This window comes from Chlorocebus sabaeus, chromosome 2, assembly GCF_047675955.1.
Source record: "Chlorocebus sabaeus isolate Y175 chromosome 2, mChlSab1.0.hap1, whole genome shotgun sequence".
NCBI classification, from domain to species: domain Eukaryota; kingdom Metazoa; phylum Chordata; class Mammalia; order Primates; family Cercopithecidae; genus Chlorocebus; species Chlorocebus sabaeus.
In genome coordinates, this window is record NC_132905.1 from 71,965,616 (window position 1) to 72,037,704 (window position 72,089).

At 36.6% G+C, this 72,089-nt stretch overlaps 5 protein-coding genes and 1 pseudogene across 5 annotated transcripts; all 6 read left to right on the forward strand.

Moving 5' to 3' along the window:
- Positions 1-10,440: 10,440 nt before the first annotated feature.
- KRTAP26-1 (keratin-associated protein 26-1) lies at positions 10,441-11,267 on the forward strand. The gene has a single exon (XM_037990593.2). The coding sequence runs from the start codon at positions 10,623-10,625 to the stop codon at positions 11,265-11,267; it is 645 nt and encodes a 214-aa protein (XP_037846521.2). The 5' UTR covers positions 10,441-10,622.
- Positions 11,268-15,085: 3,818 nt separating this feature from the next.
- Positions 15,086-15,730, forward strand: LOC119621426 (keratin-associated protein 26-1-like). The gene has a single exon (XM_073004886.1). The coding sequence runs from the start codon at positions 15,086-15,088 to the stop codon at positions 15,728-15,730; it is 645 nt and encodes a 214-aa protein (XP_072860987.1).
- Positions 15,731-19,548: 3,818 nt separating this feature from the next.
- Positions 19,549-20,193, forward strand: LOC119621427 (keratin-associated protein 26-1-like). Its single transcript, XM_073004888.1, has one exon. The coding sequence runs from the start codon at positions 19,549-19,551 to the stop codon at positions 20,191-20,193; it is 645 nt and encodes a 214-aa protein (XP_072860989.1).
- A 30,845-nt stretch (positions 20,194-51,038) lies between these two features.
- On the forward strand, positions 51,039-51,407 carry KRTAP25-1 (keratin associated protein 25-1). The gene has a single exon (XM_037990648.2). It carries the CDS (start codon positions 51,063-51,065, stop codon positions 51,369-51,371), a length of 309 nt encoding a protein of 102 aa, XP_037846576.1. The 5' UTR covers positions 51,039-51,062; the 3' UTR covers positions 51,372-51,407.
- Positions 51,408-57,710: 6,303 nt separating this feature from the next.
- KRTAP24-1 (keratin associated protein 24-1) lies at positions 57,711-59,339 on the forward strand. The gene has a single exon (XM_037990890.2). The coding sequence runs from the start codon at positions 57,729-57,731 to the stop codon at positions 58,485-58,487; it is 759 nt and encodes a 252-aa protein (XP_037846818.2). The 5' UTR covers positions 57,711-57,728; the 3' UTR covers positions 58,488-59,339.
- A 10,602-nt stretch (positions 59,340-69,941) lies between these two features.
- Positions 69,942-72,089, forward strand: part of LOC103220999 (large ribosomal subunit protein uL2-like) — a 4,220-nt pseudogene continuing 2,072 nt past the window's right edge.

The window sequence follows — 72,089 nt, forward strand, 5'->3', positions numbered from 1 at the left end:
TATAAAAGTTAAAAGACAAAAGTATTAAAAACAACTATAACTACTGTGATAGTTAATCATATGTGTCAATTTGGCTGGTTAAGGATTTACCAAGATAGTGGTATTTCTAGATGTGTTTGTGAAGGTGTTTCTGAAAGAGATTAGCATTTGAATCAGTAGACTAAGTAAAGAAGATCCACCCTTACCAATCTAGTCAGACCTCATCCAATCCAATGGGGCCCAGGAGGGAAGAAAATGGTACAGGAAAGGTAAATTTCCTCTCTCTTCTGGAGCTTGGAGAGCCATCTTCTCCTGCTCTTGGATACTGGAGCTCCTCATATTTGGTCCTTTGGACTCCAGGATTTACACCAACACTCCCTTCTCCAACCCTCCATGGTTCTCAGGCCCTTGGACTCATATTAAATTACACCACTGACTTTTCTGGTTCTCCATCTTGCAGATGGCATGTATGGAGCTTCTTGGCCTTCATAATCATGTGAGTCAATTTTCATAATAAATGTCCTCTTTTATATATATATATATATATATATATATATATATATATATATATATATATTCTATTAGTTTTGACCCTCTGAAGAACCCTAATACAGCTAAAATAATATATTAATAGATACATAATATAAAAAGGTATAATTATGACTTCAATAACATAAAATATGTATGTGGGGGGAAGAAGTGTAGAGCTTCTGTATGTGATCAAAGTGAAATTATTATCAGCTTAAAATAATGTTTTATGTAAGCCTTATGGTGATCACCAAGAATAACCTGTAGTAAATACATTAAAATTAAAAGAATCAAAGCATACCACTACAGAAAAAAACCATCAAATCAAAAAGACAGTGGGAGAGCAAGAAAAGAACAATGAATCACAAAAGAGACAGAAAATAATTAAAATGGCAGTAATAAGTTCTTGGCAGCAGTAAAGTAATCAACAATTACTTAAAATGTAAATGGATTTAAATATCCACTTAAAAGATACAGGGTGGCTGAATATATTTTTTTAAAAGATCCAACTAAAATGCTGTCTACAAGAGACTCACTTGAGAGTTTAGAACTCACATAGGCTGAAAGTGAAAGTTATTCCATGAAAATGGTAACCAAATGAGAGCAGGGGTGGCTAGATTTTATATTGTACAAAATAGGCTTTACACCAAAAACTATCATAGGACAAAGAAGGTCATTATATCATGAAAAAGGAGTCCATTCATAAAGAGTATATAACAAGCACAAATATATATGCACCCAACACTGGAATACCTAAATATAAAAACAAATATTAAACAGAACTGAGGGGAGAAATGAACAATAGTATGATAATCATAGGAGACTTTGATACCCCAGTTTCAACAATGGATACATCACCCAGACAGAAGATCAAAAAGGAAACAGCAGACTTACCAAACAGATTTATACAAAACACTTCATCCAACAGGAGAAGAATGCACATTCTTTTCTAGCACACACTAAATATTATCCAGGATAGACTATAGGTTAGCCCCCAAAAATGTCTTAAGGAAATTAAAATCATATTAAACATCCAACCATAATGATATTAAACCACCAAACTAGAAATCTGTAACAAGAGGAAAATTGAAAAATTCACAAATATGTGAAAATTAACACGCTACTGAACAACCAATAAATCAAAGAAGAAATCAAAAGAGAAATTAAAAAATACTGAGACAATGAAAACGGAAGCACAACATTCAAAAACGTTGGAATGCACTGAAAACCATTTTAAGAAGTTTACAGCAAAAAATACCTACCTGAAAAAAGAAAGATTTGAAACAACCTAACTTCTCAAGAAGTTAGAAAAAGAATAACAAACTAAGCCCAAAGTCAGTAGAAGAAAAAATTAATAATAAAAGTAGAGCAGAAAAAAAGTCAAATAGAGAATTTTTTATGAAATTCGAAAAGATTTGTAGAGGTAAAGCTTGTTGTTTTTTAGACGTTTCCACATTGATTTTACAAAACGAGCATTATCCTGATACCAGTGTTGGTCAAGGATACTAAAAGATAAAACAGAAACAAAAACATAAACTGAAAGCCAATATACCTGATGAACATGATGCAAAAGTCCTCAACAAAATACTAACAAGCAGGATTCAATGGCACATTCAAAGGATGATACAACATGATTTAGTGAATCTTACTCCTGGGAGGCTAGGATGATTGAACACATGCATATCAATGAATATGATACACCAAGTTAGCAGAAAGAAGGATAGAAGTTATCATCACTATAGATGTAGAAAAAGCATCTGACAGAATTCAACAAACTTTCATGATAAAGACTTCAACGAATTAGGCATAGAAGGAATATACTTCAACATAACGAAGTCCATATATGACAGACTCACAGGTAAAACACACAGTGGTGAAAACCTAAAAGCTTTTCCTCCTACATCAGGAACAAGACAAGGATGCCCACTCTTTCTACTTCTATTCAATATAGTACTAGAAGTCCTAGCCAGAGCAATTAGGAAAAAAAAAAAAAAAAAAAGAGAGAGAGAGAGAGAAAAAGAAAAGCACCCACATCATAACGAAGTAAAATTGTCTCTGTTTGCATATGACATGATGCTATACATTAAAAACCCTAGAGACCCCACCAAAAAACTATTAGAACTAGTAAATGAGTTCAGCAAAGTTGCAAGATACAAAATAAGCATACAAAAATCAGTAGCATGTCTATACCTTATAGATAAACTATCTAAAAAGAAGTTTTAGGCCAGGTGCCGTGGCTCACGCCTGTAATCCCAGGCGTGTAATCCTAGGCCTTTGGGAGGCCAAGGTGGGTGGATCACCTGAGGTCAGGGGTTCAAGACCAGCCTGACTGACATGGTGAAACCCCACCTCTACCAAAAAAATAAATAAATAAATAAAACAAAAATTAGCCGGGCATGGTGGCACTTGCTTGTAATCCTGGCTACTTGGGAGGCTGAGGCAGGAGAATTATTTGAACTCAGGAGGCAGAGGTTGCAGTGCACGGAGATCGTGCCACTGCACTCCAGCCTGGGTGACAGAGTGAGACTTCGTCTCAAAAAAAAAAAAAAAAAAAAAAAGAAAGAGAGAAAAATGGCTCACGCCTATAATCCCAGCACTTTGGGAGGCCGAGGTGGGCGGATCAGGAGGTCAGAAGATCGAGACCATCCTGGCTAACACGGTGAAACCCTGTCTCTACTAAAAATACAAAAAAATTAGCCGGGCGTGGTGACGGGCGCCTGTAGTCCCAGCTACTCAGGAGGCTGAAGCAGGAGAATGGCGTGAACCTTGGAGGTGGGGCTTGCAGTGAGTCAAGATCGCAGCACCGCACTCCAGCCTGGGCGACTCCATCTCAAAAAACAAAAATAAAAGAAAGAAAGAAATTTTTAAAATCTCATTTAAAAAAACATCAAAAAGAATAAAATGCTTAGAAATAAATTTAATCAAAGAAATGAGAGATCTATATACTGAAAACTGTAAAATACTAATGAAAGAAATTGAAGAAGACATAAACAAATGGAAAAAAATTCTATGTTCATGGATTTAAAGAATGAATACTGTTAAAATCCTAATACCCAAAGCAGTCTACAGGTACAACACAATCCCTATCAAAATTCCAATGGCATTTTTCACAGAAATAGAAAAAAAATTATAAAATTCATAAGGAAATACAAAAGACCCAAATAGGCAAAACAATATTAAGCAAGAAAAGAAAAGCTAGAGGGATCACATTTACTGATTTCAAAATATATCACAATGCTACAAATATCAAATTATGGCACTGAGATGAAAACAGACACATGGGCTAATGTAACAGAATTAAAAGCCCCAAAATAAATCCACACATTCACAGTCAGTTAATGCTTGACAAGGTTTCCAAGAACAAACCATGGGGAGAGAGTCGTCTCTTCAATGAGTGATTTTCGGAAAACTGCACACCCACCTGCAGAAGAATGAAACTGGACCAGTATCTCACAACATATACAAAAATCAACTAAAAATGTATTAAACACTTAAACACAAGGCCAGTAGCTATAAAACTATTCAAAAAACACAGAGAGAAAATATTCTTGACATTGGTCTTAGAAATGAGTTTTTTGTCATGACACCAAAAGCATGAGCAATGAAAGCAAAAATAGACAAGTTGTATTTCATAAAACTAAAAAGCTTCACACAGCAAAGGCAACAATAAAAGAGAGAAACAACTTAGAAAACAGGAAAAAATATTTGCAAACCATTCAGTCATTTGATAAGTGGTTAATATCCAAAATATATAGAAACTCTTACAACTCAATAACAAAAAGCCCAGTTTAAAAGTGGGCAAATAACCTGAATAGGTATCTTTGCAAAGAAGACATAGAAATGATCGAGAGATATTTGAAAGGGTCCTCAACATTAGTAATGATCAGAGAAACGAAAATCAAAATCACAATGGGGTCTCATCTCAACACTTGTTGGAATGACTATCATTAAAAAACACTCAGACACACACACAAACAACTTGGTGGAGCTGTTGAGAAAAAGGAACCCTTACACACTGTTGGAGGGATTGTGAATTCATATACTGAAAAACATAATAAGGCCTCCTTAAAAATTAAAAATAGAACTACCATATGATCCATCAATCCCACCTTTGGGGATATATCCAAAGTAAATGAAACCAGTAATTTGAAGAGATAATTGTACTCCATGTACATTGCGGCATTATTCACAATAACCAAGATATAGAAACAAGGCGTGTGTGCACCAACGAATGAATGAATAATGAAATTGTGGATATTATCAGCCTTACAAAAGAAAGAAATTTTGCCATTTGAGACAACATGGATGAACCCAGAAGACATTATGCTAAGTAAAATAAACCAGACACAGAAAGACAAATATTGTATGATTTCACTTATATGTCGAATCTTTAAAAAAAAAAAAAAAAAAAGTCAATCCTATAAAAGCAGAGACTAGAAATGTGATTGCCAGGAGCTGGGGGGTGGGGAATATGGGGATATGTTGGTCAAAGTGTACAAAGTTTCAGTTTTGCCAATTAAATAATTTTGAAGATCTAAAATACACAGCATGGATATACTGTATGTTAGTATAGCTAATGTATTCTGTAATATACTCTCAGCAAAATTTAAAATTCTCTAAGAGAGAACTTTTTTTTTTTTTTTGAGATGGAGTTTCGTTCTGTTGCTCGGGCTGGAGTGCAATGGCACAATCTCGGCTCACTGCAAACTCTGCCTCCCGGCCTCAGCCTCCTGAGTAGCTGGGATTACAGGCGTGGCTGGGTGGATCACCTGAGGTCAGGAGTTCAAAAACAACCTGGCAAACATGGCAAAACCCCATCTGTAGTAAAAATATGAGATTAGAGCTTAATGTTTTAAGAAGGGAGGGAGGGAGGGAGGGAGGGAGGGAGGGAGGGAAGGAAGGAAGGAAGGAAGGAAGGAAGGAAGGAAGGAAGGAAGGAAGGAAGGAAGGAGAAAGAAAGAGAAAGGAGGAAGGGAGGGAAAGAGAAAGAGAAGGAAGGAAGGAAGGAAAGAAAAAAGAAAAGGAAAGGAAAGAAAGGAAAGGAAAAGAAAAGAAAGTGAAAGAGAAAGAAAGGGAGGAAGAAAGAGACTACATGAAGTTATGGCAATGTTAATTTGCCTGATTGTGGTAATTATTTCACAATGTAGATGTATATCAAAACATCACCTTGTAAACCTTAAATATGTATCAATTTTATTTCCCAATTGTATGTGAAAAAAATCTGGGGGGAAATTAAAAATAAAAGTATTTCACATTTACAAAATAAGTAAATAGGCAAAGGGAGAAAAATTTAAAGGACCTTGTAAAGATGAAAGGAATATAATTCAAAGGCTTAACTATGAAAAGTGGAAGAAATACTTCCAACTTCAGTGTCTTGAATACATGTATGAAAGGATGTCCTAATTAATACAAAGCAGTTCTTAGCACCACCTGTGGAAGATTTTGTGTGTGAATGAAAGGGCAATGAGGGGTGCAGATATTGTTCAAATCATGTATATATAGTTTCCACACTAAAGGATGTTATAATGCAGTAATTAATCATTCAATTGAAAGTAAGTTACTGCCTGACAGCCTGATCATTTACCCGGAAATCTACATTGCTGATCAGGGAATTCATTATTTGAATTGATTATAATTCAATAATTTTACACATGGCATCCAACAGGGGGTGCTACAATCAGTCACTTTACCATGTTGTAAACTACAATGAACTGACTCTAGGTAATTGGTTGGCTTCTCTAAGCCAAGCTAAGGTGAATATTAACCAGAAATACTAGAAATGGAAAGATAAGAACAAAGGGTGTGCAGTCCTCTTGAACCTCCTTCTATTCTCATGTTCTTTAATATTCCTTAGAAGTTGACCTTCTCTAATGAGAATGGATAGATGGTGAGAAAAGTATACAAAAGAGGTTATTGACTAAGTAAAGGTAAATTTTTATTTGATAAAATCAAAGTTGTATTTTGTGATTGGTGTCACATTTATTAAGGATAGACTAAGTTTTCTCACAGGTATTGAGAATAATAATCACAAATCCGTACTCGAATAGGAATGTTTTGAGGATTCAATCATCTAATTCATGTAAAACCAGCAGAACAGTGTCTGGTATATGCTAAACAAGCAGTAAATAGCAGATGATAAGAGTTCTATAATATAGTTGGGAAAAGACACATATAGACTGTTTTGCTTGCAAAGTAATTTGTGTGTGTGTGTGTGTGTGAGAGAGAGAGAGAGAGAGAGAGAGAGAGAGAGAGAGAGAGAGAGAGAGAGAGAGACAGGAAAAATATGTTTGTGAGAAAGAATTAGGTAGTGATAATTATACAAATTTAAATGCTGGAGAGATTCAAGTTGGCAGGAATGATCTGTAAAATATTTACAAAGGAGCCAATTTGATGAAGTCTGAAGGGTAGATAAAATTTTTAAATTATTCCAAATGAGAGGGAGGGTGGATAAGCAGGGAGATAGTGTGGGGACAAGATGGATATGGTATAATTGGAAATATTAACAGGCAACCCAAAAAAGTAGGAAAGAATCTTTACTGGGAAGTAGAGAAGGACCAGACAAGTATCAGAACAATTCTCTATCGACAAAGTGAAGTCATCCACTTTTTTGAGAAAGAGAATCATATGATGAAATTAATTTCATGAATATTATTTCCAATGCATTATTTAGGCAAAATAGAAGACCATAGGGATAGAAGTGAAAGGTGGCAGTAAGAAATTCACCGAAAGAGAACAAAAAAGCCTGACTTAAATTATTGCCATGATAACAGAAAAAAAACGGAAAGAAATATATAATTTTAGAAGATAAAGGGAGAAAAGTATTATAACAGGTTTTCCCACTTTCCAATCTATGCTGCAAATTAACCTCAGCACTCTCTTCTTGAAACACATTACTGGATCGCCACACCTTTAGAACAATATCTTAACTACTTCCCTCAGTAATTTCAGCATGTGAATATGAGTTTGCTTCTTAGAATCCTTCACTGGGAAGCTCTATGTTGTCATTTTCTCTACCTTTACATCTTCTTCCATAGCCTAAAGTGTTTTCCTCTTCTCCAAAGCCCCTTCCATCTTTCAAAATTAATATCAAATGTTAATTTTTTGGTAAGGTGAATGAACTATGTTTGCTCTTCTCTGTACATTACTTACAGAGCTTAGTAAACACTGACGTGGGTTATGCACCTGTCTTACCACGCTTACTGGATAGTATATGTCTGAGCGCAGAAGCCAATTTAATGTTGGTTCCATTGCCAGCATCTATCCTATGTTTTGAACATACTAGATGCTCAATAAATATTTGCTGAATGGATGAGTTAAAATTACCTTGTTTATTGGCACAACTTTATTGTTGAAATGTTCTGGGGATTTTTTGTCTCCAAGACAGAGAAACAAAATTCTCCTTCTAGAGTAGGAGAGACAATGATCCATGATTTATTAAAAAAAAATAAAAGCAACACAGTGAGAAAATCTGGGAAATCACACAGGATTCCCAGTTCCTCCAATTATCCCTGGGCTCTTAAATCAGAAGAGAAGCCTGAAACATGTAGTTTATAGGATCCTGCTAATGAGGTACCTGGTATTATGCCGAAATAAGCACTTCTCTTTTAGTGACAAAGCCACTATGAAGTAATAGTAGTTCAAACTATATTACATGAAGGACAACTTATATTCAGGGCACTTTACTTTCTGAAGACCTGTTGATATTTTTGCAATTTTACCACCCCCCCCCTGCCCACCCAGCCCCCACACACATACACACACGAGAAACTCATGGTGGTGCTCTAAAGAAATTAAACCCAAGGTCATACCCTCCGGAATGGGTTAAGAATGCCAAAGCAATAAAATAGATTACTCTTGTATAATGTTTTACAGTTTATTTTAACTTTTAATGACATCTCAATATATTTCTAAAATGTCACTGAAAAGTAGATACTATTAATATTTCCATTGGTTCATAAAATTATACTGATAATGACTGGGGGACAGAGCAATTATGCAAATTATCCAGATTCACAGGGTTGTTGGTTATTAAATGATAGTATCAATGCATCTCTATGTAATGCCATATTGGATAGAGAGAAAAACTGTTTAGGGAGTCAAGGAGCCTTTGTTCAAATGTTTTTCTTAGTATCTATTACTGTAACTTTCTAAAGCTCAAGTTTTCTCATACGAGTACTTGAAATAGTAGGATCTACTGTATAGAATTGTGAGGACAAAGTGAATGGCACATGTGGGCACCCACAGCAAAAGGTTTTTCAGAGTAGGCATTCCATGAATGCCAGGTTCCTCTTATTCCACACCCCTTCTCTTCATGGAAAATCATCCAAGTATACACAGAACATGTACCATACACACCTATCCACACATACACACAAGCGTATTGATGTACTAATGATACAGGTATTGGGCTCTTTATATTAGAGAAGAGCAGACACAAGGAGTATCAACATACAGTTTCATAAGCATTCAGCCAAATATGGCTGTACCTATTACCAACGCCATTCAGCTGATGCATCCAGGATTTCACAAGAAGACTCCAGCAGCTGTATACACAGAGTATCGAGTGATGTCCAAAGTATACAAAGTATTTGGTTATACAAAGAGTGTTAGGTAGTAAGAGCCTGGGGATGGAGGTACATCAGGTACAAATCATCTGACCTAAAATACTGAGATAAATTCAACATGTTAGTAGAGGACCTCAGGGATGATACCATTTTATTTTTGTATTTCTCCCCCTGGTAGTAAAATAGTCTGGTGTTGCTTCATTGAGAATCCAGACTTCTATTTCAGAGATTTTTACCCCTTCAGGACAGAGGGAGACTTGATAAGCATGAGCATGTCCCTCAAACACCAAAATACAAGAAAGTGTTATGATTTAAATTGACTATTTAGCCAAAAGGAATTGGAATTTAGAGCCAGCAGATAATTTAAAATCCCATTAAAATAGCTACTGGAGGCACTGGGTATGTCAGTATGAGAAAAATACAGAGGGATAGTTGAAACTAACTACAATCATACATTTTTTAAAACAACTTTTACCAGAAATATGTGTTTTCAAATGGCCTTTAAAGTACTCAAACCTAGGAAAATAATACTTTATCCTGATGCTATTCCCTATGTAAAGCAGTTTAGAAGCTCCTTTTTGGAAATTGACATCAAGACCAATGTAGAAAGCAAAATAAATTCATGTCAAATTCAATGTATTTTTTTTAACCAAGAACAATATTTTTTCAGTTGGAATATGAGAAACGATGCAATACATAAGCTTGAAATAATCATGAAAAATATCAAGTTGCCTGACTTTCTTTAAGGGGTCTATTTATTTGCTTTTGTTCACAGTAGGATATATAATTTTAACTGAACCCAACTTCATTATCTATATTCAAGAATACCTAAAACATAAGCCAAGGTTTCAGCTTGACTCGGTTTATTTATTTATTGAAATAAGTAAAATGAGCATATATTTTTGAATAAAGATATTTTGGTAGAAAGTCAAGTCCGAACACAATTCTGAAATAATGCAAATCATAACTTTGAAAAATAAATTCTAATCAAGCAAAATATACTGAAATTGTCCATATTTCTGTCATATAGTTTGCAAGGATTTTCATTTTCTCATACACTTGCTTCCAAGTTACTTACTTTTGGCAATTTCCAAGAAGAATAGCATTTTTCTTCAAAAAGATTTAACTCGTCACTGTTTCAAAGAAGGTGCTACAACTTTCAAAGAGAATTCTAAGAGAGGAATGTTAAGAATGTTTGTGCAATGGTGGTTATCATTGGAATAAGTACATAGACTTTAAAACGTGTCTGTTTTGTGTGGATAATTTAAGAAGGATAGATCCTATTAAAATGCAGTCGCATTGGTTTATAGAGAGACTTAATCAATGGATGGCATTGCAAGGAGCATCCAGTTTTATGGAAGGTGGAAGCATCACTTCCTTGGCTCTATATAATAAAGAATTCTGATGCATCCTCATACAACAAGAGGAAGAGTCTGTATGCAGAAGCACCACCTTCTAGGGATATATAAAGGGTCACGTCAAGGAAGGTCAGAACAAACTTGAGAAACTCACTTCTTTCCCTCAACCACAGCCTGCTCTCACAACCTCACTATGTCTTGCCCCAACTACTGCTCTGGAAACTGCAGCTCAGGATCTCTCAGAACCTCCTGCCATATTCCTCTCACCTCCATCGCCCTCTGCCCTACCAACGTCAGCTGTGGAGATGTCCTCTGCTTACCCACTAGCTGTCAAGACCCTACCTGGCTCACAGACAACTGCCAAGAGACCTGTGGTGAACCAACCAGCTGCCAGCCGGCCCACTGTGAGACCGGCAACCTCGAAACCTCTTGCGGTTCTTCCACTGCCTACTACGTGCCCAGGCCCTGCCAAGGAAGCAGTTTTCTTCCTGCTTCTTCTTTCATCTCCAGCTCCTGCCTTCCACTATCCTGTAGACCACAGAGCTACGTGTCCAGCGGCTATCGTCCACTGAGGCTGCTGCTCAATAGTTACCAGCCCATAGGAGGCTGTGTGCCCAGTGGCTGTCGCCCCCAATCCTGCTTCTCCAACAGTTGCCAGCCCCAAAACCTCCTCACTTCTGGATGCCGACCCTCGAGTTGCTTAGCCTATGGTCCTCAAACTCTTCACGTTGTGTCCAGCAGCCTCAGACCTCTGAGGCCTCTGTTCAGTGGTTGCCAACCTCTGACCCATGTGTTCAACACGTGTCGTCCATCTTGCTCTGGACTGTGCAACCAGTAGCTTCTTTGTTCCGGTGAATAATCACTCTGAAGATCCAAAACAAAAATTCAAACTCCATGGACTTTTGCTTCTTTGCTAGTAGCAACTGATGTTTTTTAGGTTTACTGTGCCTGATCTAATGCAAGATGCTGCTGTCACATGTTTTATCTTGCTTTCATCTTTCCTTGACATCCAAAAATTTAGTTTACAATGCTATTCAATGTTGCCCTGTTGTGGGAAGAATGTATTTTATTTGCACTATAATAAATGCGATTAAGTCCGAATTAAGAATGTGGTTCAGTGGTTTGTGTTTCATGATTTAGTTTTAACACAGAAATGACCAACGTCAGTTGCTTTCAAGATGACTGAATTGGACAAGTGATACTCAACCATATATTCTTTTTGACAGTAGAGGGATTGTGTGATGATTTATTCCTTAAGCTGCTTTTTAGACTTCTGACCCTATGTACTTGAGAGACCCTAAAAGTCCTTGGGGAAAGTTGTTTTGAAAAGGAAAAATTAGGAATGATGTCTCTTATCTCTTTATCCCACTGAATGCACTTCCACCAGAATGTTCTTTCTAATTGCAAAACTAACCAAGTTTCTGCTTATGCCTTTGTTGGCTTCCTATAGTCTATTCCCATAAGATAAATATTCAAACCCCTTAACATGACACCTAGTTTCCCCCACCCTCTTTCTCTCCCGCACCTCTCTGGTTTCATCATCTTTTGCTCAATATTGCAAATAATAAAACTAAGCTTCTGCAATCCTGACTTACACATAGGTCCCCAAACACATGCTTTTTACAATCATCCAGCCTTTTGCATATGTCATCCTTGAGAGCAGTATGTTCTCAGCTCTGTTTTGAAAACTCATACTTGCTTTTAAAAACACAGTCCGAGTTCATTAATTAATCTTTTGATTTATTCAGAAACAAATGTACTGCTTGCATACTCTATGCCAGGCACAAAAGATACTGAGATGAACAAAACAGTCCTGAACTAACACAGAATTTACCAGAAGTTATATGCTATGGGACATGTAACAATTAAAGATACATTTTTTTTCTCTCACTCAACCTAAAATGTGTGTGGGTGTGTACTTCACAAATTAAAATAAAGTTGTAAAGGCATGAATATTTACCTTTTTGAGGAACTGGAATAGCTAGAAAAGCTAGAAGCTGTATTGCTGTGTAAAAAAGTGAGTGGCAGGTGCTCCTCGCAGCTGTTCCCTTTAGACAAGACACACACTTGTGATTCTCAGTTCCATCTTGCCCTAGAGACTTCCTGACAGTGAAGCAGAATGTCAGTTCCACTTACTATCATGATCATGCTGCTGTTGTTAATTTCATTCTGGTTCATCATTTCCCTTATTCGCTTGCTCTCCTGGATATTTTGAATTTGTGACATCTGTATTCCTTATTTTTTGAAGCCTTTCCCCAGCCCTTTCTGTGCCCCTCACCCTAATCACACATTGGCTGAGCCTGAATTTTATCTCACTCATACGTCTATTGTTAATCTTGTTGAACTGTTATAAAATGAGATTTTAGTTAACATATAACACACATAACTAATTTTTGCATGTTCTTGGACTGTAAAATGAAATTATAAAGTATTTACCCATTGGTTTCTGTCTTCTTTTACTAAATATTATGTTTATAAGATTTTTCCATATTGTTATATCTACCAGTAGTCTTTTAATTTTTGTGTGTGTGTAATATTCAAGGTTAAAACACCAAAATATATTTATACATTCTTTTGTTGATGAGCATTTGGGTTGTTTCCAGTTTGGATCTATTAGAATTAGTGTACAGAATATTCTTGTATTCTTGTGCTATATTTTAATAAACATCTGGAGATATTTCTGTTCGGCAATATGTGTAAGGGTGCAATTAAGTTATGTAGGATGTGCTTATTCAGCTCTATTTTATGCCATTACAAAGTTATGCCTTGCGGTTATGCTAACATTGACTTCTACTATCAGAGTATGAGAATTCCAGTTGTTCTACACCCTCACCAACACGCGAAGTTGTCAGCCTATTTACATTTAGCAAGTCTTTTTTTTTTTATACTTTAAGTTCTAGGGTACATGTGCACAACGTGCAGGTTTGTTACATATGTGTACATGTGCCATGTTGGTGTGCTGCACCCATTAACTCGTCATTTACATTAGGTATATCTCCTAATGTTATCCCTCTCCCCTGCCCTCACCCTACAACAGGCCCCAGTGTGTGATGTTCCCCTTCCTGTGTCCAAGTGATCTCATTGTTCAATTCCCACCTATGAGCAAGAACACACGGTGTTTGGTTTTCTGTTCTTGCGATAGTTTGCTGAGAATGATGGTTTCCAGCTGCATCCATGTCCCTACAAAGGACATGAACTCATCCTTTTTTATGGCTGCATAGTATTCCATGGTGTATATGTGCCACATTTTCTTAATCCAGTCTGTCATTGATGGACATTTGGGTTGGTTCCAAGTCTTTGCTATTGTGAATAGTGCCGCAATAAACATACGTGTGCATGTGTCTTTACAGCAGCACGATTTATAATCCTTTGGGTATATACCCAGTAATGGGATGGCTGGGTCAACTGGTGTTTCTAGTTCTAGATCCTTGAGGAATCGCCACACTGTCTTCCACAATGGTTGAACCAGTTTACAGTCCCACCAACAGTGTAAAAGTGTTCCTATTTCTCCACATCCTCTCCAGCACCTGTTGTTTCCTGACTTTTTAATGATCACCGTTCTAACTGGTGTGAGATGGTATCTCATTGTGGTTTTGATTTGCATTTCTCTGATGGCGAGTGATGATGAGCATTTTTTCATGTGTCTGTTGGCTACATAAATGTCTTCTTCTGAGAAGTGTCTGTTCATATCCTTTGCTAACTTTTTGATGGGGTTGTTTGTTTTTTTCTTGTAAATTTGTTTGAGTTCTTTGTAGGTTCTGGATATTAGCCCTTTGTCAGATGAGTAGATTGCAAAAATTCTCTCCCATTCTGTAGGTTGCCTGTTCACTATGATGGTAGTTTCTTTTGCTGTGCAGAAGCTCTTTAGTTTAATGAGATCCCATTTGTTAATTTTGGCTTTTGTTGCCATTACTTTTGGTGTTTTAGACATGAAGTCCTTGCCCATGCCTATGTCCTGAATGGTATTGCCTACGTTTTCTTCTAGGGTTTTTATGGTTTTAGGTCTAACATTTAAGTCTCTAATCCATCCTGAATTAATTTTTGTATAAGGTGTAAGGAAGGGATTCAGTTTCAGCTTTCTACTTATGGCTAGCCAGTTTTCCCAGCACCATTTATTAAATAGGGAATCCTTTCCCCATTTCTTGTTTTTGTCAGGTTTGTCAAAAGATTCTAACAAATGTTTGTTTTATTTTTAATTTTCTTGATGGTCCATTGAATTGAGCACTTTTTAAATAAAATGTTTCCTGTTTCTTGGCTACAATTTTCAAAGAGAATTCTAAGAGAGGAATGTTAAGAATGTTTGTGCAATGGTGGTTGTCATTGGAATAAGTACATAGACTTTAAAACGTGTCTGTTTTGTTTGGATAGTTTAAGAAGGATAGATCCTATTAAAATGCAGTCGCATTGGTTTATAGAGAGACTTAATCAATGGATGGCATTGCAAGGAGCATCCAGTTTTATGGAAGGTGGAAGCATCACTTCCTTGGCTCTATATAATAAAGAATTCTGATGCATCCTCATACAACAAGAGGAAGAGTCTGTATGCAGAAGCACCACCTTCTAGGGATATATAAAGGGTCACGTCAAGGAAGGGCAGAACAAACTTGAGAAACTCGCTTCTTTCCCTCAACCGCAGCCTGCTCTCACAACCTCACTATGTCTTGCCCCAACTACTGCTCTGGAAACTGCAGCTCAGGATCTCTCAGAACCTCCTGCCATATTCCTCTCACCTCCATCGCCCTCTGCCCTACCAACGTCAGCTGTGGAGATGTCCTCTGCTTACCCACTAGCTGTCAAGACCCTACCTGGCTCACAGACAACTGCCAAGAGACCTGTGGTGAACCAACCAGCTGCCAGCCGGCCCACTGTGAGACCGGCAACCTCGAAACCTCTTGCGGTTCTTCCACTGCCTACTACGTGCCCAGGCCCTGCCAAGGAAGCAGTTTTCTTCCTGCTTCTTCTTTCATCTCCAGCTCCTGCCTTCCACTATCCTGTAGACCACAGAGCTACGTGTCCAGCGGCTATCGTCCACTGAGGCTGCTGCTCAATAGTTACCAGCCCATAGGAGGCTGTGTGCCCAGTGGCTGTCGCCCCCAATCCTGCTTCTCCAACAGTTGCCAGCCCCAAAACCTCCTCACTTCTGGATGCCGACCCTCGAGTTGCTTAGCCTATGGTCCTCAAACTCTTCACGTTGTGTCCAGCAGCCTCAGACCTCTGAGGCCTCTGTTCAGTGGTTGCCAACCTCTGACCCATGTGTTCAACACGTGTCGTCCATCTTGCTCTGGACTGTGCAACCAGTAGCTTCTTTGTTCCGGTGAATAATCACTCTGAAGATCCAAAACAAAAATTCAAACTCCATGGACTTTTGCTTCTTTGCTAGTAGCAACTGATGTTTTTTAGGTTTACTGTGCCTGATCTAATGCAAGATGCTGCTGTCACATGTTTTATCTTGCTTTCATCTTTCCTTGACATCCAAAAATTTAGTTTACAATGCTATTCAATGTTGCCCTGTTGTGGGAAGAATGTATTTTATTTGCACTATAATAAATGCGATTAAGTCCGAATTAAGAATGTGGTTCAGTGGTTTGTGTTTCATGATTTAGTTTTAACACAGAAATGACCAACGTCAGTTGCTTTCAAGATGACTGAATTGGACAAGTGATACTCAACCATATATTCTTTTTGACAGTAGAGGGATTGTGTGATGATTTATTCCTTAAGCTGCTTTTTAGACTTCTGACCCTATGTACTTGAGAGACCCTAAAAGTCCTTGGGGAAAGTTGTTTTGAAAAGGAAAAATTAGGAATGATGTCTCTTATCTCTTTATCCCACTGAATGCACTTCCACCAGAATGTTCTTTCTAATTGCAAAACTAACCAAGTTTCTGCTTATGCCTTTGTTGGCTTCCTATAGTCTATTCCCATAAGATAAATATTCAAACCCCTTAACATGACACCTAGTTTCCCCCACCCTCTTTCTCTCCCGCACCTCTCTGGTTTCATCATCTTTTGCTCAATATTGCAAATAATAAAACTAAGCTTCTGCAATCCTGACTTACACATAGGTCCCCAAACACATGCTTTTTACAATCATCCAGCCTTTTGCATATGTCATCCTTGAGAGCAGTATGTTCTCAGCTCTGTTTTGAAAACTCATACTTGCTTTTAAAAACACAGTCCGAGTTCATTAATTAATCTTTTGATTTATTCAGAAACAAATGTACTGCTTGCATACTCTATGCCAGGCACAAAAGATACTGAGATGAACAAAACAGTCCTGAACTAACACAGAATTTACCAGAAGTTATATGCTATGGGACATGTAACAATTAAAGATACATTTTTTTTCTCTCACTCAACCTAAAATGTGTGTGGGTGTGTACTTCACAAATTAAAATAAAGTTGTAAAGGCATGAATATTTACCTTTTTGAGGAACTGGAATAGCTAGAAAAGCTAGAAGCTGTATTGCTGTGTAAAAAAGTGAGTGGCAGGTGCTCCTCGCAGCTGTTCCCTTTAGACAAGACACACACTTGTGATTCTCAGTTCCATCTTGCCCTAGAGACTTCCTGACAGTGAAGCAGAATGTCAGTTCCACTTACTATCATGATCATGCTGCTGTTGTTAATTTCATTCTGGTTCATCATTTCCCTTATTCGCTTGCTCTCCTGGATATTTTGAATTTGTGACATCTGTATTCCTTATTTTTTGAAGCCTTTCCCCAGCCCTTTCTGTGCCCCTCACCCTAATCACACATTGGCTGAGCCTGAATTTTATCTCACTCATACGTCTATTGTTAATCTTGTTGAACTGTTATAAAATGAGATTTTAGTTAACATATAACACACATAACTAATTTTTGCATGTTCTTGGACTGTAAAATGAAATTATAAAGTATTTACCCATTGGTTTCTGTCTTCTTTTACTAAATATTATGTTTATAAGATTTTTCCATATTGTTATATCTACCAGTAGTCTTTTAATTTTTGTGTGTGTGTAATATTCAAGGTTAAAACACCAAAATATATTTATACATTCTTTTGTTGATGAGCATTTGGGTTGTTTCCAGTTTGGATCTATTAGAATTAGTGTACAGAATATTCTTGTATTCTTGTGCTATATTTTAATAAACATCTGGAGATATTTCTGTTCGGCAATATGTGTAAGGGTGCAATTAAGTTATGTAGGATGTGCTTATTCAGCTCTATTTTATGCCATTACAAAGTTATGCCTTGCGGTTATGCTAACATTGACTTCTACTATCAGAGTATGAGAATTCCAGTTGTTCTACACCCTCACCAACACGCGAAGTTGTCAGCCTATTTACATTTAGCAAGTCTTTTTTTTTTTATACTTTAAGTTCTAGGGTACATGTGCACAACGTGCAGGTTTGTTACATATGTGTACATGTGCCATGTTGGTGTGCTGCACCCATTAACTCGTCATTTACATTAGGTATATCTCCTAATGTTATCCCTCTCCCCTGCCCTCACCCTACAACAGGCCCCAGTGTGTGATGTTCCCCTTCCTGTGTCCAAGTGATCTCATTGTTCAATTCCCACCTATGAGCAAGAACACACGGTGTTTGGTTTTCTGTTCTTGCGATAGTTTGCTGAGAATGATGGTTTCCAGCTGCATCCATGTCCCTACAAAGGACATGAACTCATCCTTTTTTATGGCTGCATAGTATTCCATGGTGTATATGTGCCACATTTTCTTAATCCAGTCTGTCATTGATGGACATTTGGGTTGGTTCCAAGTCTTTGCTATTGTGAATAGTGCCGCAATAAACATACGTGTGCATGTGTCTTTACAGCAGCACGATTTATAATCCTTTGGGTATATACCCAGTAATGGGATGGCTGGGTCAACTGGTGTTTCTAGTTCTAGATCCTTGAGGAATCGCCACACTGTCTTCCACAATGGTTGAACCAGTTTACAGTCCCACCAACAGTGTAAAAGTGTTCCTATTTCTCCACATCCTCTCCAGCACCTGTTGTTTCCTGACTTTTTAATGATCACCGTTCTAACTGGTGTGAGATGGTATCTCATTGTGGTTTTGATTTGCATTTCTCTGATGGCGAGTGATGATGAGCATTTTTTCATGTGTCTGTTGGCTACATAAATGTCTTCTTCTGAGAAGTGTCTGTTCATATCCTTTGCTAACTTTTTGATGGGGTTGTTTGTTTTTTTCTTGTAAATTTGTTTGAGTTCTTTGTAGGTTCTGGATATTAGCCCTTTGTCAGATGAGTAGATTGCAAAAATTCTCTCCCATTCTGTAGGTTGCCTGTTCACTATGATGGTAGTTTCTTTTGCTGTGCAGAAGCTCTTTAGTTTAATGAGATCCCATTTGTTAATTTTGGCTTTTGTTGCCATTACTTTTGGTGTTTTAGACATGAAGTCCTTGCCCATGCCTATGTCCTGAATGGTATTGCCTACGTTTTCTTCTAGGGTTTTTATGGTTTTAGGTCTAACATTTAAGTCTCTAATCCATCCTGAATTAATTTTTGTATAAGGTGTAAGGAAGGGATTCAGTTTCAGCTTTCTACTTATGGCTAGCCAGTTTTCCCAGCACCATTTATTAAATAGGGAATCCTTTCCCCATTTCTTGTTTTTGTCAGGTTTGTCAAAAGATTCTAACAAATGTTTGTTTTATTTTTAATTTTCTTGATGGTCCATTGAATTGAGCACTTTTTAAATAAAATGTTTCCTGTTTCTTGGCTACAATTTTCAAAGAGAATTCTAAGAGAGGAATGTTAAGAATGTTTGTGCAATGGTGGTTGTCATTGGAATAAGTACATAGACTTTAAAACGTGTCTGTTTTGTTTGGATAGTTTAAGAAGGATAGATCCTATTAAAATGCAGTCGCATTGGTTTATAGAGAGACTTAATCAATGGATGGCATTGCAAGGAGCATCCAGTTTTATGGAAGGTGGAAGCATCACTTCCTTGGCTCTATATAATAAAGAATTCTGATGCATCCTCATACAACAAGAGGAAGAGTCTGTATGCAGAAGCACCACCTTCTAGGGATATATAAAGGGTCACGTCAAGGAAGGGCAGAACAAACTTGAGAAACTCGCTTCTTTCCCTCAACCGCAGCCTGCTCTCACAACCTCACTATGTCTTGCCCCAACTACTGCTCTGGAAACTGCAGCTCAGGATCTCTCAGAACCTCCTGCCATATTCCTCTCACCTCCATCGCCCTCTGCCCTACCAACGTCAGCTGTGGAGATGTCCTCTGCTTACCCACTAGCTGTCAAGACCCTACCTGGCTCACAGACAACTGCCAAGAGACCTGTGGTGAACCAACCAGCTGCCAGCCGGCCCACTGTGAGACCGGCAACCTCGAAACCTCTTGCGGTTCTTCCACTGCCTACTACGTGCCCAGGCCCTGCCAAGGAAGCAGTTTTCTTCCTGCTTCTTCTTTCATCTCCAGCTCCTGCCTTCCACTATCCTGTAGACCACAGAGCTACGTGTCCAGCGGCTATCGTCCACTGAGGCTGCTGCTCAATAGTTACCAGCCCATAGGAGGCTGTGTGCCCAGTGGCTGTCGCCCCCAATCCTGCTTCTCCAACAGTTGCCAGCCCCAAAACCTCCTCACTTCTGGATGCCGACCCTCGAGTTGCTTAGCCTATGGTCCTCAAACTCTTCACGTTGTGTCCAGCAGCCTCAGACCTCTGAGGCCTCTGTTCAGTGGTTGCCAACCTCTGACCCATGTGTTCAACACGTGTCATCCATCTTGCTCTGGACTGTGCAACCAGTAGCTTCTTTGTTCCGGTGAATAATCACTCTGAAGATCCAAAACAAAAATTCAAACTCCATGGACTTTTGCTTCTTTGCTAGTAGCAACTGATGTTTCTTAGTTTTACTGTGCCTGATCTAATGCAAGATGCTGCTGTCACATGTTTTATCTTGCTTTCCTCTTTCCTTGACATGAAAAAAAAATTAGTTTACAATGCTATTCAATGTTGCTCTGTTGTGGGAAGAATGTATTTTATTTGCACTATAATAAATGAGATTTAGTCCGAATTAGGAATGTGGTTCAGTGGTTTGTGTTTCATGACTTAGTTTTAACACAGAAATGACCTACATCAATTTCTTGCAAGATGACTGAATTGGACAAGTGATACTCAACCATATAATCTTACCTGACAGTAGAGGGATTGTTTGATGGTATATTCCTTAAGCTGCTTTTTAGACTTCTGACCCTATGTACTTGAGAGACCCTAAAAGTCCTTGGGGAAAGTTGTTTTGAAAAGGAAAAATTAGGAATGATGTCTCTTATCTCTCTATCTCACTGAACGCAATTCCACCAGAATGTTCTTTCTAATTGCAAAACTAACCAAGTTTCTGCTTATGCCTTTGATGGCTTTCTATAATCTATTCCCATAAGATAAATATTCAAACCTCTTAACATGACATCTAGTTTCCCCCACTGTCTTTCTCTCCCGCACCTCTCTGGCTTCATCCTCTTTTGCTCAATATTGAAAATAATAAAACTAAGCTTCTGCAATCCTGACTTACACATAGGTCCCCAAACACATGCTTTTTACGATCATCCAGCCTTTTGCATATGTCATCCTTGAGAGCAGTATGTTCTCAGCTCTGTTTTGAAAACGCATACTCGCTTTTAAAAAACACAGTCCGAGTTCATTAATTAATCTTTTGATTTATTCAGAAACAAATGTACTGCTTGCATACTCTATGCCAGGCACAAAAGATACTAAGGTGAACAAAACAGTCCTGAACTAACACAGAATTTACCAGAAGTTATATGCTATGGGACATGTAACAATTAAAGATACATTTTTTTCTCTCACTCAACCTAAAATGTGTGTGGGTATACATTTCAGAAATTAAAATAAAATTGTAAAGGCATGAATATTTACCTTTTTGAGGAACCGGAATAGCTAGAAAAGCTAGAAGCTGTATCACTGTGTAAGAACGTGATTGGCAGGTGCTAACTCTCAGCTATTCCCTTTAGACAAGGCACACACTTGTGGTTCTCAGTTCCATCTTGCCCTAGAGACTTCCTGACAATGAAGCAGAATGCCAGTTCCACTTACTATCATGATCATGCCGCTGTTGTTAATTTCATTCTGGTTCATCATTTCCCTTATTTGCTTGCTCTCCTGGATATTTTGAATTTGTGAATTCTGTATCCCCTTATTTTTTGCAGCCTTTCCCTGGCCCTCTCTGTGCCCCTTACCCTAATCACACATTGGCTCAGCCTGCCTTTTATCTCAGCCATACGTCTGTTGTTAATCTTGTTGAACTGTTTTTTTGGCATCATTTGAAATGAGATTTTCATTAACATATAACATACATAACAATTTTTGAATGTTCTTGAACTGTAACATGAAATTATAAAGTATCTACCCATTGGTCTCTGTCTTCTTGTACTAAATATTATGTTTGTGAGATTTTTCCATATTATTACATGTACCAGTAGTCTTTTTATTTTTTATGTGTATAATATTCAAGGTTAAAACACCAAAATATATTTATACATTATTGTGTTGATGAGCATTTAGATTGTTTTTAATTTGGATCTATTAGAATTAGTGTACAGAATGTTCTTGTATTCTTGTACTATATCTTAATACACATCTGGAGATATTTCTATTTGGCAATATGTGTAAGGGTGGAATTAAGTTATGTGGGATGTGCTTGTTCAGCTCTATTTTATACCATTACAAAGTTATGCCTTGCAGTTTTCCTAATATTGACTTCGACTATCAGAGTATGAGAATTCCAGTTGTTCTACACCCTCACCAATACGTGAAGTCGTCAGCCTGTTTACGTTTAGCATTTCTAGTGAGAACGTAATTCTAACAAATGTTTGTTTTATTTTTAACTTTCTTGATGGTCCATTGAATTGAGCACTTTTTTAAGACAATGTTTTTTGTTTCTTGGCCATTTACATTTTTTTGTGTGTGAAGTAACATTCATATCATTTGTCCCTGTTTTTAATAGGTTTGTCTGTCTTTAGGATTGAAATAGTTCTTTTACATGGTCTAGATATTAACTCTTTGTTGGTTATACATATTTCGCATAACTTTTTCCATATTATTCCCTGTCTTTTACTCCCTTAATGGTGTATTTAGATTAATAGAAATGGGTCTGATTTATTGATTTTCTGTTTATAGTGAGTACTTTTATCATCCTTTTAAAGAAATCTTTGTTTACCTCAAATTAACAAAAATATTAACTTTAGAAATTTTTTTGTTTTGTTTTCAACATTTAAATACACCATCGATGAATGGGGTGTGTGTGTGTGTGTGTGTGTGTGTGTGTATGTGTGGTGTGAGTTAGGGGCCAAAATTTTAGTTGAAACAGCACCATTTCCTAAAACACTCTCCTTTTTCTACTACTCTGCAGTTCTGTGTCCCTTTTTTCATAAATACATTATCTTTAAATGGATGGGTCTGTTTCTAGACCCTATTCTGTTCTGTTGACAAATTGTCTATCGTTACATCACTAACATGTTTTATTTTGTATTGTTTTATTTGCATTTATAATCTCTCCTCTGGACTTAAAGCCCTTCGAAGGCTGCCTTTGTGGCAGTACCATGCCTAGGCTCTCTGTAAATGTTTATTCATTTGAATGACAGTAGATTGTCTTTTGATTGGATGGTGATGAGAAATTCACATTTTTTCCTTTGAAGTTTTATTCTATGCTATCTTTCCTGAGTCTGGGGGAAACAAATGTTTGCTTCTCATTTCTCTGCAGCTTACAAGTCTGAGAGCTAAGAATTAAGGAAAGTTCTGTATCCAATATCCCATGACTAGACAGGACCTACTAATAGCTATACCTTCGTTCGTGTGTGATAATTGTTCCAGCTATGTCTGATTTAGTATTTTATTAATTTAATTTCCTTAATATCTGGCACAGTAGCTCTAATTGTTCTCAATTTAGCCACAATCATAGAGATTGTAAATTACTTGTCTGAGATTAATTTCTAAGTTTTCTCAAAGTCCATGCTTCTCTAGTAAACTACATTACAAGTGTAATATAAAGATTTGTTCATTAAAGGGCAATGTACTATCTGATATGTTTTGCCTTCCAGTTATATAGGTTTTATTCCCATGACTAAAATAAGTGAAGGGTAGGTCTTTAGGCTCCTGTTTTCACAAAAAATTAAATATTCTTTATTAATATTCAAGTACCATTGTGTTCCTTGTGATTAACCTTCTGGATGTAGTCGTTTTCAAACTGGATTTTACAAAAGCTGATGTCCTTTTGTCAAACTGTAAGCTCAAATAATACATTGCCCTTTTCAGCTGAACTTTAATCAAGAAAGCATAATTCTCTATCAAAAGCAATTATGAAGCATCACTATTTTTCCTTAATTTCAAGATCAGACTCCACATACCAAATACATAAGAAAGACACACAGAATCATCTTCTTCCTTATCTTGATCTAAATGGGTTGAGGAAAAAGTAAACATATATACCTGAATAATTATCAGAGTCTTTAAATCAGTCATATGTAAGAAAAACAAAAACAGAGTTAGTCTAACAGATTATTCAGACATTTTGAGGGTAGAATTTGGATTCTGAGTCTTCTTTCTAAATTTAGCTCTGAATAGTCACTAGCCAGTATAAACATTAATTTCATTCTCCACTGAAACTTTATTTGTGCTTAGAGAATTTTTCCGGAAATTAACTAAAGTGATGCCATTGGGGATGATGACTCAAGGAATGTATGGATTTCTGGTTTCAATTCCAACCCGTAAGGAGCTTAAGAGTCACCACTCCTGTCTTACAACAAGAAAGCAATGGGCAACTTGAAAATCAATGACTTTTCCTGAACCCATCAAAGAGCTAAGTCTGGAGGGTGAAATTCCACTCCAAAATCTGGGGAGACAGGTGAGTCTAGAGTCACATCTGGAGTATGCTTTCCTAGAGCAAAAGCTGCTGAAGTCATCATCTGGTAGGAACAATTAAATCATAAATTGTGAGGAATTTCTGGAGGCTGAGTGTGTACTAGCATGTGTATCAAACCCTCCTAGCTGCCACAGTCCTAAGGATGCCTCATACCTCATATACTTCACGGGTTTTGCCTCTAGGGATCCCACAGGTTTCTCATGGAAGAAATCCAAGGATGATGCCCCGATGGCTCTGTCAAGAGAAAGGGAGGAATAATCCTAGAAAACCATGCTCAGAACCTCCTCCATAATAAATCCTTACTCTTCAGGAAAAAAAAAACTTTACCAGGACCTTATTCAATCCAAGGAAATGGTATTTTCCCTCTCCACACCACACCCCCACTACCTTTTCTGGCTCACTTAAGTAGGGAGGACTAAGAAATACCAGTGAAGGTCACAGCTCAGGGACACAGGTCCAATAAAAGACTGAGGTTTAATTATAAGATTATGAAATGCTTCCCCTCTCCTCCATCTTTCCCCCCACACTGGCAAGGCTCCAGTTGAATAACAGTGGATTATAGTTGAAAGGGCTCCATGAAGCAGATCGTCTCTAAGGAGGAGTACTTAGGTCAGCTGAAAGCCAAGAGAGTAGACAAAAATTAAGGGTACTAGAGAAATCTGAATCCTCTGACACCTACAGCTACAGCAAATATTAAACACAACCCAACTTCTAGGCAGAATCATTTCAAATCTAACACTAAATGCCAATTTGTCTCAGTTCCTACTACTCAATACAACACAACTTTCAACAAAAAAACACACCGAAAGGCAATGAAAGCACAGCCTCCAAAGTAAAAGCAAGCATACACATCAGACTCAAATATGACATAGACAATGGAATCATCAGACATAACTTAAAATAACTCTGATTAATACATTTAGAGCTCTAACGGGAAAAGTAGATATAATAACATATAAAGACAGATGGACAATGGAAGCAGGACAAAGCAGCATGGAAAACAAGATCAAAGCAGATAGAAATTTAAAGAATGAATTAAATAAGATAGAAATAAAAATTACTGCAACATAAATCAGTACTTATTTTAATGGTCTCGTTAGTAGACTGGACATGATGAAGGGCAGAATCAGTGAACTTGAAGCTACGCCAATAGAAACTTCCCAAACTGAAATGCAAAGATTAAAAAAAAAAAAAAACAAAAACAGGAAAACAACAACAACAACAAACACCAAAACACAGAAGAGGACATCCAAAACTATGGAACAATTCAAAACGTATAATATACTCTTAACTTTAATGTCAAAAGGAGGAGAAATAAGATTGTGAAGCAGTAATGACTGAGAACTTTCTAATTTTAATGAAAAACACCAAACCACATATTCAGGAAGCTCGCAGAACACCAAGCAGCATTTTAGAATAAAACAAAAAGATTATTATACCTAGGCATATCATATTCATACTTCAGATAAACAAAAATGATGTGAAATCTTGAAAAAAAAAGCCAGGGGAAAAATACCTTATCTATAGAGAAACTGGGACAAGAATTACAATAGACTCCTTGTCAGAAGTCATGCATGCAAGAAAAGCGTGGAGTGAAATATTTAAAACATATGCAGTGACATGACTACCGACTCATTGTTCCACTTATCATTTAAATCATTAAACTAGTCATTTTCTTTGCTTTTTTCTTTGGACTATGTTCCCTGAAATGGTTGGGAGAATCTACTTCAACAGTTCAGATTGATAATTCAGTCAGTGATTCATTGTACAATTTGATAAATGCCATTTTTATCCTTGGAAGTAATTTCATCATGCATAAACGCTCAGTCAGTAATAAGGAATTTCTATCATATGTCAAGCCCTTTTCTACATTCTGGAAATATAATAATAACTCAATGTGGGGGAATGACAAAAAATAAATCATAAATATTGATAAATATGATAATATAAGAGTATATAAAACAGTATGAAGGGGATACAAATTATATTATAAAAAGAGGGGAGCTGGCTAATTTTAACACGGTTGGGATATTTTCGCATTAACAAAAATTTCATGTGAATCGTGTCTAGAAATATTAAAAGGAGAGTGCCCTGCAATCAACCGTTTTAGACATGGAAAACAAGATCAAAGGCAGGAACTTGGGGAGAATGCAGAATAAAAGGAACCCAGTGCAGCTAGATGGTAGTGAGTGAAGAAAGAGCAGGATCAGAGGGTTTGCCAATGTGTTCAATACATTAGAGTCTTTGCCAACAACAGGGTCGCCTCAAATAGTTATGTCTGAAATGTATTTAGCCATCGTTGGTTGTTTTCCAAAAGTAGAGTAAGTTCAAGATAGACTTCTAATTAAAGATGAGTATTTAATTTTTGCTTGCTATGAATTACATCATCTTGCTTAGATAGTAAGATCCAAGTGGTCCATGTTACATAACAAGACTTATTCTTTCATAAAATTATTTTTTAAAATCTTGCCATTATAATTTTTAGGATTTTTAAATCAGTTATTCATCTAATGTCTCACTGGAGTCACTTTAGGCACTTTAGGCACCTAAGATTTTGGCTGGTAGTCCTAGTCCATTTTCTATTGCTGTAACAGAAATCTACAGACTGGGCAAATTATGAACAGTAGAAATTTTTAGCAGTTCTCAGCTATGGAGTCTGGAAATTCCAGATAGAGGGTTTGTATCTGATAAAGATCACCTTGCTGTGTGAAAACATGGTGAAAGCTATCACATGATGGGAGGGAACCAAGGAGCCTGTGAGACAGAGAAAGGGTATCCTGGGGAACTCATTCTTTTACCAGGAGCTCACTCCTGGATAATTAAACCACTCATGAAATAACAGGGTTAATCTATTTGTGAAGACTCTGCCATTTAATCGCCACTTAAAGCCTCCACTTGCCAAGATCATCACAATGGCAGTTAAATTTCAACATGAGTTTTGGAGAAGACATCCAAATCATAGCACTGGTTATGGATTTTTGTTGTTGCTCTCTGTGATGTACCAGCAGCTATGCAGGGATAAGCAACAATATTTTTTCTCTAGATGTGTTAATATATTCTGTTACTCCCATTCATGAATTTATCTCATCAATGGAATAAAAACAAAAACAGCATATTTTGAACTTTTCAATAAATCCTTCTAAGTTATGTTGCGATAGAAGAATATATAGTCTGTGTAATTCTTAAACCAATAGAAGGGAGAAGCATAGTCCACTTCAAATCATAGAGATGACATATGGAAGTGCCCTTCATAATCAAGTAAGAAAGCACAGTTACTTTTTCCTTACAATATGCAAAATCTTTCAAATTTGACACTGATATTTACTAACTTTACACGCAAAGTTCCTCAGCCAATACCTTGTAAACATTTTACTCACTTTTTAAAGCTTAACAAATTACCAAAATATATATTAAGATACCAGAGTAAACCTGATTGCAGGCTTTAAAGGAAATACATAAAATAAAACTTCCTTAATTCTATAACTTTTCAGACATATATTACCATGACAGTACTTAAATGTTTGTGACCTTGTTCAAGGTCTAAGCACTTTTCTTCTCTTGAATTGTTTGGACATTTCTGTTCCTTTTTACTGGTCTTATTACATTTTTTCATAGGGAATTACTCTTTATATTTTAATGTATTCCTTTGATCAAATAAACATATGTCATTAATGATATTAATTCTTGCTGACATATTTACAATGGACTTTTTTGTACTTGGAATGCAGATGTTCAAAGTTTGGTTTGTGCATTGAAACAAAAGCAGGTTGTTCTCATACTAATCTAGTTTGTGCTGAGAGATATCTGGCAATGAAACTGGAGATCTACTTTTAAAATACAATTATGTGGCTATTTATACTCTGAGGTGTCTAACAATTGTCTTGATAGATAGCATTAATTAAGAAAAATCCCATGAATTACTGAAAACATTCATGTCCTATGCATACTCCAGTACTTTTATACTATGGAAAGCAGTAACCTTTTTCAAGTAGGTGAATGCCCTTTATGTGACATCTAGGCCTCCGGCACGACATGAGCAGGCAATTTACTGCACACAAGGCACCTATATCATGTGCCATATACAGAAAGTGCTACTAGTGAGAGGCTATAGGATAAGCTGAAAGGAAACCTTCAAAGCTCATATCCCAACAAGGGTGAACTGAGGAACAGCCATTCTGTATAGACAGTGTAGTATTGACCATGTCATTCTGATAAAGGTTCTTCACTTGAATCCAGACTAACAGGACTGCAAATTGGACATTTGATATACAGATCTTTCAACCAAATGCCGGAACTTTTCAGTATTAGAAAATGAATCCAAAGTTACTTTCTATAGTAATCTAATCTAACCAGATAATATGTGGCCCCTCAAAAATGTATTTAATCCTCTTTAGTAAATTCTTTAAAGCCCATGTTAAGTTTATCTAAATTTGAAGTTAATAATAAAAACCATATTATTACTTAATGCCTCATTGCAGAACAGTCAATAACGTGTCAAGTTTTTAAAATTATTCTGTGAACTAATGCAATATTGAATAAATTATGGTTTGCCTTCTTAATTATATCTATACTAACCAGCTCTATTACAACATGATAAAATTATTTAGCAAAACATAACATATCCTTTTTATGATAGAAACAGTCACATTAAAATGATTCTATGAAGTAGGTCCACATGAAGATATCGAGCAATAAAAGTTCAATTATGGAAGCTCGTACTTTCTTATGCACAAGTACCTGTCATCATTTCTGATGCACCTGCTTCATTTTAATAAGCTGATTATGGACATTGACTTGTACTTTTCTAACTCACAGTTGTGCTGGATCACAGGTGTTTTAGCTTTGTATTTCCTCTGCTATTATCTTATTTTTTCATCCAAAGTCAAAAGACAAAAGACATTACTATTCTGTGAAGAAAAAATTAAAAAAATTTTTTTAGTATTTGCATATCTTGGCAGTTAATTATTTAAAAATTAAAGGAAGGATATAGGGTTTGCAATATAGGCCACACTCCAGTTAGCGAAATCAATTGCAGGCTATGTTTTCTTCTAAACTCAAATCAGAGCATTATTACAAATGTCAAAATTGTTTTATTTCCATGACCTTAAAAAAATGTAGTGTACTTAATAAGGAATTTTTAATAGAACCTTCCAAGGAGCAATTTAGCCTCACGTAGGCACTCAAGACCAATGACTTCAGAGGCAAATTCAGAGGATACACACACAAACACACAATATTTTGCTGCCTTTTCACTTTTTCTATTCCTTTTAATTCCATATACAAGTGCCATCTACCTCTGGCTCCCAATATAAATAGACAATTATCAGATGTAACAATACAGTGGACAAAAAAAGACCACACAAGGAAATGTTATGTGGCCCACACATAACACATTGTCTGTTCCTGTTTGCTCCAGGGACAGTTGTATTGATGAGCCTTCATTCTCCATTAAAATAGAAGAGCACTTTCCATTTTCTTTATGAAATTCTTATTGGTTGATAAATATCTGGTATTGTCAAGTCAGCATGAGCTGTATCTCTAGAGGTGATGATGGCCTGCAAGAAATATCTGTAACACAAATTTATGAATTGATTACAGAACTTTCTGAACCACGGGGTAGAGACTGCTATATTTTAAAGCATACTCGTTGCCTTGTTTCCTATAAAGAGACCTACACTTCATTACTCTATTTATTATTGGGGTAAAACTGTGAGTAAAACAAAATACTTTCTATCTCCTTCCCAGTAGTGTGAAGAAATGGCAAAAATGAAAAAGAAAAAGGAAGACAGGGAGAGAGAAATCTTGCAAGAAAAAAAATTTTCCTCAGGGATAGAGTCTCATACTATGTTTGCTGAAACACAGCTGAATACTATTATTTAAAATTATATTTTTAAACACATCATTCAGCATCATTTAATCAACAAATACTTTTGAGTTGCTGTTATATACTAGCATTATTCTAGGGGCTGACCACAGTTTATTTTCATGGACACTCATTTTACTGAATCTTCTACATCTACAAACAAGCAATTTAGAAAAATTACCATATTAATGCTTTGGCATATGGAAGCCACACACTACTAAACCTTTAATCCAGTGTGTCACTCTATAATCTAATCTATCTATCAAATGTCAAAGCAGTTTGATATATGTGTGCTGGGGGGAGATCTGCAAAAGAAAATATTTGGTCAAAGTTGCGTAAGAGCTTTCCCCAAGAAGTTTCAATGGAAAATTGTTTCTATCTTAGATCTTTTGGAATGCAATGAGTTTGTTTTAATTTTATATAGGCATACTAATCAGAAACTTTGATGATTGTCAAATGCCTGTGGAATTTTCTCATCCAGTGGATTTCTAACCAGGCTTTGAGATGTATCCTCAAAGTAAATCAAGTTCTTAGGTCCAATTCCAACTCTAAATATGAGCCTCTAAGTGATAGGCCAGGGATAGGCTTCATTTTCTTTTCTAAAAACTCACCATATGTTTCAAAGCAAAGTTTTATTTGACAATACAAAATCCCTCAAAACTACTCTTTCTAAAAATGTTCATTTTCTTTTTTTTTTAAAGAAAAATACCTCTTTTTAAAATCAAAGATACATTTACTGAGTGATGTTAAAACTGACAATCAAGATCCACAACTAGGAAGCTAAATAATCAATACAAATATACCAAAATAGAAAGCCTCACCAGTCATCTAATGAATACTTATTAGCTCAATAATTAAATACTATTTTTCACATCAAACCGTCAAAATAGATATGCTAACAATACTTAGTGGAGGAGGCGGAGAACCAGATACTCATCACTGTAGTCCAGGTGTGGATTTGGACACATGTATCAAAAATCTTTTAAATATCTTGTGATTTCAATAGGTTATATTTTTTAAAATAAAATAATAAACGAAATCAGAATAAACCAGAAATAAGAGCACCCTCCAAACAAATCTTAGTAAATTTTCTAGTTCTCACAAGGGTCTATAAAAACATTTGCAAAAATCTCTCAGGACTTTGGAATCCAATTCACTTCAGGTAGGGTTCCAATGAATTTGAATTTTACACGCTAGTTTTTGTTTGCTTGTTTTTGCTTTTGAGACAGAGTTTCACTCTTGTCGCCCTGGCTGGAATGCAATGGTGCAGTCTCTGCTCACTGAAACCTCTGCCTTCCAACTTCAAGCAATTCTCCTGCCTTGGCCTCTGGAGTAGCTGGGATTACAGACTCGCCACCATGCCCAGCTAATTTTTGTGTTTTTAGTAGAGATGGAGTTTCATCATGTTGGTCAGTCTGGTCTCAAACTCTTGACCTCAGGTGATCTGCCCACCTTGGCTTCCCAAAGTGCTGGGATTGCAGGCATGAGCCCCCACACTGGCCTAGTATGTTATTTAAATGGGTGAATTTATATGGAGATACAATCTGTATAGAATCCTAGAATAAATGATAATATTTTATTTTGAAGAGTTTAGTTTATAAAAACCCCACCACATTCTATACATTTTTTCTCTTTTTGCTGATAAAAAGAACTATGAAACCTTCAAGAATGAGAAGTCATCTTTATTTTACAAGTCACTAAACTATTCTTCGGTATGTTGTACCCACCACCTGTGGAGAAGAGCACCTATGTTCCCCTCTTTCTTGCACCATATCCTAAAGAAGGAATTCTATCTCAGCTAGTTATGATTCTGAACATTTCGTGGACATAATGAAAAGAATGAGAGTTAATAGCTGGGACATTTAAAATTATAAGTAAAATTATACAAGAAGGCTGGAGGGCATTTTCTTGGACATCCGAACAAACTTTTCGGATGTGAGTGAGTATATGGAACTGCCAGAAAACAGTGAGGATATATAGGAAATTTGCTTAGAAGGTGATGAGCACATTTGAAAAAGCTTCTATACCTCTTCTGAAACTCATGTCTTTCAGCAACTGCTGCTTTGGAAATGAGAGCGCCTGCTCTTTGGGTAGTTATTGCTACATTCTTTTTTCCTGATTTGCTTTTCTCTGCTCTAGAAGAGTGAGCTGAAGAGGTGCCCTCTGCTTACTTAGCAGTTTCCAACCTGGTTCCTGGACAACTGCCACGAGAACAGTAACAAACCCACCAGCTGCCAGCCAGCCAACTGTGGGTTCAGCAACTGTCAAATCTGTTGCAGCCCTTCTACTGATTGTCATGTGTCCAGACTCTGCCAAGAAACTCACTTTGTTCCTGCCACTTCCGGTGTCTGTAGTTCAGGGCATCCACCAACACACACCAGATGCCAAGATTCTCGATTAACATCCACTGACCCACTTCTCTTGTATCTACTAGATCTTGAACTGTATGTCTGGTAGTGGCTTCCCTTTGACCTATGTCTTCTGTTGTCACCAGCCATTGACCAGATGCATAGCACATGCCAACCATTAACCTTATTGTCAGCTAACTTCAGATCTCTGAGCTATGCTTCTGGTGATTTCTAAAGTTTGTGCTCTCTCTGGAGGACCTGGCATTTACCTTCCAGTAAGTTTGGCTAAGCAGAATCAATATTAGGATTGAGATTTCTTGCTAATTATAGCTTGCCATATATCACTTCTTACAAAACTCTTCCAAATAAAACTCTTTCTTTTTGTACAAGTTGTTTCAAGATTCTCCTGGCAAGCACAGTCCCTCAGGTTTTGTTTGTGTCTTCCACCAAGTGAGAAAAGACTTGCTTTAACACCTAATAAATGTGCTTCCTCAGGTACTAAAAATATGACTTTTGTTAATACTTATTTGTTAATTCTAGTAAATTTATGATGCTTTTAATTAATGAGAGAGCTCTAGCTGCTTGATAAAGAATGACAAATGTAACTTGAGTGATTTGCTGACTTCTTCACTCAGCAAGTATTCATTAACTTTCAAAAGTGTGCCAGATAGTGTGTTGTAATATTTTCTCTGGATTCTTCTGGATGTTTCTCTTCCTAAGGCTTTTCCTTTCTTTTTCTTTTTCTTTCTTTCCTTTTTTTTTTTTTTTTTTTTTTTTAAGACAGGGTCTCAGTCTGTTACCCAGGCTGGAGTAAAAGTGCAGTGGCACGATCATAGTTCACTATAACCTCAAACTCCTGGGCTCAAGAGATCCTCCTGCCTCAAACTCCTGGGCTCAAGAGATGCTCCTGCCTCAGAGATCCTCCTGCCTCCTAATATTGAAGCAGTCATTGACTAGTTGCTAGAGCCGTAGGCATGAACCACCATGTGCAGCTAATTTTTAATAATTTTTAAGAGACATGGTCTCACTGTGTTGCCCGGGCTGATCTCAGACTCCTGGCTTCAAGTGATCCTCCCACCTCTGCCTCCCAAAGCACTGGAATAATAGGCATGAGCCACTGTGCCAGGCCTAAGGCTTTCTTATCATTTATAAATGACTCTGACTAAAGCCACTCAAATCCTTATTTTGAGACTTTCATGGGACTAAGTCTAGAAGGGATTAAACCTCATTCAACAGTGGTTCGCAGAGTCCCAGTTAAGACTGTGCTTAGGGTTTACGCTACTTTTTTATGGCTCTCAAAGATGGAAAGTAATTATAATTGTGTAACCTTACTGATGAATTTTCAAGTGACCACTGTGATTAAAAGCATAAAACTACTAAGCAAATATGGTGGGATATAGGTATGGAAGAGCCATTAGTGATTGTCGAATAAAATGTATGTGCAAATTCCTCATAATTAATTAATATCTGTTGAAATTCCACCAACTCTTCTGCAACTAGAAAAATTGTGCTCATTATTTACAAGATGGTGTTCTAAAATTAATGTATTGTACCAGTTACTAAAAAACGTATAAATTCTAGGAGTTAAAATACAAATGCAATGTATAGAGAAGTATACAATGTGTGCAGAGGGTGAAATTTTCCTCAGTACTTTATTTACTCTTTATAGTAAATTAGTCACATGAGTTAGTATATAGTGATGTCACAACAGGCCTATTTAGATTTTCTGGGAAAGCATTAGTTTTCTATAACCTGTTATAATTAGAAAATTATGTGTTTTTCAAGTAAATAGCCTCCAAAACTCATAAAGACTTTGAAAACACCTACCAAAAGCATGTTTACAGCTGCTGTTCATTCATAAGAAATAGAGCTACTGAACTGTCAGAAATGTTAAATCCTTCTTCCCTTGAATAATGCCTGGTGATATGTCGAGACCGTAATAACAAAGTTTCTCACCATGAAGCCCATTGTCTTTACTTCATTTCCTGAGAAATAAAGTAGAAGGAAAAAAAGGTACAATCAATTGCCCAGTTCTTATTACCAGAGGGAGAGTAAAGTTATATATGAGGAAGTCACTTAGGAGAGTATATTATCATCATTGTTTTATAGGCTGCAATAGTGCTATTTTGCATTCAAAAAACAGTATAGTAATATGCTTTTTGCTCTATGACTATAGTCAGAGGAAAAGATATTTTCCTTTTTAAGGTTTTTCTTAAGGGGGATACAAAAAAATGCTACGTAAGGTATCACAAGAGCTGATTTATAATCTCAGCTGTGTTTGTTAATAATTCTGTGACTTGGATAAGTTGAGTAAAATTTTAAATTTATCTTCTCATCAGTAAAACAAACATGCCTTGCCGCCTCAGACACTTATCACAAAAATTAAATGAAGTGAAATATGAGAAAGTGCATTATAAATAGTACCTGAATGGTACCAAAATGTGAGTTATAATTAAATGTTAGCTTATTTGACAAAAGTTAAGCCTCAGTAGCTTTGGAATGATCTAATGAAGATGTAAAATAAACAAATCCCTTTGACTTTTCATTAGTAAAGAATTTAACCTATTGTTTGCATTATAAATAAATTCTTTATTTTAAGCTGTTTTATATTTACAGAAAAGTCATGACGGTAATACCTAGTTCCATATAAGCTGCACCTGGTTTCTCCTATTAATGATAGCCTGCATTGGTATTCATATTTGTCACAATTAATGAACCAATGTTGATTTATTATTATGAACTAATGTCCATACTTCATTCACACTTCTTTAGTTTTTAACTAATATCTTTTTTATGTTCTAGGATCCCACTTGAGATAGTACGTTACATTTAATTGTCATGTCTCTTTAGGCTATTGTGATAGTTCCTCAGATATTCCTTGTGTTTGATGCCCTTGAAATTTTTAAGGAGTGTCAGTCAGGAATTTTACAGATTGTTCTCAATTTGGATTTGGGTGATATCTTTCTCAGGATTAGAATAGAATTCTAGGTTTGCAGGAGAAAGACCAAAGAGGTAAAATTCCACATCAAGAGCATATGACATCAACATTACTAATCACTATTGGTGTTAACCTCAGTCTGCAGTAGTGTTCATCAAGATTCCGCTGTGAAGTTACTCATTTTTCCCCCTTTTCATACTGTATTGGAAGAAAGCCACTGTGTGCAGTTCACATTTAAGCAGGAATCATTCTTTACCTCTTTAAGGAGTATCTGTGTATATTACTTGGAGTTCTTCTGCATTCGAATATTTGCCTATTCTATTCTACTTTCTGTTTGTACAATTATTTATTTATATCAGTATAAATACATAAATACAATACATTGGGTTATAATCTAATGTTACGTGCAGATTTTTTGCTCAAATTTTTCCAGCTTTGACCATTAAGAGCTACATTAGTTGGCTCTTGTGTCTTTTTAACATACCTCATACTTTTGTTTCATTTTCTTGTTGAACACTCCTTCTTTCTAGAAGAAGATCTCTCTAGTTTCATCTTGTGTATTTCCTGTGAGGAATATATATATATGTATATATTCCATGTGAGCAGATAATGTAGACATCACAAACCCTTGCAGATTCATTGAGCCTTTGGCCTTAGGAAGGTGTTGCTTAAAGACTCATCAAAATATTCTTTATAGTAAACTTATATTTCATAATAGTTTATCCATTTTGGTAATTATTATGATATCGTGTTTGACATATCATTGAATAAAAGTATTTGTGAAAAAGAAGAGAAAAAGCTACATCCAAGACATTGATGACCACGCAATATATATGAAGAATTATTCAATGACAATATGATTTTTGATTGCATTTGTAGGGAATTAAATATTTGTTAGCTGAGAAGTTACTTTTTTTTCCAAATTCAGCCTTTGAGAGACTCTTGGTAGAACATTGCTCCCTGTTTTTCTAAAACAACAATAACGGCAATAAAAAAAAAAGCAAAGAAATTGCTTGAGAACTTTTATATACATATGAGAATAAAGAAGTGGGGCTTGTTGGCCTAAAGTGAAGCATAACTTATTTCTTTTGCTTGAAAGGTATCCTAAGAAACTGATCTTCATACTCAAAACAACCATAAGTGAAAACAATGGATTAACATAAAATAAGAATGGTGATTGTTGAGCACAAACAACAACTTTATAGTAAGAAAAACTATCTCTATGACTCTACAAAATACAAAGTCTGTATTTAATTATCTTCAAAAACTATGGTAAATTGATTTTCTTTTTTATTCAATATTTATCTGTATGAAAACAGAGATTCAAATGAGATGATTTGGACTTGCTTCCAGACAAGATGGAGTTATAGAGACAGATTATTCGTCCATCTGAAGTAATACTATAACTAGATAAATATCTAAAACATGGGTTTTAGGACTTTGGATAATAGGCAAATAAAGCACAGTATTCCATGAAAGACAGTTGTGAGAGCTGAATAGAAAGAGGGTTTCAGGGATCTACAGAAGATACATCAAAGCCTTCACTGAGTCATAACCATCAGTGCACTGCATGAAGCTGAGTGTAGGGACACCCAAAAGAATTAGAAGAGAGATAATCAGAGCCCAAAGATGGCTGAGAATAGTTTATATTCTCAACAAACAAAGTAAAAACTGGTATAAAACTAGGACGGGTTTTCTTTCAGTGCTGGGGCAAAAATTATCCTATATTAAATGATGCTTTAGTTCTATCTAATGATGCTTACAAGCAAGACTCAAAAGCATCAAGCTGTTTCTGAGTAAATTATCTGTGTTCCAGGACAAATCACAGGCGTATTTATAAGAATACAAAAATATACAACACACACAAAATGTTAAATCATAATATCTGGCATTCAATCAAAAGTTACCAAGCAGGCAAAGAAGCAGAGAAATAAGACCTATAATAGGGAGAAAATAAATCAACCACAACTAACCAGAAATTACACAGATGACAGAATTGCTAGGAAAGGACATTAAAAAATTAATACAGCTGTATTCATATATTTAAGAAGCTAGAGAAAATATTGTTCATGTTAAATAGAGAAATGGAAGATATCAACAAAGACTCAAATCACAATTACAGAGATAAAAACTAAAATGAGTGAGGTGGAAAATACAATAAATGGCTTTAACAGAAGATTAGACACTGCAGAAGAAAATATTAATAAATTTCAAAACACAGAAACAGAAACTATCCTAATGACATAAAAAGAACCAAATTCTAAATAAAATGAGAAAACAAGGTGATTTATTGGGATCTCCCCTAGCTTTACAATTTCATGATATGACATACAGATAGGGCTAGAAAAGGAGGCAGAATTTTGTCCTCTTTTCATCCTTGGCTATAGTTGACTCTGATCCCCACCATTTCCATGGTCTGTGAAATCCTATGCCATCTTGCCATTTCTACTAATTCCCTGGGGATTATGGCCCAGTGTGTTTGCTGATTCTATTCTGGTTAGTTATCTCATCTTCCCCCCAGAAGATGTACGTAGCCCTTTACTATTTTCCAGAAGAAATGAATCAATAATGTTACTCTAAAGATTATTCAAATAGTGGGGCCTTATAACAGTGCATATAACATAACTCTTTCCCATACCAGCCCCTGTGTTATTTTGTCCCCAGTTATCTCACATTTGGATTAATTCTGGGAGCTCCAAAATCTTCTCATTCTCAAATGTAAAAAAGTTCAGCACTCTCTAAATCTTACTTCCAAATTTAGACATCTGCACCAATCCATGTTCTCAAAATAACAAATCAACCTCCTTGTAAGTAGACCCAGCTTTAGAAGGCAGTTGGAGCTACAAATAATTCGGTTGTTTTTGTTTGTTTGTTTTTCTTTTATGTTTTTATAGCCTCAGGGAAAAGATAGTAACGTTTCCATTCTTTTGATACTTGTGGCGTTTTTTTCCATACATGTACTTGAAAATATAGTATATTGGAGGTAAATCAGCATTATATACTTCACTAAATATGGACTTGGGTACTAATTGAATTTTAAAAGGGAAAAACACTCTAGCCTGGGTGACAGAAACTCTATCTCAAAAAAAAAAAAAAAAAAAAAAAAAAGGAAAAACAAGCCTTATGTAGAGTGACGCCCAGTTAGTTATGTTATGTCATGGGTATCTGATGATGGGGATCTAACCATGGCTAATCTATCCACTCACACAATAGCACAATCCACTCACCCAAAACCAACCATGGGGTTGGCTATTGATAAATATAAAGGATAAATCCTCGTGAATCATGGAGACACTTGAACTTTTGTGGGTATGTGAGAACTGAATGGGTTTGAGGGTCTTAAATCATTAGAGAACATCTCTTTGCAGGATTAGGAAAGATGTGTTGCCTGTGGTATCCATTTTTTAAATTTAATGGTCAGTTGGTCAAACTGTAAAAATAAATGTTCAAGGCAAGGAGGGTGAAGTATGTTGCTAGTTACAACAGACACTCAATAAAAATAATTACAACCTGACTTACTTGATTTCTAGTTTATTCAAAGATCATAAAAAGTATTTATAGTGCTACCAATATTATTGGGATTCATATAAATATGACTGTTGAATATGCATACACAGGAACTGATATATACTCAACACCAGTGTGGAAGTTTCCTGTTGTCTCAAATGGGGAAAATACTTTATCTAATAACTAAATTTGCATAAATGAGTCATGAGGGACTTTAAGGCTTTGAGCAAGAAAGTTCAGCTACTCATGTACCCTCAACTAAGAAATGTCTCTCCTCATGGGGGAAGGTTTGCCCTTTTCCACAAGCTGAGTTTCAAGGCAACATGTGACAGCAATCCAGAAAACCAGCTTAGTCAATTCTATGTGGGCCATGATTGCTGTGTGTGATGGTTAATAGTAAATGTCAACTTGATTGGATTGAAGGATGAAAATTATTGCTTCTGGGTGTATCTGGATGTTTCTGGGTGTTGCCAGAGGAGATTCACATTTGAGTCAATGGATGAGGAGTGGGAGATCCATCCTCAATCTGGGTGAGCACCATCCAATTTGCTGCCAGCACTGCTAGAAATAGGAGGCAGAAGAAAATGGAATGAGCAGACTTGCTGAGTCTCTCATCCTTCAACTTCTTCACACATTGGATGCTTCCTGCTCTCGAACATCAGACTCCAAGTTCTTCAGCTTTTAGACTGTTGGACTTAACCAGTGGTGTGCCAGGAGCTCGCGGGCCTTTGTCCACAGACCGAAGGCTGTACTATCAGCTTCCCTACTTTTGAGGTTTTGGGACTCGAACTGAGCTACTATTTGGCTTCTTTGCTCCTCAGCTTGCAGATGGCCTATCATGGGACTTCACCTTGCAATCCTGTTACTCAATTCTCTTTACTAAACTCCCTTTCATATATACATCTATCCTATTAGTTCTGTCCCTCTAGAGATCCCTGACTAATACACTGTGCCTCATGTCTCAGTCAGACTAATTTGCATAACGCACTTCATCCAGGGTGTGCTAAGTGCATAATTCTCAGGATCTTTCATGTACATTTTAAAAATTAAATCATTAAAGATACTAGTGAAATGGTGTTTAATGTGCCCATTTTATAGTCAAGAAAAATGAAACGTAGAAAAGTTACGTCGAGAGCTTTATAACTAGATAGTGCCAAATCATGAGTTCTGGCTATGTTTGCTTGAACCATAAATGTCAGCTCTTGTTCCTTCACCATTGAAAAAGATGATTCTCACACTGAGAGCTAGGAGGAGGAACGCTGTTCTAGATAAGATCTATTTTCACACCGCAATGTATACCACCAAAAGCAGGTTTTCAGAGGTGCCATAATCTAAGTAGTCTCTTCAAATGAAACCCCTCAAGGAACTAATAAGATCCATGTATCCTAATGTGGTCAAAATTGAGTTGTAGAGTTCATTTATGTTATGAGGCTAAAAATACGTTTCTTTGGGGAAGACTAGTCTAGGAATTTTCACTTCCTTTCCATGTGTAAATACATTCTGACTCCAATAATCAACCAAAAAGTGTATCTTTGGAAAAACCTTAATCGTAAATTAAATGGTCTTTCTTAGCAAAATAATTAGAAAAACATGAATTGTTTCAAAATCTTTTATGTACAGGAATATATTCCTTGGAAAATAGTAATATAGAAACAGGTTACAAACATAAACATTCTCTTTATATTTGCAATATCATGCTGAGATTTGCCTAGTAAGTATCCAAGGCGAGATGGCCTCTTTGTTATACAGCATCTATCAAAACACCTTCAATTTCATGCTGACAAAATATAGAACAGTGACTTATATGCTCATTGGGTGTGGATCTTAGCAAAGCTTGTCAAAGTTTCTGAGGCCAACATTCTTCACTGGAAAGACACACTTTAAAGTGATGTCAAATTTCCCACAGATGAACTAGGTTTTGGATCTAGGTTACATCTCAGAAGAATGCAAAATAAGGTTCAGTTCCCAAATTAAGAATATTCATTATTTAGCTCTTCTAAAAATATCTCACTAATACTTTTACATATTTATATATAGATAGTTTGGTTCTATGAAAAAAAAGTGACCATGAAGAAATTCTCTCCAATTATGCAGATCCTTTTGTGGCTTTTTAGCAGTGACTTCAAGGAATCGTCAAGACTGACAAAGGAACATGATTCCTAAAGAAGCAGTTTACCTATATTTTAAGAAAGATTAAGCAAGGAAGACCAGATTGACTTTGGAATGACAGTTATTTGAAGGATGTGATATTGATAATATATATTTTATATAGTGGTGGGAGGACTGCTTGGTAGGCGACTAAGTAAAAATCTAGTAGGATGTCATACAAATGATTCCAAAATAGGAGCAGGAGGATGGGCTACAGAGGAAACCAACACCCAGCATTCAGGGTATACAGAAACGATAGTACACATAGATAACAACTATACTTCAGCAACCTGCTCTCTGCAATTCAATCAAGGCTTGATCTTCTGTCTCCACTATGTCTTAACAGCAATTTCTGCTTTGAAAACTACAGCTCTCACTCCCTTTGGAACCCCCACCAAGTTCCTGTCACCTCACCCAGTGCTCTCTGCATAACTAAGGTGAGCTGTGGAGCTCACGTGCCATGACAACTGTCATAAGTCATGTGGTGAGGGTGGTGCCTGCAGCCCTTCTGGCTACTCTTCGATTGTTTCCGATGGTCTGTATCCCATCAAGAAACTAGCTGTCTTCCTATCGCATCCCGTGGTTCCAGTTCTTATTGTTCAGAATCCTGTAGCAATCTTTGAACTGCCATCTTCCAAGTTGCCAATCTGATGGCTGTCAGCGACTGAGCTCCATTCCCTGGGGCCATCAACCACTGAGCTAGCTGATCTATGATTATCAACCCCTAAGAAATCTGTCCTATGGATGCCAACCTCTTAGCGACAAGTCTGACTGCTAGAGACCCATAAGCTATACATATAGCAGCTTTCAACCATAGTTCTTTTCCTTGAGCAACTGGCAGTATCCTTATGAAAGAAAATCATCATGAATAGCTGGAACAAAAACTCATGCTTACTGGCTTTGATAGATCATTCATCAATGGCTTCTTATTCTACATGGGTTATGTTATCTCTTTCAATTCTACACCAAATATTCTTAACTTTTCTTTGCTTCTGGAGTTCTTATACACACACACACACACACACGCACACATGCACCCGTATACTATTCTAAAGCTTGATGTTTTTCAATTTGGGTAAAACTATTTTCATCTATTTTATTTCTAATAAATCATATCTTGGCATACAAATCATACTTTTTCATATGTTATCATTTATATGTACCTTATTTTTTGTCTAGTTATTCCCTTAAGATACGTCAATCACTTTATGTAACATGGATGACTTTTAGACTCTGAATTAATTGTGGAGACTATTGAAGGTTTCCAGAGGTAGAAAAAATAATTTATTAAAGGACCTATGAAAAAATATTAAAGTACGTGGAGCAATATGACTTAGTGACTGCCAAAGTGTTCATGCACTATATGGCTACATTTGGAATTTGAAATCAGTATCCTTTGAGTAATAGTAAAGTTAGACTAAGCAGGATGCTCCTGCTTAAAACAAGTAAGAATAAGTTAAGTGTTGTAACAAATAAGCCCACAAATATGCAATAGTTTAAACTTCTTGTTCTTCTAACAATATTGCGCAGGAACAAAATCAGCAGAGAAGCCCCCCATGCAGTCAGGAATTAGTTGACAGAGACGTGACTATGATATGGCTCTCAGCATTGCCCCAGAGGTTGCACTCCACTGCAGCTTAGCATAGAACTCAGCAGCTTGGCCTTTCCTAACCTCAAAAGAGGCTCTTATATATAAAATGCAATCATGTGTCCAGAAAGAAGAGGAGAGCATAGACTCGTGGAACATCTAAAGCATTCTGTAACAGGGACTAATTTGAGACAGAATTGATTAAAAAAAAAAAGAACATCTACATCTACTACCACATTGTATCTAAAGATCTGATACAACTATGAAAAATATAACTTTGTTTGGCAGAATTCAAACATTTGATGCTCTTGCTTTGTTATACCATGCTGTTCCATTTTGCTTTTAATGTGCGTTGTAACTACAGGACTAAAGCTCTCTTTCCTAAAATTGCTATTTTTCAAACTGCAGTTTCTCAGTTACTTGTTTTGTCAAATCAACTTGATGCTCATAAGTGGGTACCACGGCTTGATTTTGATTAGTCCTGACGGAAGTGTCTACTATTGGATGGGAAGTATGGAGAATAACTACTATGGGCCTGGTACATCTTACATATGAACACATTAATCCTCATAACCACTATCCTGTTCCAAAATTATTATGTTTTTACAAATGAGAAGATTTAGGTTCAGAATAAACAAAGAGTAAACTAAAATATAGATAAATAGAGATACACACACGTACATACACATATATACATACATAAAGTTTTAGGCACAGTTGAGATTCAAAACCACATTCACCTGTTCCAGAACATATGCCTTATTTTACAATCATTTATTTGATTTTCAGATATTTCAGTTCTGCTGTTACACCAGTCCCTGAAGAAAAAATAATGGAAGACAAAATGTATAATTTTTGTCACATATCTGGTGCCAGGCGTTTTATAAATATTAAACCTAATTTTTCTCACAACTTGCAAGATTGTTAACATTAGTTCTGTCTCACTGATGAAGAAACAGCCTTAGTGAGATTAAACCTCATACCCAAATTTCATTACTAGTAAGTGAGAGAGTTCAAATTTGAATTCAAAGCAATATTATTTTTCTCATGATATGTAACTGAATACTAATGTTACTTCTCTGATACAGTTTGATATACTGTGAATTTTGATTATGTTACTAGTCTCCAAAGAGACCAAAAAAGCAGAAGAACATCATATTGTAACAATACCGAAGATTAAAATTCAGCATAATTGAATGGTTCACAGCTAATAGAAACAGCAAACATGTTCTACAAATAGGAAATATGTGACTAATTTTATCAAACATCCACTTGGAAATGATTCCTTCCATTCAGAAATATAAAATATAATCCAATATAGGAAAATGTGATTAGATAATATAAATATAAGAGGCATATTTTCAATTGTGAAATGCCTTTTCATTTTTTTGGAGTCTCTGTCTTGGGAAAGTGCAGTCATTCCCTGCAATGTTTAGAATACTCTGTCCTCACTTAGGGTACCTAAATCAATGATCATAGCAATTATTTTTTTCAGTTCTATAGCTACATTAAGTAAATTATACAGATGTTTAAAAAATAGATAACTCTCCATTCACTGCTATATTCAAAAAATTCTTATTGAATAACTACTATGTGACCTATGCTATTCACTATTCTTCTTTTATTTTTTAAGACAGAGTCTCGTTGTGTCACCCAGGCTGGAGTGCAGTGGTGCCATCTCGGCTCACTGCAACCCACGCCTCCTGGGTTCAAGTAATTCTCCTGCCTCAGCCTCCCAAGTAGCTGGGATTACAGGCGCCCGCCACCACGTCCAGCTAATTTTTGTATTTTCAGTAAAGACAGGGTTTCACCATGTTGGTCAGGCTGGTCTCGAACTCCTGACCTCAGGTATCTACCCGCCTTGGCCTCACAAAGTGCTGGGATTACCACCACGCCCGGCCTATTCCACCACTACTCTGTGTATTGTGATACAACAGTGAGCAAGTAGAACCTATTCTTGCTCTCATGGAATTTGACATCTGGTAAAATAGATGATCAGTAAACATAAAAGTAAATAATTCTGTTCCTAATGATAATTCATCGTAGTTATTATGAAGGAAATATATTGAGTTCATTTGTAGAGATATAAAGTTAGGTGGAGGGACTGCAAATGAGATGGAATAAACTGTGGGATTCTCTCTAAGCAGTGAAGTCTTGAGACCTGACAGATGAAAAAAAATTAGCTGTGCAAAGTGCAGGAAGAAGCATGATTTGCAATGGAAATGAAATGTGCCTGAACCAGTGGTTGAAAAGAGCTCAGTCAATCTGAGGCACTGAACAGAAATTGGTGTGGCTAGAGTGGTGAAAGACAAAGGGAGAGGAGTACAATGTGAGGTTGTAGACGTCGACAAGACTCAGATTACTAAGGCTGAGAAATACATGCTTTTCATTTTACTCTCAGGAAATAAAATGCTTGTTACAGTTTTAAATAAGAGACTGCCATTGTCTGGTTATAAAAAATTTTTTTCTGCTGGGCGCGGTGGTTCACGCCTGTAATCTCAGCACCTTGGGAGGCCAAGGTGGGTGGATCACCTGAGGTCAGGAGATCAAGACCAGCCTGGCCAACATAATGAAACCCCATCGCTACTAAAAATACAAAAATGAGCTGAGCATGGTGGTGGGCACCTGTAATCCCAGCTACTTAGGAGGCTGAGGCAGGAGAATCGCTTGAACCAGGGAGGCAGAGGTTGTAGTGAGTCAAGATTACACCACTGCACTCCAGCCGGGGTGACAGAGTGAGATTCCATCTCAAAAAAAAAAAAAAAAAAAAAAGTCTGAACTTCCAGTTTCCGGTGCAGCATTTAAAAAGCTTAGAGGTCAGCCGGGCGCAGTGGCTCACGCCTGTAATCCCAGCACTTTGGGAGGCCGAGGCGGGCAGATCATGAGGTCAGGAGATCGAGACCATCCTAGCTAACACGGTAAAACCCCATCTCTACTAAAAATACAAAAAATTTAGCCGGGCGAGGTGGCGGGCGCCTGTAGTCCCAGCTACTCGGGAGGCTGAGGCAGGAGAATGGCGTGAACCCGGGAGGCAGAGCTTGAAGTGAGCCAAGATCGTGCCACTGCACTCCAGCCTGGGCGACAGAGCAAGACTCCATCTCAAAAACACAAAAAAAAGCTTGGAGGTCATCTTTGTAGAACAATTACAAAAAGTGTGTAATATATACATAATGAGAATATCAGAAGAAAAAATAAAATAACAGAGGAACTACGTAAGGCAATAATGACTGAGAATTTCAAAAAAAGTAATGATAGGCACTAAAACACATAGATCTAGGAAGTTCAGAAAACACCATTCAAGATAAATACCAAAATACCTTCAGCTAGGCATGGTCAGCCTACAGAAAAGCAAAGCAAAGCAAAGAGAAAATCTTGAAAGAGACTAAAGGGAAGAAAAACACCATTCCTATAGAAAAGCAAGAATAAGAATCACATTAGTCTTCTCATCAGACAGCATACAAACAAGAAAAAAGTGAAGCAGAATATTGAAAGGTTTTTTTATAAAAAACTACAAACTAGGTTCAGTGTATACTGCTTTGGTGATGAGTGTGCCAAAATCTCACAAATCACCACTAAAGAACTTACTCATGTAACCAAATACTACCTGTTCCCCAAAATCCTATGGAAATAAATAAATAAATAAATAAATAAATAATAAACTAACCTACAATTCTGTATCCAGTGAACTTATCCGTCAGACAAACAGAAATTGTGGGAATTTGTTGACAGGAGAACTGCCTTGGAAGAAATGTTAAAAGAAGTTCTTTGGAACAAAAGAAAATGAAATAGGTCAGAAACTTGAATTTACTTAATGAGAGGAAGAAATTTAGAGGAGAAATAAGAGTAGAGGGGTAGAGTGGAGCAGATCAGTAAGGTGTGCAGTTGGGAGAATGAGGAAGGCTTGGAGGATTTGCGATGAGATCACATATATGGAAAGAAGCAGATACATTTGAGATATACTTAGAAGAAAGAAATAGTACTTGCTTATTGTTTGTAAGTGGTAAATAAGGGAAATAAAAGAATCGTGTTTGATACTCTGATTTCTGGCTTGAGAAATCGAGTAGATAAATTTCAACCTACTAAGATAAGGAAATATAGGAGAGGAAATTTTTAGGACCAGAATCAAAAATTTGACTCTAGATACTAAATTTGAGTGGCTAATATAAAAAAAAAAAAAAAAGAGAGAGAAGAAAATCAAAGGAACAATGTCAAATAAGTGGCTTGGATTTTTAAAAATCTGATCTCAATGTAAAAAAAAAGTTTATTTCATTCATCTAACATTCAAAAACATTTATTGCCTGGCTACTTTGTTTAAGGAACTGGCAACTAGTAAAATTGATATGAGTAAGACATACCTCTGACCTCAAGGAGGTCGAAGTCTTAGAGACTAGAGGGATAGCCTATAAGATACCTTTATCATGTAGATATTGAACCTAAGCAAACAGGTTCAGTATCCTGTATAATTGCATTAATTAATTTTTGAATAAAGTTCTATAGATAAAAGGAAGAAGGAAAGTAAAGAAATGGGAGCACTCATCTTCTTGATACGATTCTTGGTTGGTATTATTTGCCTATTGTATACATTGAAAGTATGTGATGTTTCAGATGTGATGATGTACTGAATAGTGCTCTTAAATTCTTGAATAAGCATTATTCATCCTGGGCCAAGTTGATATACATTTGCAAGAAAAAAATAATTATAAATCATTATGTTGGGAACAATACTCTATTGAGTCAGAGGATCTCTAAGAAAGGATGAGTGAGGAATTGACAAAGTGATCCCTCTCCCTATCTCTACACACAACCAAGAAAATTAGGCCAGTATGAACATTTTTTCCAACCTCTATAGTGACAGGAGAAAATCAAATACAATGTTTAAGGCATAATGCATGGAAATGGGTAAAAAGATGCAGAAAATATATCTGAGAGAGCCATTTCTAACCTGCTTTAAAAAATGTAAAGTAATTTGCAGAGGCACAATAGAGAAGGATATTCCAGAAGGGTGTAGCTTATGCAGAGTTTCTGTGACTAAAAAGCAGGGTTTTATGAAATTTGAACATTAAATTGAAATTGAAACAAGGGGGTTTTGGAATAGGATCATGAAGAGAAGTTGCAAATATATGTTGATCCCAAATACTGAAGATTTTATGAACCTTGTTCAGGAGTGTGTTCTTTATTAAATAGGCAATTAGGAGTCATTAAAATCTGTATTTTACAAAGAACTCTAATGAAAATATGGAGGATGTATTAGACTTATAAACTCTAAATAAGATTTAGCATGTTAATTAGTATGTGAGAATGAAAATGCAAACTCCCTTTTTTTTTTAGACAGAGTTTCGCTCTTGTTGCCCAGGCTGGAGTGCAATGGCGTGATCTCAGCTCACTGCAACCTCCGCCTCCCAGGTTCAAGCCATTCTCCTGCCTCAGCCTCCTGAATAGCTGGGATTACAGGCATGTGCCATCACACCCGGCTAATTTTATATTTTTAATAGAGAAGAGGTTTCTCCATGTTGGTCAGGCTGGTCTCAAACTCCTGACCTCAGGTGATCGGCCTGCCTCAGCCTCCCAAGGTGAAAATGTGAACTCTTAAATGCTATTTTTATTACTTTATGTTAATTTCATCATATCCCCCACCAATCATTTTGAACAAAATATATAACTTCTCAGGAGCTTTTTTGATCTCAGGCTATCAAGCTAGGCAGCTACATGGAGATGTTTTAAACTTAAAGAACCATTAGTCTCTACAGACATTTGGAGAAATTATAAATGGAATTAGAAATAATAAATCAGGACACGTGTTAGGTAAGTATACGTATAGGGCTTCTCTGGCATTTGTCATCAAGATGTAATACATTGTTTGATGATACCAGGTTTCTCTCATTTACATGCCCCACATCTAACTTAAATTTTAATTACTGATGATTAATGATGGGATTATATTTGGTTTGATAACTGTAGCCCTAATGACTTTCCAGTTACCAGATATGTTTCAATAGCAATTCTATTGCAATCAAATCTATTTTCACTATGGTTTAAAAAGAAAAACCTTAATTTTGATTCTGAAACCCATATGTAACATGCCGATATGCTGAGGAAAATATTTTATAGACTAGTTGGTTACCACTTGTTTTCAAATTTCACAAAGAATATAAGAAGCGAACATAAACTTCAACTAAATTATGAGGCATTTAGGTGAGGTGCACACACCTGAACTACAATCTTTCACTTTAGAGGAATCTCCTTTGAAGCATATTAAGGATTTGAAAGATTTCACTTATCTGGAGTGCTTAAAATTCTCAGAAAAGATGGAAAAATGTCAGACAGATTCTCAAACTTACCTCAATCCTTGATGATTCCAATCTCTTCTGCTCCTTTTTACCCATAATAGTCCTCTTTTACATTGACGTGATCTGCGGCTTTCTTTAACAAGAATGTAGCACACTGACTTTGAAAATTTCCCATGTGAAATGTCAAACACTTTTTCTTTCACTATCTGAAACAAAAAAAAAAAAAAGTGAAATTCAGAGGAAGAACCTTATATTACATCTGTACCAAATGTCATGTTTATGTCAATAAATATAAAAAATATCTCATAAATGTGTTTTCTCTGTCTCTCTGTTTTCTTTTCTTCCTTTGTGCATGTTGCATGGGTCATGAGATATCTTTACTTTTCTGAATGCTCTGTAAAATCTTCCAATTAAAAAGATATTTCACTATCTTTTCCTCAGAAATAAAATAATAACCAGCCTTCCAGAATCTTCAATCAACAATGCAGGGACAATAGGACTATTGTACAATAGCAAAGTATTCAACAAAAGGATCATCAATGATACTCTTAAGATGTCAAGTGGCTACTTAGAATCTTTAGTGTCCTCTGCTCATAAACAACTCCCTCACTGTTGATAAGTGAGAAGATGCTTGAGAATAGAATGTTTTGGTTTGGGAAGACAAGTGACTCCAGGAAATAGGTGCCTGTAAACATTAACTTGCATCTTTGGGGAAGAACTTAAAATAAAGATGGTTGTTCCTTCCATAGTATCCAAGTAAGCAGTGTTCGAACATCTTTTTTATATGATATTATAGTTTTGCATAATCCTTGTGTAGCTAATTACATGAATACCAAATTGGTCTTCCTGATAAATTGTTTCAGATGAAGACATCCATTAATTCTGGAAAGCTAGTACACAAGCTGTTGACTATTTATGTCATGTTTATCCTCTTATTTGAAGACCACAGGTACATGTAAGATATTTGTACTAGTAAAAGTAAGTATATCATCAATGTTACCATGTAGAAATATTATGTGTCTTTTCTCAAGTCTTTGGAAATCAAACACAACTTTTAAGTATGAAAAATATTAAGTTGTCAGAGCTGAGCTCTTTAAAATGTACCCTAACATGCTTATATAAAATTGACTATCAACACAAATACACAGATAGCAACATCACAAAATTAGATTCTCAGCTAAGTATGAAAAACAGGGAATAGCATGAGATATTTTGTCTGGAAAACTCAAGAAACTTTGATATATGGAAACTATTTTGGGAGGTACACCTCCTCTAAGCATTGCGACATTGTATCTCTTCTTCCAGAATGAGGACTATGCCTTCCTAACTGTGGGATTCCTTGTAGATAATGAATAGGATAAACATCCATTCAAATGGGCTCCTTTTAATTAAGCATTATTTGGGGGTGGAAGCAGAAGCAAAGCAGATAAAATATACAAGTAATTACATCACATACATTCTCAAACCTGATAAACAGGAGAAAGATTAGGATTGTAGATATATAGAAGATTAAAACCGAACTTATTTTATGGATGGAAAGTAAGTTATCTTCATAGGCAACACAACACTAAATTCATGAGATATTATGATACAAATTAATCTAAAATATGGAGAGGCGGAGAGTCTGGATATATAGCTATCAAGGTATAGAAGCAATTTGGTCTAGTTTGATGTAGACTTAGATAAACTATTCTTTGTTACTTATCTGAATGAAAGCCTTACTTCAGACTCTATCATGTCAGCCAGCATCTGCTATTATGGAAACTACAACTTCTGCTGTCTTGGGAGTTACTGCCATGTTCTTGTCACGTCATCCATTGCACTCTGCCCTACTCATGTAAACTGGAGCCATGCTCTGTGCTTCTCCAACCAACGCTGAATTTGGCTTCTAGAAAACACCCCAGAGAAATGTGGTAAACCTTCCAGCTACCATTCATCTAATTGTGTGCATGCAATTTGTGAAATATCTTGCTACTTTCTACTACTTATTTTGTCTCCAGACCTTGCTACTCAACTAGCTGTTTTTCTATCAATCTTGAATTTTCAAGTTCCTGCCAATTCTCAATGCATAACAGATCTCAATGCTATTTTTTCAGTAGTTGCCTCTCCCAAAACCACATCTGTTATGGCTGTCAATCACTGAGCTTTATTTTTTGTGGCTGTCAACCACTGAATTTTGTGTCCAGGACCTGCTATCCTTTGAGCTCTTTCTCCTATGGTTATCAACCTATAGGTTCTATATTCAACAGCTTCAGAGCCCTAAATTATGTGTCTCATGGTTTCCAACCTGTTTCCTTCATGCACAGCAGTTTCCAACCAGCTTGTTCTGATTTTGTGGGTTGGCAGTCTCCATTTCGTAGAAGAACATGCTGAATTGTTATTTCAGTGTCTTGCCTGACAGCATTTTACAGAAATTTTATCTTTAGGTTGAAGGTTTGCTCTTAGGCTGATGGATCATTTTGTGTTTATAGTTCAGGTGCTATTTTAACATGTCCTGTTTTATGTGATCAAATTCTAAGAGACTGTAATTTTTTCTTCACTAGAAATTTTTCAAATTCTAAGAGATTCTAATTGTTTCTTCACTAGAAAATTTTCACTGCCAGGGATTCTTGATTTCTATGCCAGTAATATGTCCTTGAATAGGAAGACAAGGTTTCATGGTTATTTATAAATAATCTGTCTTCAAATGATATAGAAAAGAGTATCTTTGGTTCTTCATTATCTTCAATGAAGTTAAGGACAGCTAGTTTCACTAAACAAATATAATGCAAATAAAGAAAAGAAAGAGTATCTGAAAAAGGCAGGCAAGATAGATCCTTTCAAGAATCTGAATGCATGTGTCCTATTACATAAACATTAAATATGCACCTGTATTTTCTAACACTTAAAGAGAGAATTATTTAGCCCGAATAGACTACATTTTGCCATAGCAACCAACAACTTCAGAATTCCAGATGCTTAAAATTGGAATGGTGTACTTATCAACCCTACTACACATTCATTGTTTCAGCTCCCAAATCATTCTCATTCTGGAACCCAGACATAGAGGATCTTCATTATCAGGAATAATGCCAGTAGAGGCAGAGGGAAAATAGTAAGGAAAATTAATTGCTCATCAGCACTACATATGTCTCCTAAATTACCATTGAACAGAGCAAGTTACAATGCCCAGTCTGCCCCACAAGATTAAGCACAAAGGGGTTACATAAATTATAGTTCTGTACAATGGACAGCACAATATTTTTTCCTCTTGAACTAAACTTAAGTCCTCCCCCGTGCCCTCCCATGGATCCTTGCATAGAGAAAATTGTTATTACTTTGAACCTGTTTCTCTGTTATATGTATGTAACTAATTAACTCAGTTATTCCACCTACTCACTGGGAACTTGTTCTTCTTACAATCAACTGCTCATATTCCAGTAACTATTCCACCATATTGATCATCTTCAATGGACTGGGCATACCACTGCATGATCAATAATCTTCCAATGCATGTATGAAAAGATACTATTATCCCCATTGTTACAGATAAGAAAATTTAAATAGGTCAAGAAACTTGCCTGAAGACCCACATAAGTTATATTTCAAAGACTTTTCTTTATCTGTCATACTGTCTCTATTTTTATTCATTCAGGTTTTGACTAATCTAGAAGCCACTTGGAAGTTGTCAATTGCTTGGTGACCATAATATTCAACTCTAGAATGACAAATCTAAACTTCAAATAAAACTATTTCCTCTCTGCCACAGCCCCTGCCCAGCTTTTCTCTCTAGGTGGACTAACTTTAATGGTATGTACCCTTATGGGGTATGCCCTCTCTGGGATCCTTACTTCTCAGGTAAATGGTGATAAATGCCTTCAACTTATTCAATTCCTCCAAATTTAATTTCTAAGATCAACATATAATTTATATACATCATAGCAAGTTATGTAGCCTAAAACAGCCTATTCTGGAATGATTTTTCCTTTTGTTTTCCTTCCTTCTTCCTTCTTTCCTTCCTTCTTTCCTTCCTTTGTTCCTTCCTTCCTTCCTTCTTTCCTCATTTTCCTTCCATTTTTCCTCCCTCCCTCCTTCCTTCTTCTCTCCCTTCCTTCTTCCCTCATTTCATCCCTTCCTTTCTTGCTTGCTTCTTTATTTCTTTTTTCTATCCTTCTTCTTGCTTTTTATGTACACATACAAAATGCAGCAGGTTTTAGATGAGATCCAATAATGACAATAAAAAATAATAATACTAACAAACATTATAGGCTGATGATAACGATAAAGGTTAACATCAAAACATCAGCTACACAAAACTGTATTTCCTATGCTGTGCTTGACCAACTCTCACACCCACCTATTGAGTGAATACTACTATTAGTAGTATTTATTTAATTCAATAAATACAGTCACCTATGGAGCAAGTACTACTATTAATTCTCACAGCTACCTATTTAATTCTCATAGCCACCTATGGAGCAAATACTACTATTAACTTTATTTTGAAGATGTGGAAATTAAGTTACAGAAGCACATGGTAGTTAAACTGAGCATCAGAAACAGGATTAGTATCCAGTGAATTTGAGCATTGAGCCTTTATTGCTAGCAATGCGTATGTGGCTTCCAGGAACTAGCTAATGATATATGGCACTGAAGGATATGAGTTATACAAGAGGAGTCATTAGTAATCTGTTGTCAAACAAGTCATTTTTCTTAACTACACAAGGTAGAATTGTTCAATTTTAGCATTTACTTTTAGAGGACACAATGATTATTGTAGGATTATGTGTTTACAACATCAAAGTAAATTGCGAATAATATTTTTTTAGTCCACTTGGTGACTGGAATTCCCTGAAGTGGAGCTTTAGAAAATTAGAAAGAAAAGATTTAATTTGCATCTACTATGTCCATTGCACTTTTCTAGGTATTTTCATATTTATTATCTCATTGCATCTGCAGGAAAGTCCTGCAAAGTACATGCTATTAGCTCCAGTTTTATGTAAGAAGATACTGATGTACTTAGAGAGAAAAATTTTCCAAGGGTACATGCTAATAAATACATTTAAATGGTAGTCAGCAAGGAAGTAATGCATAACTCATTAGGGTACATTCCTTACAGTTCCATTTAAAAATGTTTAACTTTTACTACAGCTGTATTTCATTACATATATACCATGTTTCCCTGAATTTAAACATGAAAATTCCTATCTTTCCACCCATTTGTGTTATCATTTTTAAACGCTTTACCTTCATTTTTTTGTTTCTTAAAAATTTTTATATTTCTCATCTGTTCTTCAGCTTTTTAAACCACTAATACTCTATTAAGCCAACAATGTAAACCCTGCATTACATTTACTGCAATATAAATGCTACTTGTAAACAGCAAGTAACCAACATTTTAGGTTACCAACGCTAAATTTAAGAATCTTTTTGACCCAATATTTGCAATTCAATTGTTATATAAGTATGGATTCAGAAACATTTTGCTTTTTCAATCATAAGATCAGTTTTGCCTAATTTAACACCATTTTGGCAAGTGGAAAAATACATTATTGCATATATAGTAGCAAAAGGGAATATAAAATTTTGTTTGACCTAAAAGAATAGGAAAATGTCCTCTATTATTTTGTTTAAGGGCCATTTACCGGAAAATTTAGCTTTCTTTGATCTTCTGTTTACCCTAAAGGATTTTTAACCTTTGGATAAAACTGGGAAAGAGTTCCGTAACTCTTTTTTAATGAGGAAAAGAATCTACTGGCTCATTAGATACAAGAAGTTTGTTGCTTATTCCACAGACAGTATTGGTATCTCTCTGAATTATCTGATGGCTAGAAAGCTTATTCCTTACATCTTAAACTTTCCCTGAATGCAGAGCACAAACTTCTCAAACTATGTAAGGACTATCTATTGTATTTTCCTATACTTTACTTTTCTGGCATAGTGTATTTATTTCCTGTGACAGCTGTAACAACTTACCACAAACTCAGTTGGAAAGGCATAAACAACAAGAGTGCATTTGCTTACAGTTCTAGAGGCTAATAGTCCAAAATCTGCTTCACCGACCTAAAGCGAAGTTATCCACAGTGCTGATTCCTCCTGCAATCCCCAGGAAGAAATCCGTTCCCTACCTTTTTTGGATTATAACGATTGCTGACATTCCTTAGCTTGTGGCCACATCATTCCAAACTCTGTTTCCATCCTCATATTGTCTGGAAATTACATCAGGCCCACCCACATAACCCACTTCAAGATCCTTAATTTAGTCACACCTGCATAGTCCCTTTTTGCCATGTCACGTAGCATTCACAGATTTCCCAGTACAAGAAAGTGGGCCTCTTGGGTGGGTGCATTATTTAGCCTTCCGCACACAACAAATACTAATAACAGGGGAATTAATGGAAGAAAACATTATTTTAGGAGTTAAGTGAAAACAGAGAAATGCATATGCCTCTCCAAAGCCTTCAGACCACAATGCCACTGAAGCGACAATGGTGTTTATTTTCTATTCAAGCCTGCCATTGCTATGAAGCTGGTATTTGCTGTATTTTGCTATATTTCTGATGTGGTGTGCTCCATCTCTTTCAAAAGTTGAAATTAGAGTAGGAGACAATTCTGCAGAGGTATCATGTACAGAAAATGATGGCGTGAATGGGATGGGGTGATGATTCCATAGGTGTGTGATATTCTGAGTAAGGAAGGAGATGAAACCTAAAAGCAAATGAGAGGAAGCGAGCTAGGGTTGCTTTCTCGAATCTCATTGTTTATGTGCTTAGAATATTATCATACCGAAATCAATTTAAATATGTTGTAATGGCTCATGCTTCGAATATTGGTCATGCCATATGATGTTCCACATTATTTTTTTGACTTACACCTGTGTGAATAAAATGAATTCAAAATACCTCACTATTTAATTTTAAGATGGAAGGGAAGAATGTGAGATTTACAGGTAATTGACTTAAATCATTCTGTGTTTGTTAATGATGTTAGCCCTCAAACCTGCTTCAAGGATGCCTAAGGGAAAAAAAAAAGACTAGAGGCAACAATGATACAATAGAGAAGCGTAGAAATAAAGCTTCATCAACCTCTGGCTTTTCTGTGTATTGCTGGAGCTCAGTAATGTAGCGGACAGTTGGCCATCAACTAACTGTGTATGTATCTTCTTTCCTATTTTGCCTGCCTCAGGACTAACATTTTCTGCACAAAATCCCAAGGCTCCCTATAGCCAAACAATTTGCTGGAAATATGGTTTCATGATTGTGGCCTTTGTCACCTGAGAGAAACTGCAGAAGGCAGCAAAACATGTTTAATACAGAATTGCTTATTGTCAACTTACAGAATAAATATACTGAGAAAAGCACTGAGAAAATGGAGATTTTTTTTAAAAAGAGAATATCTGTAGGTTTAAATTGGTGTGCATTTGAAATATCTAACTGAAAAGTAACCAAAAACAGTGAGAGAAATCTCATAGTTTGCTACAATGAGAGTTAATTTTTAAAACTATCCCTATAGCTGATCTTACCAGAAGTCTGTTCTATTCTCTGTCTGAACTCTTCACTGTTAATAAATGCACTGCTGTTTCCAATTCAATGGTGGCTGGAAGTATAAATTATAATTTTATATTTTGAAGAACAAAATTTTAATTCTTCAGTTTAAATTAAAATCTTTTAAAAAAATTATTTAGCCTTCACCCTGAGTAGTAAAAAGTGCTATTTAATATATACAGTGCTCATAAGAACTACACAGTTTATTCAGATAAAACTTTTAAACAGTTATTTCCTTTTGTTGACATAAACTAAAAATAACTGCATTTTTCAACACAGGAGTGAAATAAAGTGTAGGTGCAAAAGAAAGCAAATGAAGAATAAGATAACTTATTTGGGGAAAAACGGGAAAAATGTTTACATCTGACAACAATTGGGGTTTACAGCAGGCAATGGAACACGTGATTTGTAACCTTAGTCAATTAGGGAGGTATAATCTTGCAAAACTGGGTTTATTTGATAGCACACATTGCAGACACTCTTTAAGAAGGGATTTAACAGAAGTCTTGGTTGCTTAGCAACCAATGCCTCCTGGGAACAAGTTCATTTTTAGCCTGGTGTAGGTCACCAAGTGTCCCAAGTATTGCTGTGAGTCTTACCTGTGGATTTCTCCTAATACATTACACGAGAAGCTGTTACCAGTATATGGCCCTGCACAGGTAAGAGTATAGCACATATTTGGAGAGACTGATTCTTGAAAGGTCAGTGCCTGCTTTTGAATAACCATGTTGAGACAGACAAACTACTTGGCTTATTTCAGAGCATATGATTAAGTCCTTCAGTGTTTTCCAATAGTTAACAGAGTGGAAAAATACAGGTTCCTTGCTTTAGTTGAGTCCTTGTGAACCTTTAAATAACCATGTTGCAGAAGCCCATAGACACATGAACTCTTGTTAACCTCTGATTGACAGATGAGAGTTTGCCTATTAACGTGAAAATCACTATTTGTTGAAGTTATGGTCTACAGATGATGAGTGATGGGTGATGGTCAAAGTGGTGATTATGGATACTTTGAAGAATTAAAATAAACTTATTTTTACACGTGTGAAAACATTAGCCTCTGTGGCTAACCAACACACTAATGAGATGTTGCTGTGTTTTCGCCCCAAGCAGAGAGAAGGAAGAGTCTGGAGAGGCTTTTGACAATCACCAGGGAAGGTATAAAATGTCTTTAGGCCACAGCCACACTGCACAGCGACCACTGAGCATGTATACAGGCTCCATGTCTACTCCAGGCTATCCTGGGGTCTGCACATCATATCGAACTCACTGTTATATCCCAGTGACTTCTTCTGTTACTCTTAGCTCCAACGATTTAAGCCCTGCCTGTGGATACTACTTACCCAGTAGCTACCAAGGAAATCTCTGGCTCCTGGATTACTGCCAAGAATCCTACGGTGAAGCACCAACCTGCGAATCTCCCAGCTGTGAGCTCAAGACCTGCAGCACCACTGGTTGTAACCCATCAAACTCCTCTGTGCCCTGCAACTCCCCATCAGCAGGCCAAGTCTTCAGTGTCTGTGAAACTACCAACATCAAACCCAGCCCCAGCTGCAGCCCATGCACTCAGACCAACGGGTATGTATGCAATTGCCACACACCCACTCAAAGTGCATCCAAAGCCTGCCAAACCCTCCACAATGGTTCCAACTGCTTTGGACAGCTTAACTGCTCATCCAAGAGTTTCCAAACTCTAAACCACTGCAGATTGAGTACTTTGGGGTATAAAAGCTACCAAAATCCTTGCTTCATACCCAGCTACGTCTCACCATTATGTTATACTTCCAACAGCTGCCAACCCCAAAGCTATTTAATGAGGAATTATCACTATACGAGCTACAGGCCTACGAGCTGCGGACCACTGAGCTATTTATCCAGAAGCTTCAGGTCTCTGAGCTGTATACCCAGTACCTTTCCACCTCTGAGGTATTTATGCAGTGGTAGCAGACCTCTGAAATGCTTTTGACCAACTTACAGAATTTATAGCAATTGGAAATTGCCCAGTGGGGAAGATTCTACTAAGTAGTAGAATGTCTAATTTTCTGCTGAATCTCTTTATTCAGCCTAAGAATCTCGTTACATTAAGTTCAAATATAGCTCCCAGGCTTATTAACCACAGCCAGTATCACCTGCTAGCTTTTCTTTTTTTCTGTTGTTGTTATTACTCTTTGTACTAAAAGCTGACCCTGAAGGTAACATCGTTATTTCGGAGATTTATTACAATGGACTTACCGAAGAGACTCCATTTGAAATACAACCATCACCAGCTTTCTTTGGCTGTCACTGTTACTTGTCTGACAGTGTGATTATCACCTACCTTTCCTGATGAAATGGGACCTCCATGGTTTGACTGCAGATTCCAGCATGCAAGTTCGTTCGGATGGCTTTGCTTTTCGTTAATATTTTGGTCAGCTACCTAACTAGCACGTTGCTAATAAGCTGAGAGATAACATTATCTTGAGCAAATAGTTGAACTATTTCATCCTTTTCTTATTGACTGATTGTAAGAACAGGCAAATAGCAGTGGTGACTAGAGCTCAAAAAGAGAAGACTTCCACAAATCTTCTCTTCCAGAGAAGCCATAAAACAAGATTCACTGGTACTCAGCTTTTGTTCTCCATGCCTAAGAAAAAGCCTCAGAATTAGCTAAAGCATGAAAATTATTTGTTGAAAGAAGAACAAATACTGTTAGAGACTCTTTACAATTACGTTTAATCTATGTTCAGGATTCTCCTGTTATCCTGCCTTGCTGATTTATTGCATTATGACTCTGGAATATGTCCTCGTTCTTAGTTAATAAACAAATTTCTGACTGGAAGTAATGGCTTTCCTTATGCTTTATTTCACATTTACTAAAATTTCATCCATGTTCTGGGCAATGTACATAGCGTTGTCAAAATGCTGCTTTCCTGCCATTTAGTTTAGAGTCTAAATTTAAAATACAAAGAAGGGGCCGGACGTGGTGGCTCATGCCTGTAATCCAAGCACTTCGGGAAGCCAAGGGTGGGTGTATCACCTAAGATCAGGAGTTCGAGACCAGCCTGACCAACATGGTGAAACCCCATCTCTACTAAATACAAAAAAAAAAAAAAAAAAATTGGCCAGGCATAGTGGTATATGCCTGTAATCCCAGCTACTTAGGAAGTTGAGGCGGTAGAATCTCTTGAACCCAGGAGGCGGAGGTTGCAATGAGTCGAGATTATACCACTGCACTACAGCCTGAGTTACAAGAGTGAAACTCAGTCTCAAAAAAAAAAAAAAAAAAAAAAAAAAAAGTACACTATGGAATCACAAGCTTCTGACTTGTTTTGTTCTGTTTTAAACATATTATGGTTATCTCAACTAGAATGTCTACAATAATATTGATACACAGAAATTTGGAAACATTTATAAAATAAATCATTTTAACAAAGAGTACATAGAGTATTAAATATATGTTTGTTTCTCAGCACAGTATGTGTATTCATTGGTTTTGTAGATAAGGTTTCAGCAGTTAAATAAATTTAATATTGAACCTCCTAGAAGTGATTTAACCTCTATAAGTTATTATCCAAAAAATAAAAATAAAATCATCTATCAGAGTGGTGATAACAACATGATAAACATCCCAAGCATTTTTGTAAATAAAAAACAAATCATGTTTAAAGAAAAATAAAATGATCCCCAGAGATGGGTGTAACCGAAGTTTGGAAAGATGGGGAAGAATCTCCAATATCAAGAGTCAATGTCCAAAATTAAAACTCACAAAGCATATAAATAGAGCTAGTATATCACTCATTCCTTCAGTAGGAATATGTGTGTACAAAGGGCTTTAGAAGAAATATTAATGCACTGTTTCTGCTTGAACATGTCTGGGAATAATCAAGTCACTCCTTTGTGAGTTCGTTCAATTTTCAGAGAATTCTATTTGCTGAAAATTTCTTCTTCATATTGAGAAAAATACTGTATAGTTGCCTTTAGCAATGATCTATTGACCATATACGACCACTTCAATTCCTTTAACCTAGGATAGGTGTTCAAGTATTTGGAAATAATTACCATGGGTCCCAGATGAGCGTTCAGTTGTCCAAACTAAACATACATTTTTTTTTTCTCTTTACAAAAGTTAATGGTAAACCTATTCTTTGAGACACTGAGTAGGACTCTTTGGGGATATCAAGATCTATAGATCCTGTTCTCAAGAGCTATTCAGAAAAGTAATATACCAAAACAAACATAATACTGTCTTGACTATTTTAAGTACAATATAAAAACTTCAGGGTAAGAAAAGAAAGTAACTTTTTTTTTTTTTTTTTTTTTTTTTTGCAAGACTCTCTGGCAGGCAAGAAGATTGCTCCTAACCTGAAGAACAAGAGAACACTCAGGGGAAGAAATGGCATGGAAGTGACATCTGAATGGTAAGGTAACTAGGGTATGAGTACTCAATGGAAAAAAGGGTGTGAGGTGACAGGCAAATTTGAAAAGAGGTGTAGCTAAATTTAAGAAGAGAAAAAATGTCTAAAATAAAAAAGAGAAAATATAAGACATTACCTTAAAGAGCTTGGATAGGAAAGATTTTTTTCAAGTAAGTACAAACAAACAATAATTGTAAAATAAAAGATTAGCAAATATGGCTACATCAAAATGAAAAGCTCCTGGTCATATGAGATATATCACGAAGAAATTAAAAATAAAGCAAGAGCATGTGTAGGGATGGGGGGATGATAATGCCCACCAGAACACCATGTACTTGCCACTCAATGTTTCTGTAAATATTAAGCCTACAAAAATAGTCTATTAATGAGAAAATCAAGCTAGCAACAAAGCATAGGGAAAAAAAGCCAGATTTAGAGATAATATATACAACATGTACCATAAAATTACTATCCAAAATATTCAAGAACTCCTACAAATTAAAAGACTATCCTGACCAACATGATGAAATCCCATCTCTACTAAAAATACAAAACTTAGCTGGGCGTGGCAGCACATGCCTGTAGTCCCAGCTATTCAGGAGACTGAGGCAAAAGAATTGCTTGAACCGGGAGGCGGAGGGTGCAGTGAGCTGAGATCGCACCACTGCACTCCAGCCTAGTGACAGAGTGAGACTCTGTCTCAAAAAAAAAAAAAAAGAAAAAAAGAAAGAACAAATGAGTCAATAGAAAATGAGCAAAGTATATAAGCAATTACTAACAAAAAATGATTTAATAAAAATATTAAAAAGTGTTCCACCTCAGTAATAGGTTGAACAATACACCAGAATATTATTTTTCATCACCCATTTGGCAAACTTTTTTAAAGTTAATCATATGGCAACTTAAAAATATATTCTCACATACTGCAGATGGAAATGGAATTTGACAGAGCCACTATATATGTGAATATTTAAAATACACACACTTTATGACAAGGTAAATTCACTTCTCAAAGTCCCTTCTACCTAAACATTCTTTCAAGTTCTACAATATTCACATCAGCACCACCTGGACACTGAAATATTGAGAACAATGAAAAAGTCCATCAATTGGAGACTATAAATTATAATATAGTCATATGAATAAATATTTTACAACAGATAAAAAGGGTGGCATAGAGCCATATAAATTAATATGACAAAAGTTATAAAATTAACAAATTAGATCATAAAACTATGTAGAGTGGCATATTTTATGTTTAACCACTTGCAAATAAACATTTCTTTATGTAATATACATTTGTATATTATAGTATATATGTGTGTGTGTACATATATATAGAGAGAATAAATAGCTTTACAAAAACACAATCTACATAAAAATGGTTAGCTTTGGAGAAGTTTTAGAAATGAGGATTGGAGATTCTTTTTTTTTTTTTTTTAAATATACTTTAAGTTCTGGGGTACATGTGCAGAACGTGCAGGTTTGTTACATAACCATATACGTGCCATGGTGGCTTGCTGCACCCATCAACCCATCACCTACATTAGGTATTTCTCCTAATGCTATTCCTCCCCTACCCCCCACTCCCCAACAGGCCCCAGTGTGTGGTATTCCCCTCCCTGTGTCCTTGTGTTCTCATTGTTCAACTCCCACTTATGAATGAGAACACGAGGTGTTTGGTTTTCTGTTCTTGTGTTAGTTTGCTGAGAATGATGGTTTCCAGCTTCATCCGTGTCTCTGCAAAAGACACAAACTCATCCTTTCTTATGGCTACATAGTATTCCATGGTGTATATGTGCTACATTTTCTTTATCCAGTCTATCATTGATAGACATTTGGGTTGGTTCCAAGTCTTTGCTATTGTGAATAGTGCCACAATAAACATAGGTGTGCATGTGTCTTTATAGTAGAATGATTTATAACCCTTGGGGTGTATACCCGGTAATTGGATTACTGGGTCAAATGGTATTTCTAGTTCTAGAATCTTAAAGTGATTTTTGGATTTAACAATTATGTTTTGATGAGCAATTAATTTTTAAAATTTAGAAAAATAGAAATACTGAGAAATAAAGTTGGTCCCATTCTAGGAATTGCTAGAGTCAACAACATTCTCCAAACTACTTTAAAAAAAATGTTGAATAGCAAAATGTACAGCACATAGACTTCTAGAAAGCCATAGAATGTGAGGATTCATATGTGTCTGTCTGATTCAATTTTAGTTAAATTTTATTTAGACAAAGAATATCCTTAGTAAACAACACACTAAGTCCATAGCTCCAGTGACAAGAAATCAGCCACGCTGTTTTAAATATGTTTAAAAATACACAACTTACTCTATAACATAGTTTAAAGAGTTGATAAAGCTACTACATTTGGCATGCTATGAAAAGCATTAATATATAGCATAATTTTCATGTTTATTTCTGCCTGCTGTCTTGAAACTGTATTACTGACCACTATCTTTCTGAACCCCTCTTTCATAGAATATATTTTCTGATTGGTGTATTGAGTCTACATATTTTCAAAGCCCAAGGAAACTTCTTTGTTCCATTTAGTTTTTTTTTTTTTAGACAGACTCTTGCTCTGTTGCCCAGGCTGGAGTGCAGTGGCATGATGTTGGCTCACTGCAACCTCCACCTCCCAGGTTCAAGAGATTCTCCTGCCTCAGCCTCTTGAGTAGCTGGGATTACAGGCACACACAACCAGGCCTGGCTAATTTTTATAGCTTTAGTAGAGACGGGGTTTTGCCATTTTGACCAGGCTGGTCTCAAACTACTGACCTCAAGTGATCCGCCTGCCTCGGCCTCCCAAGGTGCCGGGATTACAGGCCTGAGCCACCGCACCCTGCCTCCATTGAGTTTCTTAATTTTTTCTTTTTCTTTGAGTTCACCACAAGCTGCCTATCAAATTTCTCATCATACAGTTAGTGTGCTACATGTGATTCACTAAAGGAAAATGGTTTCCACCTACCAGGAGGCCCTTAATGAGCAGAGGTCTCACATGACAGTTCAATTAACCATACGGCCACTCCCAACATTATGAGTCAATATTCCAAGATCATGGAACTCTATCCATAACCCCCACTACTGTACTGTCCATGTTAAAATTTCCACTTATATCAGTGCTAGCTGGACTCATGGTTTCTAGATGACTGCAGAATTAGAATCAGAAGCAAACTGAATTCTTGATCAGATGTGCATAGGTGTTGTCTCAGAGCTGATCTAACAAAATGTTTCCTGTCTTCAACTACTCATTATGCCCATGGTGCTTGTTTTTTTTTTGGTCTGTGAGTTTAATCTGATTGACAGGACTCAGCGAGTCCCCAAGCTGTGTATCTACAGTCAGGTTACTGACAAATCAGAAGAGCATTTAAAGCTCAGCTCTCACCTTTGTTTTCTGTGTCTTACAGTTTGGAATCCAGGAAACTCTAGATGATGCAGTTGTTCACTGCCTTAAACTCTAGGGTCTCACATATTTAAAGGAAAAATTATTCAAAAGTAGAAAGTAATTTTCTTATTTTTTTAAATCAAAAATATACTATTCCCAAATTTAAATTCAGATTCTGCTATTTAATGCAAAAAATTATGTTAAAGTTTCTTTATCTAAAGAATGAATATTCTCAATCCGGAATGGTTTCATTCAAAATAGAAAAAATAAAGATTTCAAGTCCAGAATTCTATCTTTCAGGAAACAACTATGATAATGACGATTTTTATTGTCACAGTTATGACTTTTTAAGGTGAATCATTTTTTACCTGGAATGAAGGCACTGAGGATGTATTACTGCAGAGGCTAGTCTTTTTCATCAATTTGCAGCTTTACTCAGTAATCTCTAATAGGTAGGAGTCGTTTCTGAGCTCTTCTCTCTTAGATTGGTGAAGACACCAGATTTCTACTTTGTACTACAATAGCTGGTTGTAATATAAATCTGGAATAATTTTGAGAAATATTTGGTGGCTGACAGACTCAAAGAAAAATACCAAGATACCAAGTGCTTCTTTCTTCATGTATTGTGTGTAGCACCTTAATTCACATATCATGAGCAGAGCAGAGTGACTCATTGACCTTGAGTTGCAATCCTGACCATTCTACTTAAGTTGTATAGCATAAACCACCATTTAATGCTCTGGATTTTTATAGAGTGATGGACTTGCTAAGAATTAAATAAAGGAGAGTGGAAGATGCTCTGACAGTGCCTGGGACTAGTGCTCAACAAATGACAAATGACAGTATTTTTTGTTACATTATAAAAGTGAAGAGGCCCTAAAATTCACCAACTCTACAGCCTTTTTTTCTATAGAGGATGTGATTGAGAACCACAATCCAAGGTTTTAGAGCTAGTTGTTAGGAAGCTAGAGCCTGAATCTAAATTATTTTTGTTGTAGTAGTGTAGCGTACTGAAAGGGCTTTTTTCTCACTACTGTTTCCTATGAGGAATGACTTTCCCGTAAATATTCTTCTGACCTTTCTCTAACCCTTTATTCACTCAGCCTCTGGAGAAGTGAAGACACCTTTATGATTGATACATACAGGAAGAATAACTGGGCATGTGCCTTTCATCCCTGACCCTCCCCATCTTGGGAATCCTTTTTTTTTTTTTTTCATGTGCAAATTGCCCACAGGCTGTCCAGTCCCACTACTTTCCCCATCTTAGGGAACTTCTCCTGGACCCATGCTACCCTGATGTGGGTAACTCTGTCTGATTCTAGGGTTTAGTGTTGGCAAAGCCATTTGTTTTAACACACCTAATTCTACTGTCAAAAAGAAAGGTGACATATGTGTTCTCTGCCTGCAACTTTTTGCCATTTCAAAGTGTTCAGAACCCAGTAACAAAGAGTGGTTTCTCCGGACCCAAGACAGTGCTTCCTAAAAACAGGTCGCACTACCTATCATTTAAGGGAAGATTGGCTAGCAATAAGCAACTAGTAAACAACTAAATTAATGAAGATTTGTATTGTGAGGGCACAACCAGTCTGCATTTATTTGAAAAGGAGTTCATGGTGTAAAGTAAATCAGATGACATCACTCCATTCCATTAGGGCTTTCTTCTGTTGTTACCACACTTAGGAAGCAAATTGAACTTGAAATGAAATATATTTATTTGATAGAATGCAGACATACCCTTATTTTCCTTATTTTTTTCATGTAATGTTATGAGGAGAAGCAATAGATGATGAAACAATAAGTATATAAGGAGAGTAAAAATATTTTGGGCCCAATAAAAGTATTACAATCTTCCTACCTCTTAGCATTGGTACTCCAAGATCAGATTGTGCCATCTACACTCCATTTGATGCCTTAAGTTAGGAAACTAAAGGAAAGATACCAGGAACAATTTGTGCCCAGCACATGTAATCTTTATTTTTTATTTTTTTAGAGCAGAGTCTTGCTCTCTCTCCCAGGCTGGAGTGCAGTGTCACAATCATAGCTCACTGTATCTTCAAACTCTTCAGCTTCAACAATCCTGCAGCCTCAGCCCCCTGGGTAGCTGTGACTGCAGGTGTGCACCACCACAATTGGCTAATTTTTGTTATTATTATTATTATGCAGAGAAGGGGTCTACTTTGAAGAGCTGATTTGCAGCTTCGGCCTCAATTAATCCCACCACATTGGCCCCCTAAAGCAGGTATTATAGGTGTGAGCCACTGTGCCTGGCCGTAGGTAGCCTTTCCCTCTGGGAAAGAACATTTTCCTGAAGTACTGAATTACATAAATTTTCATTCCACAATACATAGAGCAAGATGGCACGTGAGAATGTCTCACATGGAGGCAATATCTACAAATTAAAATATTTAAGAACTGGTTCCAAACAGAACTAAAATTTGGGGGAGGAACCTTATAAAATTTAGAATTTGTACTCCTGATCTTGCCTGAATTTGAGGGAAATAGTCTAGAATAGGAATAAACAAATAAGTAAATTTTCAAAGAAAAAGGTATGACTTTAGTCAAGAGTGCTCTTAATTTCCGGCTTGGAACACACAGCATGGACCACCACCATCAGCAAGAAGAGAGAAGGAAATGGGGTGGAGATAAAGAGGAATGGAAAAAGGAAGAGAAGGGAAAGCCTGTAAAAGGAAAGGAAGGGGCAGGGAAGAGGTTTGTTTAAGCATTTTCCAGCAACTCCCCTTCCTGGCCCCATATGAGAATCATTGACTTGAAAACACATAACCTTGGCATCCCAGTAAACTAGAAAGACCCTCAAACTGGAGATGAATTAATCTCATACTGCCCCAGGCCTCCTCACCATGGCAGGTCACATCTGACTCTGAATTCCATCTCTTACAAACTCATTAATGTGGATGATGACTAAAGTTTGAATTTCTACTAAAGCTAATGGGTTCTTTGAAGATTTTCTTGGAACCAGATAAAGGCAATAACTATGCTAACTTGATGAATAATTGTGAATAGGTATGTGAGCTTATATATGTGTGTGAATACACATATATGTCTTTTCATCATGATTCTTAAACTTGTTGTGTATATATCCAGAAGTCATAGTTCTACTATTTTTGAAAATACGTATTTACCGCTCTTTTTCTGTTTTAATTATCTGTTTAAGACATGGGCATAATTATCATAATAAAGAATATTATCTCCATAACTTAGAAGACTGTTGATAAAGAAGAGAGAACTTAGCCAGCATATATTTTCCTTTTTTTCTTGTCTCTCTTGAAAGATAGGTAATAGAGATTTTACACATAACAGTGCAATCCAGCCTGAGGCATAGAACATCTACAGTTCTCTTTGCTTTTAGATTTAAAAAACCATAGTAGTGTTATAAAATATTAATAGAAACATAATATAAAAACACAAGTATTCCAGGGACCTGGTATGACAGCTCTATCTGATCAAAATAGTTGCAGTGGTTTTCAGGGAACATTTCTCTGCTCATTCCAGAGAATGCATGAACTCATTAGTCTAGAAAGTATCTAACCAACCTGAATGTGAAGGCACAGTGAAGGTGTTCTCAACCACAGCTATTCCATGGCACAGAAACTATTATACACAGTTCTTGGAAGAGCTGGTCATGTTGGCTTTAGCCTGTAATCTCAGCTACTAGGGAGGCTGAGATGGGAGGATGGCTTCAGGCCAGGAGTTGAAGACCAGCCTGGGCAAAGTAGTAAGACTTCACCTCTAAAAAAAAAGAAAAGAATATAAAAATTAGCTGGGCATGAATATGTCTATAGTCCCAGCTATTGGGAAAGCTGAGATGGGAGGATCACTTGAGCACAGGAGTTCGAGGCTGCAGTGAGCTACAATTGCACCCCTCTGCACTCCAGCCTGGGCAACAGAGCGAGACCCTGTCTCTAAAAATAAAAACTTTTTAAATATTCTGAGAGACATATTTCTAGGAAGCACACTCAGAAACAATAATTTTCGGTGATGATAGTTTAACCAAACACAAAACCAGCCCCAAATCCTTCGCTAATCTAAATCAGAGCACAATCTTATTCTTCTGATTCCAGTGTAGGCTCACGTTCCATGCTGATCAAGAGCGTAAGGAGACCTCAACTCCAGAGTCCCAAGCCCTGAAGTTCTGTTGTTTTCAGTGATTGCAAAACATCATTCCATGCTGTCAACATCTGTTTACCCAGTTATGAAACTTTATTCCATACATGAAACTTGGTGCATATTTATCTCCATGTAAATACCTTTAGAAATGACTATGCAACATATTCTAAAATAAACTGTTAAAGGCAAAGGGTTTTCATGATCACTACCAAGTAGGGTTGAGGATATCATTGAACAAGGTTGTTAGAAACATCGTGTTGATTTTAGAAGTCTGTGTCCTATCACAGGGATGCCTATATATTTTGCTATCCTGAGACAGAACATGGGACCAAGAAAGCAATTTCAGGGATCATTTAAGCCTTTAACATATAAAACCAATGAATTTTTGCAAGTGAACAGTCCTTCAACTTTTCTACATAAAATCTAAAGGCCGTTTGGATAGTTGCCTGGTGGTCTGTGGGATCACACACATATTTGTGGGAAGTGGAGATGATGCCTATCACTGCAGCTGAGTCAGGCAGATGACTGGAGACAAGAGACAGGGCACAGAGTCGCACAAGGAGACTGGGCTTGGGAATAGGAGGTTATTCTCTAGTTCTGGTATTGCCATATTTTGTCTCTGGACCTCAGATTCCCTACCAGAAAAAAAGAGGAGGTTGAATTTAATGAACACTTACACCTCTAAAATATGATGATTCTATCATTCTAGATATAAACTGTTTTTTTTATTGTTGTTGTTGTTGTTTTGTTTTTAGACAGAGTTTTGCTCATGTTGTCTAGGCTGGAGTGCAATGATGCAATCTTGGGTCACCACAACCTCCGCCTCCTGGGTTCAAGCGATTCTCCTGCCTCAGCCTCCCGAGTAGCTGGGATTACAGGCATGTGCCACCATGCCCAGCTAATTTTGTATTTTTAGTAGAGACAGGGTTTCTCCATGTTGGTCAGGCTGGTCTCGAACTCCTGACCTCAGGTGATCCACCCGCCTCAGTCTCCCAAAGTGTTGGGATTACAGGCATGAGTCACCACACCTGGCCCCAACCTCTGTTAAATTTTTTTATGGTGTTTAACTATGCCTTCCTTCCTCATGTTCCTTTCCCAAAGTGTTTATCAGAATCCATCCAAGCCCAGGCAATGTCTTTTAAAGATACAGGCGTATTTTCATTGCATGTCACAAGCCATTAAATCAGTAGAGACGCATTTAGTTTTGTTACACCTTAATTACTGAATTGCCAAGAGCTACTGATGGAAGCTTTATACCTAACTTACATATTTCCTCAAGACACTGTGTTTGGGCTAATGCCAATTTACGTTTCAAAAGAAGAAAAAACAGAAGTGCCATAGGAGACCGGAATTTCCTCCATGAGTTAATTTTCGGAAGAGACACTACAAAGTGCAGTCATTTTAACTCAGAGACTCCACCTTTCTTGTAAAACACATGTACCTAAGTGTACTAGTAAAATCTGCCTGGGCCCGGGGCCAGATCATTAAAGCTTTCAGTAGACACCGGGCCCATGTCTAATGGAACTGGTTTCACAACTAAAGACACTAAATATCATAATCAGGTAATAATAAGGTTCACCTTAACCTTGACCATTTAAACTCTAGAATTATTAACCTTTTAAAAGAGTAACATAATAAAAAGTCTGACATATTTTTGCAAACAACATGTTAACTCCAGTTTGATTGAGCTGGAATCTGACTATTTTCAACAGCTGGTGAGAAAGCTTATCAAGTCTTATACCCCTTCCTGATATGAAGATCCAGAGACAACATGTGTTTATTTCTACAGCCATAAAATAAAAGGCAAATGCAAACAAAGAAAGGAGAGGCACGCTGATAGGTGAGATCATCATATTTAGAAACTCAAGGAGTGCTGAAGATCAAAAGTAGATTATAGCCAGGCACCAGAATATAACCTGATCAGGGAGAGATGGCGGGCAGAGGAAGACTCTATGAATGGATTATCATTAAGAACTACAGTCTTTTACAGGCTAAGAAAAAGCAATGAGGACAATGTTTACTTAGTTTTTCAAACTGCTGAGTGAGTTTTATTATAGTTGCTAAATCAGTCTGAAGAATGGAATTTCAACATAAATTGCTAAATATTTATTATTTATTGCTAAAATAAATATGTTTGGTGGGTAGCCAGAAACGTACGGGCTGATTCCACATATAGGGTTTTCCTTCATTTTCTATTCTCTTGGTATTTTATTTTTCATGAGAATAGTACCAGAGGTTAGAAAAGAGGACTTATTATCCTGCATCCTGCCTTCTAGGTGCCTTATTTGACCTCTAGCATGAGCATTCAAAGTCCAGTGTAGTATTTTGGTACATCTATCAAATAATCAACATGAAATACTGTGAGTGTAATTGCTAAAGAAGTGGTTATAGGAGGCAGTGATGAGCTATTTCTGATGAGCAGAAATAGCATTTTAAAAGATAGAGAGAAAACATCTGAGCTTTCCCCAAACCTTGTATTTCTGTGTGGAAGCTTAAGGAAGTCATATTAACCCTCAGATACTCAGGTTTTACCATCATATAGTAGGAGGCTAGAGTACCTCTCTGTATTCTTTCACTTCCAACTTTCAACAATTCAGACTAATGCACTGAAGAATTCAGTGTATTTTTATGGGTAAAAATTGCCCCCAGGTGTGGCAGACTGCCACGGTTACTACTTGAGACTGTCACTACGGCAGTTACTACTGTTACTACTTGAGACCGTCATTACGAGACTGAATGAAGCGGGACTAACCTAGAAATGAAAACTTAAGACAAAAGAAACTGTTTTAAAGGCAGGGGCCAGGGGAAGAAGAAAAGGGCTCCCTGCTCCTAGTGAGCAAAGGCAGACGTCCTGAGCTTCTACAGCCCTTCCTGTTTATTGGTTAGAAAGAGCAGGGAGGGGCCGGGCGTGGTAGCTCACGCCTGTAATCCCAGCATTTTGGGAGGGCGAGGCAGGTGGATCACGAGGTCAGGAAATCAAGACCATCCTGCTTAACACGGTGAAACCCCATCTCTACTAAAAATACAAAAAATTAGCCGGGCACGGTGGCGGGTGCCTGTAGTCCCAGCTACTTGGGAGGCTGAGGCAGGAGAATGGGGGGAACCCGGGAGGCAGAGCTTGCAGTGAGCCGAGATGGCGCCACTGCACTCCGGCCTGGGCGACGGAGAGAGACTCCGCCTCAAAAAAAAAAAAAGAAAGAAAAAGCGGAGAGGAGGCGGTAACAATTGGTCAGCTGCTTAATTGATCACAGATTCACATTATTGCTAACAGACTTCAGATGTGCCTAATCACAAGAAACACTTGTGCCTGGGTCGTGACTGCCCTCAGCATTCCTCTGGGCGGCAGACACAGTTTGTCAGTTTGCCAACATCCTGCTTTCGTGAGAAGCAGTTTGCTGTTTTACTCATAGAGCCTCCAGTGGTAAACCGAGTTGATCATGACCCTCATTCCTTCAGCCTTCGACACCCAGGAGTACACATTTTAAAACCTGAGATTTGGGTTTTCCCGATCTAGTGGGTAGATAAAAATAAAAGACTGAAAGCACCACTATTGTTAAATATTTCTGGGAGTTATATTTATTTTTATTTTTTTAATTTTAATTTTTAATTTTTATAGCTACATAGTAGGTGTGTATATTTATGGGATACATGAAGTGTTT

Bases quoted from the DNA above. Each gene is read 5' to 3' on its own strand.
- KRTAP25-1 (XM_037990648.2), top strand. From the start codon at position 51,063: ATGCATAACAGATCTCAATGCTATTTTTTCAGTAGTTGCCTCTCCCAA.
- KRTAP24-1 (XM_037990890.2), top strand. From the start codon at position 57,729: ATGTATACAGGCTCCATGTCTACTCCAGGCTATCCTGGGGTCTGCACA.
- LOC119621427 (XM_073004888.1), top strand. From the start codon at position 19,549: ATGTCTTGCCCCAACTACTGCTCTGGAAACTGCAGCTCAGGATCTCTC.
- LOC119621426 (XM_073004886.1), top strand. From the start codon at position 15,086: ATGTCTTGCCCCAACTACTGCTCTGGAAACTGCAGCTCAGGATCTCTC.
- KRTAP26-1 (XM_037990593.2), top strand. From the start codon at position 10,623: ATGTCTTGCCCCAACTACTGCTCTGGAAACTGCAGCTCAGGATCTCTC.